Source organism: Neovison vison, chromosome 2 (genome assembly GCF_020171115.1).
Source record: "Neovison vison isolate M4711 chromosome 2, ASM_NN_V1, whole genome shotgun sequence".
Taxonomy (NCBI): domain Eukaryota; kingdom Metazoa; phylum Chordata; class Mammalia; order Carnivora; family Mustelidae; genus Neogale; species Neogale vison.
This window is the reverse complement of record NC_058092.1, coordinates 196614862-196686950: the sequence shown is the minus strand read 5'-3', so window position 1 is coordinate 196686950 and position 72089 is coordinate 196614862. Positions and strand designations below refer to the sequence as shown.

The 72089-nt window shown below is 38.8% G+C and overlaps 1 pseudogene; it reads right to left on the bottom strand.

The window, feature by feature from the left end:
- Positions 1-36865: 36865 nt before the first annotated feature.
- On the bottom strand, positions 36866-55126 carry LOC122899259 (annotated as a pseudogene).
- Between the last annotated feature and the right edge of the window lie 16963 nt (positions 55127-72089).

Sequence of the window (72089 nt, the reverse complement as noted above, 5' to 3'; positions counted from 1 at the left end):
TTATAGTAAACAGACCTGTATCATCCCAGCAAGAAGGCACATAACAGGTATTCAATTAATGATTTGCTATATTTAGTTTTAACAACAGAAGTTGTTTACAATCCTTCTCTTGACAATATCTCACATTTTGCTTGCCTTTATGTTTAAATCAGCACTTCAAAATTAATGTTGCCACTAAGTACCCTCTAATTCCAAGTTCCATGTTTCACTCTTGATTAAAACTAAGAACCATGATTTCATTGTTTAATGCAGTTTAATCTAGGCTGTTGTGAGACAGAAAACCTTTTACTCATCCACAGTGAAGATTATTTCCCCCTCTTCTCCAGCCAGAAGAGTCTCTAGAGAAGATAACATGTCCTGAAAACTTCACAACTTCACTGAGGTCTCCCTTCTCCAGAACATGTATGACAGAGTCCAACTGGCCCAACTCAATGGACGCTCCTGAACACTGTAAGATACACCCACTTCTGCGAAGATGGAAGGAGAGTGTATCAGTGAGTGGTGAATAAAGCCCGATGCCAAACATAATCCAATGTCCCAAAACATCATAAAGAGGCCATATTTTCCATTTGAGGAATATGAATTTACTCAACTATGAAACTTGACTTTTGTGATATTTTATGAAAGAAATGATTAAAGTAATCTCTCTCACATCATTTTACAATACAATGACAGATAGAGTGATGGACTAACAAGAATCATGGTTCATTGACATTGGAATATTTCATCTTCTCATGGCCATAATTTCCTAGAGCAATATGTTCATAATGCTTTCCATCAGTACAAGTCTTTGAACATTTTTCAACATCTATATGTGGATGTGTATACATATACATATATATAAATATATATAATGTATGTCTCTACTAGTATGTTATGACTTATAAACTATACACAAAAATGTAAATTTTAAAAGGTTAAAATGAAATAAACCATATTTTTAAATATTTTGCTTATCATGTGAGCTTTGTGCTATCATTAGCTAACATGTAGTCAAAGCATAGGGCAAAGCTTCTCTAGATCATATTGTTTTTAAAAACATATAAAATTAAAAAAAAATAAAAATAAAAAAAAAATAACCTCCTGAGTAATTTTTTGTTATTTTTGTCTGATTCCTTTTCAGATCCTATAGTATCACCACTGCTTTTACCTCTTTTTTTTTTTAAGATTTTATTTATTTATTTGACAGACAAAGATCACAGGAAGGCAGAGAGGCAGGCAGAAAGAGAGGAAGGGAAGCAGGCTCCCTGCTGAGCAGAGAGCCTGATGTGGGGCTTGATCCCAGGACCCTGGGATCACTACCCAAGCCAAAGGCAGAGGCTTTAACTCAATGAGCCACCCAGGAGCCTCTTACCTCATTTTTTTTTTAATTTAATTTTATTTTTTTATTTTTTTATTTTTTTTTAATTTTTTTCCCCAATTTATTTATTTTCAGAAAAACAGTATTCATTATTTTTTCACCACACCCAGTGCTCCATGCAAGCTGTGCCCTCTATAATACCCACCACCTGGTACCCCAACCTCCCACCCCCCCGCCATGGATTTTATTTATTTACCAGAGAGACAGCACAAGCAGGGGAAGCAGCAAGCAGAGGGAGAACCAGGCTCCACACTGAGCAAGTGGACCGATGTGGGGCTCGATCCCAGGACCCAGATAAATGACCTGAGCTAAAGGTAGATGCTTAACTAACTGAGCCACCCAGGCATCCTATTTTTGCCTCATTTTTAAAAGATTTTATTTATTTGTTTAGAGAGCAAGCAGGTATGAGTAGGGGGAGGGGAAGTGGGAGAGGGAGAAGAGTCTCAAGCAAACTCTACACTGAATGTGGAGCCCCATGCAGGGCTCAGTCTTATGACCCTGACTGAGATCATGACCTGAGCTGAACTCTTTTTTTTTTTTTTAAAGATTTTATTTATTTATTTGACAGTGAGAGATCACAAGTAGGCAGAGAGGCAGGCAGAGAGAGAGAGGAGGAAGCAGGCTCCCTGCCAAGCAGAGAGCCTGATGCGGGGCTCGATCCCAGGACCCTGAGATCATGACCTGAGCTGAAGGCAGAGGCTTAACCCACTGAGCCACCCAGGCGCCCTTTTTTTTTTTTTTAAGATTTTATTTATTTATTTGACAGAGAGAGATCACAAGTAGGCAGAAAGGCAGGCAGAGAGAGAGGAGGAAGCAGGCTCCCCGCTGAGCAGAGAGCCCGATGCAGGACTCGATCCCAGGACCCTGAGATCATGACCCAAGCCGAAGGCAGCGGCTTAACCCACTGAGCCACCCAGGCGCCCCCTGAGCTGAACTCTTAACTGGCTGACCCATCCAGGCACCCCACTGCTCCTACCTCTTAATTTTGATAACCAAGAGCTCATTCTATGAGTGGCAATATCCACACTATCATATCACCATTCTCCTTTGCTTGCTTCCTAAGTAGTACTTTCATCTTTATTCAATCTGCAGTTTCTTTGCAGGAATTTTTAAAGTCATTTGTTGTTTATAGAAAGCTAGTTTGATCAAAACTAGATGGGTAGGATGTGGAGAAAGGGGAACCCTCTTACACTGTTGGTGGGAATGCAAGTTGGTGCAGCCTCTTTGGAGAACAGTGTGGAGATTCCTCAAGAAATTAAAAATAGAGCTTCCCTACGACCCTGCAATTGCACTCCTGGGTATTTACCCCAAAGATACAGATGTCGTGAAGAGAAGGGCCATCTGTACCCCAATGTTTATAGCAGCAATGGCCACAGTCGCCAAACTATGGAAAGAACCAAGATGCCCTTCAACGGATGAATGGATAAGGAAGATGTGGTCCATATACACTATGGAGTATTATGCCTCCATCAGAAAGGACGAATATCCAACTTTTGTAGCAACATGGATGGGACTGGAAGAGATTATGCTGAGTGAAATCAGTCAAGCAGAGAGAGTCAATTATCATATGGTTTCACTCATTTGTGGAGCATAACCAATAGCATGGAGGACAAGGGGCGTTAGAGAGTAGTAGGGAATTTGGGTAAATTGGAAGGGGAGGTGAACCATGAGAGACTATGGACTCTGAAAAACAGTCTGAGGGGTTTGAAGTGGCGGGGGGGTGGGAGGTTGGGGTACCAGGTGGTGGGTATTATAGAGGGCACAGCTTGCATGGAGCACTGGGTGTGGTGAAAAAATAATGAATACTGTTTTTCTGAAAATAAATAAATTGGGAAAAAAAAAAAAAGTGTCCTCCAAAAAAAAAAAAAAAAAAAAAAAACTAGATGGGTAGCAAATCTACTTAATTAGGCACACAGAAACTTCAAAACATCACCATACACCAAAAGTGAGCAAAGTGTAAAGCACCATTGTCAACTCTCTCCTATTTTGGAATCCTGATAGTTCATTAGCTAACCTTGAAGTGCGATCATCTGACATGTGGACCTAGGAAAGACAACCATGTTGGCCCATATACTAAATACTATCAAAACTTCATTTTCTTCTTTGTTTGGTGAAATATAGAAGTCCTAATGTTTTGTATCCACATCATAATGGATGATCTTGAGCTTGTGTATCCCGGAGTGTGTACAACCCCTTTTAGAAACCACTGTTCAAGAACACTGCTTCTTACCAGGTTTCTAGACTGAGAAGACAATACTGTTTTGTCTTTCACCTATTCCTGACTTGGTCCACTGCTCCTTTCTGGCTCTTAAACAATGGTTGTAATTCCTTTTATGATATCCATTGTGAAGTGTGTTTTGGGCTGAAAAACATGTTTATAATGCACTTATGAGCCAGCATTCTACCCAGGAAATATGTCTTTTTTTCCAGGTAGTATCTTTGAAAAACCAGAACCTAAAGGACTGTTTTGACTTCCATACTCAGAGTTCATTGTGATGCATCTCAGCACAGTATGAGAAAGAGAAGATAATGATGTGTCTTTTGGGTCACTTGACCAGCAGTTAGGAAACAGAGACCTGAACACAAGTGGGATGACCAGCCTGTTCTCAGAGAAGGGCCTGAGTGAGTAATCCACATGCCTGATTTCAGGTTCCCTGGGGCCCACAGACCCTTCAGCTAAATGCTACAGAGGATCTGCTAAATCTTTACAGGCCACTCTAACGAACCAACCACAAGGACAGGCTGCCAGATAACTAACACTCTGCTTCAGAACACTCTCTTCAATTCACCGTGCATCCCTTTCCAACTATACTCCCAATATGGGAGCAGCTAATTACTTAAGAAAACTGTTAATCAAGATAAAGAGTCATATTGATATGAATACACTAATCGTAGGAGATCTTAACATGCCTCTCTCAGAAATAGACAGATCATTGAAGCAGAAAATCAATAAAGAAACAAGAGCATTGAATGACACATTGGACCAGATGGACCTCATAGATATATACAGGACATTCCACCCTAAAACAACAGAATACTCATTCTTCTCAAGTGCACATGGAACCTTCTTCAGAATAGACCACATACTGGGTCACAAATCAGGACTCAACTGATACCAAAAGACTGAGATTATTCCCTGCATATTCTCAGATCACAATGCTTTGAAACTGGAGCTCAATCACAAGGAAAAGTTCAGAAGGAACTCAAACACCTGGAAGCTAAAGGCCACCTTGCTTAAGAATGCTTGGATCAACCAGGAGATCAAAGAAGAACTGAAACAATTCATGGAAACCAATGAAAATGAAGACACTTCAGTCCAAAACCTATGGGATACAGCAAAGACGGTCCTAAGGGGGAAATACATAGCCATCCAAGCCTCCCTCAAAAAAGTTGAAAAATGCAGAATACACCAGCTGTCTCTACACCTTAAAGAACTGGAGAATCAACAACAATTCAAAACAACTCCACACATAAGAAGGGAAATCATCAAGATTAGAGCTGAGATCAATGAGGTAGAAACCAGAGATACAGTAGAACGTATCAATGAAACTAGAAGCTGGTGTTTTGAAAGAATCAATAAGACCGATAAACCACTGGCCACACTAATCCAAAAGAAAAGAGAGAAAGCCCAAATTCATAAAATTATGAATGAAAAGGGAGAGATCACAACTAACACTAAGGAAGTAGAAACAATCATCAGAAGTTATCAACAGTTATATGCCAATAAGCTTAGCAACCTAGATGAAATGGATGCATTCCAACTTCAGCTCTACACAGAGATCTTAAGAACCCAGAGAAGGTTAAGGGGAAGACAAGATGGGTCCTTAACACCTACGCCTACTGTACGCGGAATTAACTCTGAACGCATGATTTTCCCCAGCATAAAAAAAGATATAAAACTTTATACTGAAGTCAATGAGCGGTTAAAGAAGGTTTGTGCAAATGAGCATGACATAATCAGACTTGTGCTCTAGAAGTAGTTCTGGCAGGGGCTTTCTTGAGAGAATGCCAAATGGTTAAGGTTCATTCTCTTGAAACACCCATATTTCTGGAGTTTCTCACATCCCTGTTTTTAATTAAGTGCCCCTTTGAAAGTACAAGCTCGCTGGTCAGCAGTTTCAGTCTTTCGTATAGCATCTGGTTTTATCACACAGTAGGCCTGGGAGAATCACAGTCCCACACCTATACCATGGTATAGAGACCCCAAAGAAAATAAAAACTCAAGTTAAGACTCTGTGAATACATACTGAATTCCTAGGCTTTTGGAGATTTTCCTACCACATGTCTCCTTTTATTTCAAAAGGAAAGAGTCTGTCCCCATTTTCCTACCTTGGCATCAGTTCCCCTAGTAATAGACTTGGAAATAGGCTCTCACAGCAAATAATGGCCTCCATGTGTGACAAGGAGGGGAAATGTGGTCAGGAAACATATTGCAGTTCCAAGGGTTTACTGTCAACAATCACAAGGGTGAAAATGAGCTGAAAAAAATTTAAAAGAGCCTGTCACACTTATTTCAATGCATGAGTTTTGGTAGATACAAATTCAACAGCTTGCTTGTGAAAACCCCTATCTAGATGGATATCTCCCTTCACCATCAAAATAATAAAGGAACAAAAAGGAAGAAAGTAAGAGGTAAGGGGGTAAAAAAGGAAGCAATTTTCTCATTCTATATTATGCACTAGATCCTGTGATGGGCACTTTCTCATATGTAATTTACTTATTCCCTGCAATAGCCCAGTGAAGTCAATATTCATACCTTACCAATTTTAGATAAATGCAATTACATTAATCAAAATTGGAGAAGCTGAACAGGTTCCGTTGGAATTGTGCCTTAGTATAGTTCTCACTTTAACATAATCCAGAAAGATAAAATTCCATTTTCCCTTTTTAGTCTTCATAGAAAAACCCTCTCCTTGCCTTCTAATAGTCCAGATGGTATACTCCTTCTATTTGGAAGTTCTTTTTGTTGTCTACTTCAAAACGTACCTTGGTCCACTTAACATTATTGTTCTGAAAACTGCAATTCAGAACCACTTCTCTCGATAAAGGCAAGGCTTCTCACTCCAGTGGCAGACTCTTCAGCTACACCAGGCTCTCTGGGGATACGCTCTTCTCCATCTCCCGTATCTGTCTACCTTTGTTTCATGGTAAGATGTGTGTTTTGATCCAAGGAGTAGGGACAAAGTAACCAAAGCTGAAGAATGAAACACAGAAGGCTTTCTGATAGGCCATAGTTCCCCTGTGCCCCCCCCACACTATTCAGGCCTTACTTCCTACTCTCCCTACATACAAATCCTGACTTCCAACTGCCCTGATAACACCTCTTCTCGTGATAGTCCTTCCAGTTGAGATCCCTTACCTCACTTTTCCCTCTGCCATCATGACAGCTCACACATGACTTCCCCTGGAAGCTTTCCCTAATACCCCAGATAGTCACACATGGTACACTCAGAGTGTGTTATTTCACTGCAATTTTGTCACTTAGCTTGGTAATTATTTATGTCCATGTTCATGGAGCTACCAGAGGCCAAGGTACTTAGAATATTTGTCTCCAAATCTTGGGGTGACAGTACTCTGTAAATACCCTCTCACTGTCTGAAGCAATGGATGAAAAGCGCCACTGGTAACTCCACAGAAGGTATAGTACTGTGTACATGAAACTGTATCCCAGAGTCCAGCTCTTTTAGACACTCTCAGAGGAAGACTTGCATTTGGTGACCTGGCTGTTGCTAAGGGAACTTCGAGCTCTCTGTTATTATTCTCTGGGTAGCAATGGAAAACGGACATAAAATACATTTTGTGAAACAGCAAACTGCAATAGGTACCTTGAGGGTCTGGTACCTCAGACCCAAGACATAAATCTGACATTTTACACAACTATGTCAGTGTCAAAAACACTTGTCTTTGAAACTCTCTTTCTATTCCAAATTGTTCTCCACAATTAGGGACATGTAGGTTTGAGTTCCAGTAAATGGTCTTAAGTGGAGAAAAGCCAGTAAGACTTAAAGCATTTAATTTAAGAAAAAACAATAGCGAATAACCCTTTAGACTAATGACCTTCTAACAGCTATGGGAAAGAGAGTTAGGGGTACAAAGAGAGTTACTGGTATAGAGCAGGTGGCCAGTAAGTATTTATTACTCTTCTCTTGTCTCCAGGAGTTTCTGAATGGTAGAACCCAAACCTTGCTGCCCAAACAGGTGTCAATTCCGTTACCTGAGTGACAGCAAAAAACGATTGAGGCAATATTAGGAGTTCCAGAAATCTCCAGTGTACTCTTGAAGATGAATAATTTCACTCCAGAGTAAGTGATCCAATTATTAAAAGAAATGGGAAGTCAATGGAAGTCAATGTCACTCACTTTATGATTTCCAGCTCGTTTCACCATAAGCACTCCCATAGGTGGAAGCAAACCCTTCTCAGAAAGACAAGGATCCCAAAAGAACTGCTTTCTGGGAGGTTTTGATGGACAGTGATACCAGCCATTGGGGTCTTTGTCTTATTCAGAAGTCTCGCCAAGGGCCAATGTGCATCCTGACTACCTTCCATTAGACCATTAGGAAGGGAGAGCAGCTAGCAGTTTATAGGGTTTACATTCTTCCACAGCTTGTATTGGGCCAAGTGTTCCAGATTTTTTGTTTTTTCCTCAACCAATGACTCCCAGCTATGGAACTAGAAGCCCCCAAACCATGTCACTTTCTCTCTGGCCATTCCACTGGCTCCAGCTTAAAGAGATTTTCCCTCCTTGTGAGCACTCCAAAGATCTGTCTGTGGTTCTTGTTTTGCAGGAGAAGCCATTCTTTGCTTTGAACTTCTCTGTGTAATGACGGGTTGACCTGCTCTTGCCTATGCCTGACAGACTAGACAAAAGACCTCTGTGGTTATTCCTGGCTCTTTGTAGTCCTGCTGTCTGCCTATAATGGTGAGAAAGTCCTCTTTGAGGAGCTATTTGCACAGCCTCCATCTTTAACTAGCCCAGAAGCCACCATTCACACTAAAACTGGTATGAATGGTGCCCCTCACCATCTACAGGGCTGTCACAACAGTTTCATGTTTGGGTCCCCTCTAGTGATGCCTGATATTTGGACACCACAGAGCAACAGATATTCTTGCTCCTTCTGAAATATATCCTCCTTTAATTGTGAATAAGAATCAGGAACCAAGATTCAGTAAAGACAACTCTCCTAGAGCAAGGTCTCCCCAAAAAGGGTCTTCACCTTCCTGTACCCATGTGCTTTAGAACTATGTCTTCAGGGTGCCTGGGTGGCTGAGTGGGTTAAGCCTCTGCCTTTGGCCCAGGTCATGATCTCAGGGTCCTGGGATTGAGTCCCGCATCAGGCTCTCAGCTCAGAAGGGAGCCTGCTTCCCCCCTCTCTCTGCCTGCCTTTCTGCCTGCTTATTATCTCTCACTGTCAAATAAATAAATAAAATCTTAAAAAAAAAGAACTATGTCTTCAACAAAGTCAGTATTTCCTTATTGTCATGTCATGTCATGTCATGTCATGTCATATATAAATGAGGAAGAAGGCAGCAAGCAGTCCGGGGAGAGGTACATGGATGGATCTCAGGCATTATCAAGCCTATGGATGTTATACCAAATCTTTAACAACAGGAATGTAAAGACTGTTCATCTCTCATAAACACATTTGGACATGAGAGCTCGTCACTCTTGGGCAGTTTATAGGGTTTACTAGATAATATTGTCCTCAGGAGCCCCAACTGTTTTTTTTTTTTAATCTTTCTTTTACTATACTTGAATTTCTCTTTTCCCATTTCCAGTGTCCCTCTCTAGGCTTTCTATTTATCTATGTACAAACACAGCTGCTGGCCCAAATTATCACACAAAAGAAACATTTCATTTCTCATTCTGGGAGCATTAATGGCAATAGAGTCTGTATGCTTATCTTGTCTGTGTCCAAGAACATGAGAGGCCTCCAACAAGGCAAGTTTTCTTTTTAAATAAAGCAACCTCACCCTTATCATATTCTTCCCTGACAGAAGAGTTTATCGTCCCAAGCTTGTGTGCCCCTCATCTCCAGAAGACATTTGCAGCCAGGAGAAGATGCCCACAGCAGGATCAGCCACTTGAGTCCATGCTTCACACTGGTCCCTTTGTCACCCTTAGTAATTTACAGCAGTTCTCTGAGAAGAAGAAATGTTGAAATGGGAAGGCAAAGCTTTTACCAGATCCCCTTACAAATGTGCATAGAATACTCTGCTGTAATAAACTCCCCAGCCCAGAGCACAAAGCAGTAGTATCTATAGGTGGTTTTCCTTTTTAAATTTTTTCTGTAGTCTAATCTTTTCTCCAGGGTCTACTGGAGGATCGAGTAGCTATGAGCTACCAGTACAGACCTTTCCCTACTAGTACAGCAAAACCCACAAGTGATTAATTATGTAAAATGGTTGATTATATAAAAATAACTAACTCAACACTGTGACATTGCTGCATAGTTTTCAGGTTTGTGTAAGTATTTTCAGTTGTTGTTGATCTTCACAACAACCCAGAGAATTGGGTTGGCAATAGGTTGGCAGAGAATGGGAAATTAGTATTATATTATGTAGGCAAAGACAAGAGGTAAAAGTTATCTTATACGTTAATAGCTAAGAAAGATCAGACCTTGCAGGATTTTCTTAAATAAAATTCCAGTGCTTAGTCCATGAACACATTGTCAAGAAGTCTCAATTTTGTCTGTAGGTTTCAAATATAAGAAGGTAGAATTTTCTAGGGGTCTTGGAAGGTATAACTTTAGGATAGTTATAAAATCTTAATAAATATCAGATTCCTATAAGATCTGTCCTTTTTTGAAGACATGAGTAATCAAAGCAGTTACAAAAGTGAATCTATATTCTCCTTTGTATCTCTCAAAAGAACACAAAGAGGGATCCAGGTAATACTTCACAGAAGTTCCTCTGATAACAATAGGGTCCTCTACCCCAGAAATCCCAGAACCCACAGCTACTACAGAGCAGCATCTGTGTCAAGTTCCTAACACCCTTTCTTGAACTCAAGGGATATATATATTTAGCCATTTTTACTTCCCTCCTTTAAACATCCACCTTCTCATTTCTTGTTGTGCTTACTGACATAGACTTTCTGGCTAAATACTTCTGACTTCTTTCCTAAATATCAACCCAAAGGCAACATAGAAGTAAAAGGAGTGAGAAAAATAAAGGAGTGAGAAAAATAAAGAAGAGAATTTTGCATTCTTTCTGGTGTCTTATGTAATTATCCTGCAGATATAGGTACATTGCAGAGACACTAAAACAAGAACAAAAAATATCCTTTCATGAAGTTAAAGCATTCCACTTCTCCCTCTTGTTAGCTCCAAAGAGCCCTCGGTTTTCTCTTACATATTTTATGAAATCATCTGATTCAGATGATGCTATTTAGATTGTAGTAGGAAAGAACTGTTTATTGAAACTAAAGTCAATGGTCACCTGTCCCTTATCTATTCTAATACAAACAGCAGCACTGGTCAGTCCTCAGTTCCCTTGCCTTTCTCACCTTCCCAATTCTTCTGCTAATGAATATAACAGAAACTTCAGCTGCCAGAGCCAAGACTCTGCTGCTGTCAGAGAGAGAGGAATAAAGTAAATTTCTGAGTATGGATAGGCTTTAGGCTTCTGTGCAAATACAGATGGAGAGGGAACTTGAGGGCACAGAGAGGGACAAAGAGTTACTATTCTTAGCAATTTTCAGAAAAGAAAATTGAAATGGCCAAGAAACATACAAAAGATGCCCAATCTCGCTGGTAATTAGAGAAATTACAATTTGAGCCACATGCCATATTATTCCACACCAGCAAATCAGCAAAAACTTTAAAACATGACCAATTCCAAGTAATGATGAAGGTGTAGAGACATGGAGACAAAGATTACACCATGGATGGGAATGTGAACAGGTGTCACCACTTTAGAAACTATTGGGAAATACCTAATAAAGTTGAAAAGTTAGATACGTCACCACCTAGCAATGCAACCAGAGTATATATTCTATAGATCACCTTAAAATGATGTCATAAGGAGCTGTATATAAAAATTTTCACAGCATAATAGATAAGTAAATTGTAATATATCCATATAATAAAATACCATATAGTACTGAACATTAATGGACAGAACTAGAAAAAATCAACATGAATAAATAAATAAGTCTTAAAAGCAAGGTGTTGAGGTAAAAAGGCAATTCATAAAAGAATACTTTCAGCATAAAACAATTCACATAAATTTGATACCACATATTATTACCAATTACAAATTAATACCACACATTATTTATGGATACCTAGATGGATAGTAACAGCATAAAGAAATGTTATATCTGTGATAACAGCAAATGTATACTGGGCCATTTTGGAGGGAGGACCTCTGTATATTGCAACTGCTAAGTGGTATACAGGGGCCTCAACTAATTCTCTGCTTCTTGGATGTACTGTGCATTGGTGTTATATTTTCCCTTGCAGTTTTATATGTATAAAGTTTCTCATTATTTGCTATTTTTAAAAATCTCAGTACTTTGACTGTATGTTGGACCTTACCACACTAACCACAGCTTGATTCCTATCACTCAGTTTGGTTCTAAAACTTGGGATGGTGTTCTTGCCACTTGTAGGAGGGGGGTTGGAGGGGTCACTGGTCAGTGCTAGAGGAAGCCAGGTGAAGGTGTTGTTAAGATGGATGAGTTCCATTTGTCTTCCAAAGAGAAGGTCAGCAGTTCCTCTTAGAATGAGAAGGTCATGAGTGGAAAAGGAAAAGAAGACAGGAAAAGACAGGACACGATGAATGTGGTTTAATGCCATCTCTGAAAGCTTAATTGCAATTCCTGTTAAAGGGGAATTTATTCTGACACAGAAACTAGTTTTCTGTGCAGATGTTTGGTTTTAATGCACCACTTAGGTGGCCATAAGGGAGGCCACATCGAGAAAACACAGCTGGATCCTCTTGGCTAATAGGTCCTACTCTCCATGTGAAGGAACCACAGAGCAGGAAGGGCTGTGACACTGGTTTCCCACTCAACAATTTAGCAGTGCTTATTTCTCCACCCTACCTTTAGTAAAGAGAACTGCAAATTGTCTTTCTGGGGCCTCAGTGGCCCTGGAACACAGGTAGATGTGGGCCCAGGACAAGACTCTCTTGTCTTAAACAAGCTGTTCTTCTGCCAAGTGTGAGATCCTCATTTAGAAATGACCTACTAGATCTATAATCCAAGCAAAAGCTAGATGAAGAAAATGAACAGGGGATTGTGCCAGGGCATTAGGGTGAAGGCAGAAAGGTGGGGGAAGTTTGGGGAAACTGTAGAGTAAAAGATACCCATCTGGTTGGTGAAACACTTGTAGAGAAGTGTGATCAGCAAGTGGTACAAGTGGAAATGATGGCAACAGATAGTGGGAGGACAAGACAAGGAATCCAAGGTTTGACTTACGGACAGTGGCAGGTATGGAGTATGGAGCTGTGATTAAAAGGCACTATGATGAAATAATATGGTATTTGTCTTTCTCTGTCACTTAGTATTATATGCTGTAGGTCCATCCAAGTAGCTGCAAATGCCAAGATCTCATTTCTTTATGACTGAGTAATATTCCTGTGTATGTGCGTGTGTGTGACATCTTCTTTACCCATTCACCTTTCAAGGAGTATACTTGGGTTGTTCCTTCCATACCTTGGCTTCTGTGGATAATGCTGTAGTTAACATAGAGGTGCATGTATTTCTCATTTTAGCATAAAAGAAAAACAAATGAACAAACAAAAACAGACCCTTAAATACAGAGAACAACATCATGGTTGACAGAGAGGAGGTGGATAGAGGGATGGATTAAATAATTAATGGGATTAAGAGGTGCAAACTACAAATTATAAAATAAAAAGTCATGAGGATGAAAAGTACAGCATAGGGAATAGAGCCAATAATTTGGTAATAACATTGTATAGTGACTACACTTATCACGGTGAGCACCAAATGATGTATAGAACTGTTGAATCAATACGTTGTACACTTGAAATGAAAACAACACTGTATGTCAACTTAAAAAGTAAGAAGGTACTACAATGAGCCAGAACTTATATCTTCCTATGCTACATCTTTTGTTGTATTTTCTTATGCAATTCATTTTCCCTACCTTGCTTAACACACCTCATTAAACATCAGCATGGAACAAGTGAGCAGGGGCTAGGACTCTGCAGGGACAGCAGTCACTTAACAAGTGAGCAGGTCAAGGAACCAGTCATCAGGGTGAAAGCAAAGTCACTTCCCTACAGAGGAAAACATCCATCTCCTCAGCCAATGAGCTGGGTAAGCTTTGGACAAATATCTTCTGACCACAGGCAGTTGTTGATCTGAAATGAAATGAACCACCAAATCATTGGGCTTTCATGATCCTGGCTAATCGGCTCAACTCTCTGTAAAGGCTTTGCAAGATGCCAAGTGAAAAAGTGAAGTAGTCTTCTGTTTTGTCATGCTTTGAAAGAACAAAGCCCCTTCCAGCTATTTAGAGTGGCTCCCTGCTATACCAAACCATGCCATGGGATCCTAGAGAGGTGGTACATTTCATTCCCTAGAATGAAAGAGAAATCCAAGAGAAAAAGAAGACACAAAACTGAGTCTTCTAAATAGTTATCCAAAGCCTTATTATAAATATTCTCAAGGAGACATTGGACACCTTCTCATCTTATCTTTGGTTTGAAATAGGAATAGGGCTTCTATTCATTTGAATGCTGAGAAAAGATAGAGAAATCTTCAAATTCTTTACTTTAAGTTTGATATGACTGGTTTCCCATGGAAATTCTGGCTTTGAATCTCCCCAGTCAAAGGTGACTTTAACAAAGAAGAGTAGAGAGTTTGGCACAAATTGCATAGGTTTGCAACATGGTTCTGCCATGTTCCAATTCTATAATCCTGGGCATATAACCTCCATATGACTCAGTTTCCTCATCTATGAAATAGAAAAATTAATGATTCCTACCTCCTTAGGACTGAAGCAAGTGTCTCCAAACAAACCCATGAAAATCATCAGTGATCTGTACATGAGTGTTCAAGGTGAAGATAAATGGGTTCCATCTCACACCACAAAACAAGTAAATTAATAATACCTAACGCAGATATATTTGCTCTCCCTCAAATCCTTCTTTGGCTGCTAGGGTTTGGAACTCCAGTGACTGGAAGTTCTAATCTTGCAGACCTAATTCTCTTGCAGCTTGGGCCTCATGCTGTGGTCTTCACCATTCCTCCTCAACCCTTTCCTACTGTGGGAAACTAAATTCTGTCCTAGCCGCCCAGTCCCAAGAGTCCAAAACCATGGCTTCTATTAACCTCCACAGAAGTGAAGGGAAATTAAAATAACACATTCTTTATCTTGTTATTTTCCTACTAGGAAGCTGTTAGAATTTGGACATTGCCCAGCTGCTTCATTTAATGTTTTTCTCTCAACCACCTGTCGTCTATTTATTTTTAAGCACTTACTGTTTACCATTATCTGATTTTTTGTAAACTAGCTTGTTTTTCATGTTACCGTCATTATCTCATTTCCTTCATAATTTAATATTTTTACCTCTCATATACTTCAACCATGCTATTGATTTTTAAAATACTGTTTTATTTTTCTTATGCATGTTTCCTTCTTTCCTCCTCTGGTGAGAGTGTTGATTATAACCTGAATCCAGACTTCCAGAATTAGCAGAGAAACAGGCATTGATTTTTGCTGTTGATTCAGTTTTAATTTGAAAAGTGTTCTCCCAGGTGCCTGAGTGGCTCAGTTGATTATGGGTCTACCTTTGGCTCAGGTCATGATTTGGGGTCCTGGACTCAAGCCCCACATCTGGCTCCCCACTCAGTGGGGAATCTGCTTGTCTCTCTGCCCCTCCCCACCTGGTCATGCACGCTCGTGCTCTCTCTCTCTCAGATAAATAAGTAAAAATCTTAAAAAGAAAAGAAGTGTTCTCCCTTATATGCATTTCTTGTTTGTTTGTATTTTGGAATAACTGACAGGGAAGAAAGTGTCTAGATTGAATTCATCTTCCTTTATTATCAGTATGAGACACAAATTGTTAGCACATGTATTATCCAAACCTGGGCATTTGAGGGGCTGCTCCCTTTTGTTTAACTTTAACAATCAATTTTTTAAAAAATGTAATCCTGGATTATTTTTCTTTTATATTTTCCTTTTAAAATTTTATCTAATCATTCTCCCTCCTTTTTTTAAAGATTGCATTTATTTATTTGACAGAGAGAGAGAGAGATCACAAGTAGGCAGAGAGACAGGCAGAGACAGACGGGGAAGCAGGCTTCCCGATGAGCAGAGAGCCCTATGCGGGGCTTAATCCCAGGACCCTGAGACCATGACCTGAGCTGAAGGCAGAGGCTTAACCCATTGAGCCACCCAGGTGCCCCAAATCATTCCCTTTTATGCCATCTCATAATTTTAGTATTTTTCACATTTTTCTCAGCATATTTCATATTGATCTAGCTTTTTCTTTAAATTTACTAGTAATTTTTCATATTTTAAAAATTTTCTATTTAGGTAAATTTAATTTTCTCTTGTGTAAATATATACTGTATTCTTTGGGTAAATATTTTCTTTTTATTTGTTTTAGCTTATCACAACTCTTTAATCTTTTAAATCTCATAATCCTTAGAGTGTCTGTCTTGTTTTGTCTTATTTGCTTTTATGCTCTTTTGAATTTTAATATATTTTAATTATACATCTGCCTTTACCTGTTATTTTTACATTATATGTTTCTGCAGTTAGGCCATTTTATCCATTTGTAGAGGAGTAACTTAAAAGGGATTTAATATTCCTACATAAGGAAAATATTGAATGCTCAAAAATATTAGTTCTCCACTCATTCTCTCTAACCATTTTAAATCTACATCACTGTGTCTACTTTTTGTTTTAAATCTATGACTACTTGTTTAAGTGTAGTTTTCTCACTTTATTTTTATCACATTCTGTATTTACATATATTTCTTTTTAAGAGTATCCACATCTAAATGTGAGCTATTATGTGCAAATATGCCAAATTGTACAAAGAATAAAACATAGGCTATGAGCTCTCTACTCAGATAACCTCTATTGACAAATATTCATGCATTATGAATATTAGAATATTCAAAGTTTAGAAAACTAGAGAATAAAAAGTAAAACTACCTTCTGACCATTTGCATTTCTTTTGCAAGGGCTCACCACACTTATATCCACTAAAACTATATTAATAGTAGGTTCCTATCACTTCAGATATTTATTTGCACAAATGTAGCAATAAAGACAATGAGAGAATTTCTCTCTTACTTGAATTTAATAGGAAAAAATATGCTAATGTGAAATCAAAAGACTTGTCAAACTTCAAATAAATATTTCTTCACTAAACAAATATTACCTTATTAAAGGATCATTTTTAGTTTAAGAAACAATATTATGAAAAAAAAACAAAGAATCTGAAGTCATTGCTCATTTGTTAATATCAGGTTTAAGTTTGAGACAGTTTGCATCCCTACCATGAAAGAGAAGGAAATTCTCTTTCATACTTTTCCCCAAGATCTTCCCAAATTCCATGCATTAGATTATTAATCTTATAATTATTTATAACACATTTCTCCTTTTGTTCCCACTTTATTGAGATATAACTCAAATTGAAATTGTTTATATTTAAGTTATACAATGTGATGCTTTGATATACATACACATAGTGAAATATAGCACAAATGAGCTAACATTTCCATCACCTTAAAGTTAGCTTTGTGTGTGTGGTGAAACTATTTAGGATCTATTCTCTTCTCACCCCTCTCCAGTAACATTCCCACAGACAGCTGGCTCTGGACTTCTATTGTCTTTGAGTTAATGCCCTCAATGCTTTTTTTCTGCCACAGTTCCTTTGTCTGTTCATTTCGTTTCATCTAATAACTTGTCAGAACCCTAAGTTTTGTCTTGATTATTTTTTAAATATTTATTTATTTTAGAGAGAGTGTGCAGGTGAGCAGTGGAGAGGGGCAGGGAAAGAGGAAGAGAGAGAATCCAAGCAGACTCCCTGCCAAGTGCAGAGCCCAACACGGTGCTTGATCCCAGAACCCTGAGATCATGACCTGACCTGAAATCGAGAGTCAAATGCTTAATGGACTGAACCACCCAGATGCTCCTTAGATACCCTTCTTTAAAAATTAGCTCTACTTAAGTTTTTCAAGAAAGGTTTCTTTTCCGCTTGTCTTTAATTTCTTAGCTGATTAACACCTTGAAAGAGTTAGCAGAATTTGAATAGGTATAGGAATGTTCCATATTCCTGGAAAAGCTGGGCAGTTTTTCTGGCTGTTAAAGCATTGCCATTCCAACCATATGTGACAATAAATGATGTGAGCACCCTGGGAGGCAAAACATTAATGGCATGAGTAAAGTTTTTTCCCCTGGACCACCACACATCATAGTTGATAAATCAACTCCTAGAATGTTAGCATAATTTCCCAAAAGAGTCTCTTCAATGTCTAAGTTCTCTCAATTCCTCTGTTTAGTTGTAAGAGCCTAGAAGAATTACCTAGTACTAAGATCGTCCTGTGAAAGACATTGAGAGTGATGATAGTGGCTCTTCCTAAGATCATTCTCATAGAAAAAAGCAGAACCCTCAGGGCACGTAGGTGGCTCAGTGGGTGAAAGGCTCTGTCAGGCTCAGGACATGATCCCAGAGTCCTGGGATCAAGTCCCGCATTGAGCCCCTCATCAGGCTCTCTGCTCAGCACGGAGCCTGCTTCCTCCTTTCTCTCTGCCTGTTTCTCTGCCTACTTGTGATCGCCATCTGTCAAATAAATAGATAAAATCTTAAAAAAAAAAAAAAGCAGAACTCTCCTTAGGAAAAATCTGCTTGCTCAGAATACCATTGAACCCTAGGAATCAGACGCCAACCTCATCCCTGACTCTGGGTCTCCATGTCACACTAAGCACTACCTGTTCACGAGAATGACAGATTCTTAATGACAGATTTTTGGGTTCCACTTAAATGCCTACATCCTAAAGGGTGAATTTGATCCCATTTGGGGCCACAGTGGAGACCTTTAAAATAAGCATGACAGCAAACAAACAAACAAACAAACAAAAAACGAAACAAAAACACAAAATCTCTTCTGATCAGTATTTGTTTAATTCGCTTCTACTACAGGCAAGGTATTATACTACATACTTAAATGCTATTTGTCATCACTAAATAATTATATTATTACAATTATATACACCGCTACAATAGATTCAGGATACTCAAAATTAACTGCTTGGTATTTGTCTGGGGTTTCAATAAATGCTTCCCCATCGACAGTATTGATTTGAAAGCTGAAGAATAATTAAGGCATTGTTAGCAAAGGGTATGGGGGTAGTGAAGGCGTGTGTAGAGGAAGCACTTATACACAGGGCCCAAGACACAAAGAACTGTAGCCCTCTCAAATACTTGATTGCTAAAGCTAATTAGATTGGATCACAGGAAAAAAAAATTAAAAAGGACTTAGAATAATGCTAGGGAGATAAATGGATTCGATACTCTGGGCTCAATCACTTATGTTAATAATCTTGCACTGCAACCCAAGAGCACCAGGAAGGCACTGAAAGGCCACAAGCGTGGGACTCACCTAATCTGTAACACATACCATGCTGGCTGGGATTGAGAGCCTGGAGTGGAAGGGGCAGGAGCAGACAAGAAAACTGTGCTAAGGACACTTAATGCAGGAAAAGAGATGACAGTAGCTGGCAGGTAAGGTCGTAAAAGACAGAGGAAGAGCAGCAAAGTGCACTGAAAACTGTTTGAGGTATAGAATCACAAAGATTGGGAACTGATATCTGTGAGGACTGAGATTTTAAGACTGACAAGTTTCCTGTTCCAATCCCCAGATCAACTAGATGAACAACTAGGTAGAAAATTCACTGAGAAGAAGTGACTTCAGCACTAGGAAGAAAATCATCTGTTCGGTTGTGAACTTTCATGCTGGTTAACCACAGATTAATGCTGATCTCATTATCTAGACATTAGACATCCCACTCACCTCATCTGGGAGACCTCTGGGATTGTTCACCACCATCTGAATCTTCTCAGTTGACAGCTCCTCAGTTGACTTCTATTCAGATTCCAGGTTATTTCCTGGATATAATTAAAACTAAAAATGTAGATTTAGAGGTAATTAGTACAGCTTAAGTTCAAGATTCTCAGTAGTACTAGAGAGGCATATTTAGCTCAGAGTTATATTCCCAGGAAAAAAGGACCTTCCACCTTTAAATTAGTAAACTCCTCAACCATAAATTCTCAGGTCAAACACTTTCAATCAAATAAACCTTTGGATCATTTTCTTCCCTCACTGCTGTTTGTTTGTTTATTTATTTATTTATATTTCAGCTTTACTGAGGTATAATGAACTAGTAGAACTGTAAGATAAATTGTACACTGTGGTGATCTGATGCTTGTACACATTATGAAAAGAGTCCCTCCATCTAGTTAATTCGCCCCTCTATCACCTTATGTATTTATCTTCTTGGGTTTTGTTGAGAATATTTAAGTTCTATTATCTTAGCAAATTTCAATTATGATATACAGCATTATCAACCATAATTACCATGCCTTATATTAGAACCTTAGCCTTTATTTATCTTATAGTTGGATGTTTGTACCCTTTTATCCCCACCCCAGTCCCTGGCAACCCCTTTTCTCTACTGCATCTATGAGTTTGCCTTTTATCTTATCTCATCTCATTTGATCTTATCTTGATTTCAAATATAAGTGATAGTATGTAGTATTTGTTTTTCTCTGCCTAGCTTATTACACTTAACAAAATGCCCTCAAGTTCCACCCTCATTGTCGCAAATGGCAGTAGGTCCTTCTTTCACATTACTGAATAATATTCATATATATATATATATATATATATATATGAATTCATATAAATACTTAAGTTGCTTTCATTTCTTGGTTATTGTGAATAATATTGCAATAAGTATGGAGTGCAGATATCTCTTTGATATCCTGTTTTAATTTCCTTTAGATATATCCCTAGAAGTGGATGTATCATATGGTAGTTCTATTTTTCATTTTTTGAGGAAACTCCATGCTGTTTTCTGTAGAGGCTGAATGAATTTACACTCCCACCAGCATTACACAAGTGCTCTCTTTTCTCCACATCCACACCAACACTCATCATCTTTTGTTTTGCTTTTTATGATAGTCATTCTAACTGGTATAAGGTGATAGTTTATTGAGGCTTTTATTTGCATTTCCCTGGTGATTAGTGATAGTTCCTGATGATTAGAGATAGTTTATTGAGGCTTTTATTTGCATTTTCCTGATGATTAGTGATATTGAGCATATTTCATATACCTGCTGGCCATTTGTATATCTTCTTTGGAGAAATGTCTATTCAGTCTATTTCTTCTTAAATGAGATTTTTTTTTGGTTTGTTTTTTCTTTTCTTTTCTTTTCTTTTTGCTATTGACTTATACAAGTCCTTTATATAATTTTGATATTAACTCCTTAGCATTTATATAAAAACAGTACAGATTTGGCTTAAAAATAGACACATAGACCAATAGACTAGAATAGAGAGCACAGAAATGAGTTCATACATATATGCTCAATTAATTTACAACAAAAGTGCCAAGAACATTGGGGAAATGGTAGTCTTTTCAACAAATGGCATTGGGAAAACTGGATATTCAGAAAGCAAGAGAATAAAACTAGATCACTAACTTACACTATAAACATACACAAAAAATCAACTAAAAATGGATTAAAAACTTGAATGTAAGACCTGAAACCAGAAAACTCCTAGAAGATAACATTATGAAGTAAGCTCCTTAATGTGGGTCTTGGCAATGATTTTTTGGATTTGACATCAAAAACAAAGGCAACAAAAGCAAAAATAAACAAGTGAGACTGCATCAAACTAAAAGTTTCTGCATAACAAAGGAAACCATCAACAAAATGAAAAGGTAGTCTACAGAATGGAAGAAAATATTTGCAAATCATATATTTGAAAAGGAGTTAACTTTCACTACCATTTAAAAGCCTTTCGTGATTTAAATTGCTCTAATCCTTGCAAAAGTATTTACTTTTACTTACTTTTAATATATGCTGCATTGTGAAAAGATTCAAAGGCATATATTTTTTTCCAAAGGAAGCCTTCTACTCTCTCAAGCTACATATCTGTCAAGTTATGGGATATGTTTGCAATGATTTTTCTTTTAGAAAGAGACGTTTCTACATACAATTTTGCACATAGGAAGCTGCCAACTACCAAACAAAGAGATTTTGTTATTGCTCACTTTTATGCCATTTATCAATTATCTGATATTTGTAAAGAATATGTAAGACTCTCTGATGCCTTTGTTGACCTCTTAATGGTTATTCATGAACAGGGAGTAGTCAGGGGCAAAATAGTCTCAAGTTCAAGACACTTGAGCTGTTGTCAGGTCAATGAAGGAAGAGTAAAATTCTTCAAGGGCTACTGTAGGGTTACAGGGGTGTATTCCTTTAAGAAGGTTAATGTATAAAAAAGACTAATTTACATCATAAATTAGATTAATAGTTGCTCAAATAATCAAAATCCAGGTATGAGTGTGTTTCCTAAGACAGCTCAGGCTACCCTATTATTAGTATTAGTCAGCTCAGGCTACCCTAACAAAACACTATAGGCTAGGTAGCAAAAACAATAGAAATTATTTTCCAAAACCAGTATTATAGGTGTGCATGCATGTAGTAGAAATTGTCACATTCTCTTATCATTTACATTGGATTTAATAACATTTGTAAATGTTAGGACCACATCAAGAACTGACCAATTCCAGTATGGAGTGTTTTAAGCCTCCGAAAGAGGCAACAACATTTGATTACTAAGGTGGTTTTTTGAAGTGGAAGTATCATAATTGAAATAATTTATTCATCAGAACCTAAAGAATTTAAGCTATGTGTAAGAAACTCTACATAGGGTAAAGATAGGGTGGTAGTGATATAGAGGTACCTACTTGGGTCTTTCTCAAAAAAAAATTTTTTTCTGCTAAACAATCTACACTCAGGAAGTCATAGATGGATTCTATATCTAAAGTTGATATTCCTATAGAAACATTTTTTTTTCAGGTGGGGAAACTAATAATGCCTTGACAGGGACGACTTCATCCCTGCCCTAATTCAATTCCAAGTCTAACTCAGAAGTGACTTAAACCCTATATTTGTAAAGAGTGTTTGGCTGTGTGTTTTCCCTTCCACACCAGAAGACTCTTACCTCTGAGATCACAAAATATTCTATGTATGGCCCCACCAAAGTACTTCTATTTATTTAACTGCCTGACACCTCCTGCCAGATAATGTCCTTGATGATAAAAACTGTATCTTATTGTTCTTTGCTATGGTGATAGGGGTCAAGATGTTGAGATAGTCCTTGGATTAGTCCCAACATATGTGATTTTCTGAAGTTACACAGTGGAGTTCAAAATTGGCATGCATTTGATGCCATGAGCACAAGGAAGGTCAAAGGAGATAGAGATGCAAAGGACTGACCTCTCCATTGAGACAAGGGTTTGACACTAGCTAATTCAGCACCCTGGATAGTGCCATGGCGGCTTCTAATAATATTTGACATAAGCTTTCATCTGTAAAAAAGCCCACAATGCATCTGTGTCTTTGGGGTAAATACCCAGGAGTGCAATTGCAGGGTCATAGGGAAGCTATATTTTTAATTTCTTGAGGAATCTCCACACTATTCTCCAAAGAGGCTGCACCAACTACCCTAATGTTTATAGCAGCAATGGCCACAGTCGCCAAACTATGGAAAGAACCAAGATGCCCTTCAACGGATGAATGGATAAGGAAGATGTGGTCCATATACACTATGGAGTATTATGCCTCCATCAGAAAGGATGAATACCCAACTTTTGTAGCAACATGGATGGGACTGGAAGAGATTATGCTGAGTGAAATAAGTCAAGCAGAGAGAGTCAATTATCATATGGTTTCACTTATTTGTGGAGCATAACAAATAGCATGGAGGACAAGGGGCATTAGAGAGGAGAAGGGAATTTGGGTAAATTGGAAGGGGAGGTGAACCATGAGAGACTATGGACTCTGAAAAACAATCTGAGGGGTTTGAAGTGGCAGGGGGGTGGGAGGTTGGGGTACCAGGTGGTGGGTATTATAGAGGGCACGGCTTGCATGGAGCACTGGGTGTGGTGAAAAAATAATGAATACTGTTTTTCTGAAAATAAATAAATTGAAAAAAAAATCCCACAATGAATGATCTTCTGAAGTTCCATGATTGGCAAGCATATGTTTATAATGAACTTTTTTCTAATGGTTCTTTGGATCTGTCTTCACCACTCTCCCCACCATGTTACATTACCAGCTTTTAGTAATATCTTAGTCAGAAACAAAGTTCACCTCTTATTGGCCACTCCATTAGGATAGCCACACCCTTGAAAGGATATAAGTAATTGACAGAATGGTCTTTTACCTTTCACAGAACCTTTTTGCCCCCTTTATGAGCTTAGATATTGCTAATTTAGGAGTATAGACTTCATTCCTTAAAAGATATGAAATGGATAGGAAAAGACTATTTGGCAGAATTTCCATAATGGAGTTAGTCCATGAATGATCCCTTCTATATGTTTCACAGCAATGATAGAAATTGTTATTTTAATCCTTTGTGCTGTTACACTTCTTTGGGGTTTCTGAATTTTTAAAGGAAATAACCCCAGTTTTTTTTTTCTCACTTCAAAACGTCTACTGTCTTTATAGATATTCCTCCCAGTTCCTTTCAGCTTTATAATACAGCTTTATTTCTGGTAAATCATAACTGAGACATAGTAAATACATCATTAGGAAAGCAACTTGAGCTGAAAATTGGCTATATTTGAAAAATGCTGATGTATGGGATTTGGAGGTCTTACCTTACCTGACAGATGGCAAAAGAAAATTAAAGAAAATAGTCACAGCAGATCCCTTCCTCCACACTTCAGTGCTTTGTTAAATAAGAATAAACCTATTTAATTAATATTGATTTAACACTGACTGTCCTTGAGATATATTACCCTTTGACACATTTTTACCTTCAAAACTGCCAAAATTGCAAAATGCACAATAACAAAATTCAAATCCATTTTTAAGCTCAGAGTTATTGTGGTTTGTTATCACCAATTCCCAGCTACTCCAGGAAGGAGCTACGTGTCTTAGCAAGTGGCAATGTCTTTATTTATGACCTCCAGTGATTAGTTAGGTTTGCCACACATTTCTCAGAACATGGCCTAGGTCACCTAGGAGTAGGACTCTAGGGCAGGATAAAAGGTTCTGCTAAATTTGGCTTATGATCTTGGCATTTGTTAGAACATGAAAACCTCACTTTGATAGAAATATTAGGTAGTTATTTCTTTCTAAGTAAATAATACAAAGGAGACATTTGTTTATCAGCTAGAAGAAGAGGAAACATTTATTACTCTTGACACCTTCTATCTGGTCATTTGAATAATGGGTAAATAACCAGAAACCCTTGTTTACCTATGGCTTTTTTACTTGAAAAATTGCTTACTCAATTCTCACTCTTATTTCATCCAAACTTCAGAATAGGCCTGAGTATGGTCCCTTCCAATAAAGCCCTATCCTTCTGTGAGGGGAGATAGATACATCATTAGATTCGGAAGTTCCTCTGAGATTCCCACCCCACTTACAGTCTCAGGACAACAGGTCAATCATTCTACATATAAGTTATACTCAACTATCTTAAGTAACCACGACCCTCCTTTGTGTCATGGTGCATATCACAATATTTTTCCTAATGCTGACTCAACCCCCCCCCATAAATGAATGACAAGAAAGGAGGCCAAATATCCATTTAACTTTTCAAGTAGACACTGATTGGAAAAGGAGATTGATCATTTTTGCTCTCATCACCATAGAAGTCATTTCGCCTTGGAAGTTCTCTGCCCAGATATGAGGAAAAGCGTTTGCAGTTTTCAGAACAGCATGATCAGAGGCTCTCTTCCTGGGGCAATGTGAAGCCAAAAGTTAGAGCCTTAGAAGTGAAAATCTCAGCTACCTTCTCTTTGAATTTTCTGCTACTTTTATCTCTGGTAATAATGGAATGGATTTGTAAATAATGACAGAAAACAGAAAAGCCTGGGACTAGGGCAAGCCATCATTCCATCTAGCTTAAAGGAAAATGCGTGGTCACTCAGACTGGTGTGATATTTTTGGTAGGGTTGAGGCTAAATGGTTGGGCACAAAAAGGGGTCAAGATAAAATCAGTTGACAGAGCAAAATGATTCTGAGTTGAAGTACAAAAGTCAGGGCTGGTAAAAATGAAAAGGCCCTCTCTGGAGCAACTTGCACTAAAAGCATCAGGGATAATTCCACTAATTGTTACTGCTGTGAGAATGGGATTTTATAGAAACTGGTGCCTTATTTTCCTTTTTGGTAGTTTTGCTCCTCTTCTCTGCTTTGTTCATAGAGTGAGCCATAGGCCCTTTCTCTTGATCATAACCCTATTCTCCCTGTAGACTTAGCATGTGTGGCTACAACTTATTTCCACACTCCCATGAAGTAAATTGTCACAGAGAATCAATGGTTTTGTTGTGTTGGGGGCAGAAAAATAATGTTAAATATGCCTCTTTCTGAAAAAACTGTAAATTACTCAAGCATCTGAAGAGTCATACTCCCATTCCATTCTCTATGACAGCTCACCTGTTTGGCACCCTCCTCTAGGAACACAGGGAGCCACACCTCAGAAAAGGCTTCTTCTAATGCAGAGATCACAACGAAGGTTTTAGTGGAGTCTCCCACATATGCATTGTCATTGTCTTCAATCCTAAAATATGTAATTGTTATAATTCCATATGTGGGTATCTTTGAGAAGTCCATTGGGCACATACACCATCCATTCTGAAACCTCTGACTCTCCCCAAATCTTTCCAATAAAAAAAAGAAAAATTATGTTTGGGGGAAAAATAGAAATAATAAGTTATGACTGTTAACTATCATTATCAAGTAAATCACCTTAAGATATATGTGCTTCCTTTTTTCTAGAAGATGTTTGATATTATTTCTACAAATATAACATGTCATACTTGCAAAATTTACATTTGAAACATCTGCATAAAGGTGTGACAACACCTTGTTTAATATTTCTATAAAAGAACAGAAAGAAGGAGCTCCACCTTGACTCTGCCTCAAGTGAATCTTGGAGTTTTGACTTTACATCATTGCTGCCAATCATTTCTGCTCTGGAGGAAATTATTAAAGGAGTTAGAAAAATCCCACTGTTAAAACTTTCCGTGGTTATAGTCAAACTTTTCATTTGACTGCTCCTAAACGATAAATACTTGACACAAAAGAACCTTGCAAAGTATAAGGAGAACTGAAACTGATGGGGGTTTTTAGAAATGGTAGTAATATTGGTTGGATTGGAAAATGCAAAGGCAATCATATGAATTCTTAACTAAACTCTAATCTCTTGCTCTCTTAAGACCACCTCTTTGGTCATTGCATACAAAGAAAAATTAGACCAACACTAAAAATTGGAGCCATCTGATTTTGGCAAATACCTAAAACAAGAAATCAGTTCTAAGCCTGAAAGAACCATGGGCTTGGCCTTCTGGAACCCAAAGATGAACTTCACATTTCTCCACCTATTTGCCAATCTGCAAATATCTTAGCCTTCTGGGACTTTCTACATACACATTGTCATAATTTTCCCTTGTGTAACAAAAAGATAATGGTCCAGTAAGAGACACCTATATGTGAACAATGCTCAGATGAGCTCAAGCATCTCCTGAGCATTCTGTTAACCATCCCTGTATTCAGATTGATTTATGGGCCTCGGGTCCATCATTTCCTCACCATTAGCCATCATTAGACCATTATGACTCCCCATAGTCCCTCAGCTTACTGCTTCCAGGGAGGTGGTGTAATCTTGCCCAGCTGTGTTGAGCTCGTTTTCACTACCACTAATTTTCTGACAGAATCTATGAATAATATTACATTTCATGCTGTCCCAGTAAAAACGTTTGCTCCTTGATAGGGCTACTAAAGAGCTTGTTGGAGAAACTGTCGCAAGTCCCTAAGGGGGCAAAGGTGACTGAGGGACTTTGTCATGAGAAAAATTGAATACCTGCCTAGGCTGACACAGCAGATCAAAACAAAGAAAAAAGGAATGAGGTAATCAGGTCATGACCCAAAGACTTTTAGACATTTATTCATTTACCCAACAATATATTTTGAGCACCTACAATGTGCCAGACACTGTGCAAATAGAATTGTCATGTCTGTTGGATACAATCCCTTGGAGCCAGAAGGTCTGGGATCTGCTCCATGTTTCCACTTTACTGATCTGTGCAACCTAATAAAAATTGCTTAACTTTGTGAGGTCCCTGGCTTCTAATCTTCTAATCTACCTAACAGACATTTTTTTCCTAATATCTCTGTGTAATAATTTATGCAATATAATCTAAATAATAATCATGTAGGTCTTAATTTTTTATATAAATTCATGGAGAATGGCATTATAATTGGAGGCATTTGGAAAAACATTTTTATATATGTATTGTGTGTGTGTGTATATATATGTATCCATATCTATAGAGAGAGAAGAAGAGAAGGAATGGACTCTTAAGAGGAGGATATTTTCCTATGCACACACTCATCTATTCACTGTAGCAGAAAGGCAGGCCCTCACAACATTCAGTTAACACATAAGTGTCACCTCCACATTGCCATACTCATGAACCAAACACAAAAGTCAGCTGGATACCAGGCAGAATAATGGAAGCACCCAGTTCTCTAGGGCATAATTTTAAGACTTATGCTCAGGTGATATTGAGACATCAGGAAATATGCCTGAAGTATTGCCTCCAGAGGAAGGCACTGTCAATCACAGAAATCTCAGACCATTCTATCAGTTTCTATTTACATCACTGAGAAAATCTGAATATGCTGATGCTTCACTGAAGTAACATTCCCCATCTCTGCATTAGCCTCCAATATGTTGTTACTGCTGCTCTGAGGCTTTGAACTCCATTTATATGAAAATTGCTGGAACCTTAGATAAAGTAACCATGGTGGTTACTTAGTATATTCCATACAGGTTGCCCTGCATTCCTTTTTAGACCCCATTAGCTGTGTCTCAAGGTAGAAATGGGATGTCTAGATCTCTAATTCCTCAATCCTCAAATGACCACCATGAGGGAATCTACTCTCGGTAACTACCTAGAATACACACCATGAAATGCCCTCTGACCAGGGCTCTGTTTCCAAGTGCCCAATCTGTTCTCCCATCATGGTTCTAGAACTATATGACCTTCACTGCCTCTAGTTCATGTCCTGGCCAAAAAGCTCTCCAAGGAGCTTGCTTAATGCTCCCTTTTCCCTGAACCCCACTCTGGTTATTTCTTGAAGTTGGTTGTGGGTTCCTCTTGAGAGGGAGGCATTCCCAGGCCCATTTCTTAGGACCAAAGAATATCCTTGATAAAGAGTAAATCAAAAACATTTTCAGAATGAGTTGATCTAAAAATTAAGAGAGGAATAGTGGAGCCATCTTCCACCAAAGCCCCTCTGTGGACTCATGAACTCCATCCTGTTCCTGAGACCATGTTAGAACTCTCTTAAGAATGAAGGCTAAAAGACGGATGAAATACAATGAAGAATGAAGGGCAAAATGGGTGAAGGTGGTCAAATGTACAAATTCCAGTTATAACATAAACAAGTCCTAGGAATGTTAGTACGGTGTGGTGGCTACAGTTAACAATACTTCATTGTATATTGCAAAGTTGTTAAAAGAGTAGATCATCAAAGTTCTCATCATAAGAAAAAAATGTTTGTCACTATGTGTGGTGATGGATGTTAACTAAACTTATGAGGTAATCATTTTGCAATATATACATATATCAAATTACTATGTTGTATACCAAAAACATACAATGTCATATGTCAGCTATACCTCAGTTTGAAAACAAAACAAAACAAAAACAGAACAAAAATTGCAGGTGATGGTATTTTGAGTATCCGCTTAAAATTTCCTACTATTATCCATCTACCTGTGTCTCACCTCAGTCTCACACTCTTGCAAAGGAGTGGACTAATGAGCTAATGATCCTTTCTCATCAGGGGATAATTAGAATTTAAAACTAAGAATTCAGATTGCTTTGGAACACTCCTTGTAGGGCAGGAGGTCTGTGAGCAGTATTTTTGGTAATAGGCCCACCTGCTGGGCCATCACAGCTGGTATGGCTAGAGGGGTCCATCTCAACTTCTGAGGGCAAGTAAAGCCAAGGTAGAATTGCTTACATATTATCTTGTTCTGCCCAATACTCCTGCCACCCTGTTCTGTACTTCCAATACACACATCCCTGTTCTCCTGACAAGATTCACATGATTTTAAAAATAATCTACAGAGAGGGGAGTCTGGGTGGCTCAGTGGGTTAAAGCCTCTGCCTTCGGCTCAGGTCATGATCCCGGGGTTCTGGGATCCAGCCCCACATCAGGCTCTCTGCTCAGCAGGGAGCCTACTTCCCCATCTCTCTCTGCCCTCGTCTCTGCCTACTTGTGATCTCTGTCTGTCAAATAAATAAAAAAAAGAAAAAATCTACAAAGATTTTATGAAGTTCAGGAATGTTCCCTCTATCCCTATACTTTGAAGCGTTTTAATCAAGAATGGATGCTGGATTTTGTCAAATGCTTTTTTTGCATCAATTTAGAGGACCATGTGGTTCTTCTCTCTTCTCTTATTGATTTGTTCTATCACATTGATTGATTTGTGAATGTTGAACCATCCTTGTAACCAGGGATGAATCCCACCTGGTCACAGTGGATATTATTATTATTTTTTTTAATGTGCTGTTGGATCCTGTTTGCTAGGATCTTGTTGAGAATCTTAGCATCCATATTCATCAGGGATATTGGTCTGAAATTCTCTTTACTGGTGGGGTCTTTGCCTGGTTTGGGGATCAGGGTAATGCTGGCTTCATAAAAAGAGTTTGGAAGTTTCCCTTCTGCTTCAATTTTTTGAAACAGCTTCAGGAGAATAGGCATTATTTCTTCTTTGAAAGTTTGGTAGAATTCCTCAGGGAATCCGCCAGATCCTGGGATCTTGTTTTTTTGGAGGTTTTTGATCACTGCTTCAATCTTGTTACTAGATATCAGTCTATTCAGGTTGTCAGTTTCTTCCTAGTTCAATTTTGGGAGTTCATAGATTTCCAGGAACGCATCTGTTTCATCTAGGTTGCTTAACTTATTGGCATATAACTGTTGATAATAACTCCTGATGATTGTTTTTACTTCCCTGGTGTTAGTTGTGATCTCTCTTTTCATTCATAATTTTATTAATTTGAGATTTCTCTCCTTTCTTTTGAATTAGTGTGGCCAATGGTTTATAAATCTTATTGATTCTTTCAAAAAACCAGCATCTGGTTTCATTGATACATTCTACTATATCTCTGGTTTCTACTTCATTGATCTCAGCTCTAATCTTGATGATTTCCCTTCCTATGTGTGGAGTTGGTTTAATTTGTTGTAGATTCTCCAGTTCTTTAAAGTGTAGAGACAGCTGGTGTATTCTGGATTTTCCAATTTTTTTTGAGGGAGGCTTGGATGGCTATGTATTTCCCCCTTAGGACCACCTTTGCTGTATCCCATAGGTTTTGGCCCGAAGTGTCTTCATTCTCCTTGGTTTCCATGAATTGTTTAAGTTCTTCTTTGATCTCCTGGTTGATACAAGCTTTCTTTCTTTTTTTTTTAAGGTTTTATTTAGTTATTTGACAGAGAGAGATCACAAGTAGGCAGAGAGGCAGGCAGAGAGAGAAAGGGGGAAGCAGGCTCTCCGTGGAGCAGAGAGCCTGATGCAGGGCTCGATCCCAGGACCCTGGGATCATGACCTGAGCCGAAGGCAGAGGCTTTAACCCACTGAGCCACCCAGGTGCCCCTGCAAGCTTTCTTAAGCAATGTGGTCTTTAGGTTCCAGGTGTTTGAGTTCCTTCCAAACTTTTCCTCGTGATTGAGCTCCAGTTTCAAAGCATTGTGATCTGAGAATATGCAGGGAATAATCTCAGCTTCAAAGTATAGGGATAGAGGGAACACTCCTGAACTTCATAAAATCTATCTATGAAAGACCCACAGCAAATATTATCCTCAATGGGAAAGAGCTCACAGTCTTTCCATTGAGATCAGGAACACGACAAGGATGCCCATTCTCACCACTCTTGTTCAACGTAGTATTAGAAGTCCTAGCAACAGCAATCAGACAACAAAGAGAAATAAAAGGTATCCAAATTGGCAACAAAGAAGTCAAACTCTCTCTCTTCACAGATGACATGATACTTTATATGGAAAACCCAAAAGACTCCATCCCTAAACTCCAAGAGCTCATACAGCAATTCAGTATGTGGCAGGATACAAAGTCAATGTACAGAAATCAGTGGCTTTCTTATACACTAACAATGAAAATACAGAAAGGGAAATTAGAGAATTGATTCCATTTACTATAGCACCAAGAACCACAAAATACCTGGGAATAAACTTAACCAAAGAGGTAAAGGATCTGTACTCAAGGAACTACAGAACACTCATGAAAGAAATTGAAGAAGACACAAAAAGATGGAAGACCATTCCATGCTCTTGGATTGGAAGAATAAATATTGTTAAAATGTCTATACTGCCTAGAGCAATCTATACTTTTAATGCCATTCCGATCAAAATTCCACTGATATTTTTCAAAGAGTTGGAGCAAATTATCCTAAAATTTGTATGGAATCAGAAGAGACCCCGAATTGCTAAGGAAATTTTGAAAAACAAAAATAAAACTGGCGGCATCATGTTACCTGATTTCAAGCTTTACTACAAAGCTGTGATCACCAAGACAGCATGGTACTGGCATAAAAACAGACACATAGACCAGTGGAACAGCGTAGAGAGCCCAGATATGGACCCTCAACTCTATAGTCAAATAATCTTCAACAAAGCAGGAAAAAACATACAGTGGAAAAAAGACAGTCTCTTCAATAAATGGTGCTGGGAAAATTGGGCAGCTATAGGTAGAAGAATGAAGCTCAACCATTCTCTTACACCATACACAAAGATAAAATCAAAATGGATAAAAGACCTCAACGTGATACAGGAATCCATCAGAATCCTAGAGGAGAACATAGGCAGTATGATATCTTCGATATCAGCCACAGCAACTTCTTTCAAGATATGTCTCCAAAGGCAAAGGAAACAAAAGAGAAAATGAACTTTTGGGACTTCATCAAGATCAAAAGTTTCTGCACAGCAAAGGAAATAGTCAACAAAACAAAGAGGCAACCCACGGAATGGGAGAAGATATTTGCAAATGACAGTACAGACAAAAGGTTGATATCCAGGATCTATAAAGAACTCCTCAAACTCAACACACACAAAACAGATAATCATATCAAAAATGGACAGAAGATATGAACAGACACTTCTCCAATGAAGACATACAAATGGCTATCAGACACATGAAAAAATGTTCATCCTCACTAGCCATCAGGGAGATTCAAATTAAAACCACATCTGAGGGTTTTGAAGGGGCGGGGGGTGGGAGGTCGGGGTACCAGGTGGTGGGTATTATAGAGGGCATGGATTGCATGGAGCACTGAGTGTGGTGCAAAAATAATGAATACTGTTATGCTGAAAATAAAAAAATTTAAAAATTTAAAAAATTTTTTAAAAACCACATTGAGATACCACCTTATGCCAATTAGAATGGCTGAAATTAGCAAGACAGGAAACAATGTGTGTTGGAGAGGATGTGGAGAAAGGGGAACCATCTTACACTGTTGGTGGGAATGTAAGTTGGTGCAGCCACTTTCGAGAACAGTATGGAGATTCCTCAAGAAATTAAAAATAGAGCTTCCCTATGACCCTGAAATTGCACTACTGGGTATTTAGATGTAGTGAAAAGAAGGGCCATCTGTACCCCAATGTTTATAGCAGCAATGGTCATGGTCATCAAACTGTGGAAAGAACCAAGATGCCCTTCAATGGATGAATGGATAAGGAAGATGTAGTCCATATACACTATAGAGTATTATGCCTCCATCAGAAAGGATGAATACCTAACTTTTGTAGCAACAAGGATGGGACTGGAAGAGATTATGATGAGCAAAATAAGTCAAGCAGAGAGAGCCAATTATCATATGGTATCACTTATTTGTGGAGCATAAAATAACATGGAGGACATTGGAGATGGAGAGGAGATGGGAGTTGAGGGAAATTGGAAGGGGGAGGTGAACCATGAGAGACTATGGACTCTGAAAAACAATCTGAGGATTTTGAAGGGGCGGGGTGGTGGAAGGTTGGGGGAGCCAGGTGGTGGGTGTTAAGGAGGGCACGTATTGCGTGGAGCACTGGGTGTGGTGCAAAAACAATGAATTCTGTTACGCTGAAAAGAAATTTTTTAAAAATCCACAAAGAAATAGTCTGAATTTGCTGAGTTCTTGCTTGATCATGTTTTGCCATTATTAACTTCTTCCCATGATTAAGCACTGTACACTCACCTCTCAGCCCTCCAGCGCTCCCACTAGCACCCCAGCACCCCCAGATCTATCAGTTCCTTCCATTTCTCCAGGCCTACAGTGATCTCAACAGCACATATAAGGTGTGCCAGTCTTTCTTGGGAACCAGTAATGATGTGGATTCTCAATTTCCTTGATTCCATGACCTCATGATGCCAGTATGAAGTTCTTCATGGCCATAATACTGACCGAGAGAGTGTTTATGAAAGAAATGATAAGTCTAAACCTCCATGTTATGCTCATTCTCCACATGTTGGTGAGGACAAAAGAATAAGCTAATTACAATCTTGTCAGGAATGAAATTCCATAGACAAAGAACAAAGCTTTAGTTAGCCAATAGACTGCTTGCCATCATTGATTTATGGCAATGCCTCTCTAACTTTTAGTTTGAATAAAAAGTATCTGGAGAGGGGTACTGGGGTAGCTCAGTCAGTTGAATATCCAACTCTTGGTATCGGCTCAGGTCATGATCTCAGGGTCATCAGATCAAGCCCTGCATCCTACTCTGTGCTGGGCTTGGAACTTTCTTGGGATTCTCTCTTTCTCTCATTCTTCCCCAACCCCATGCTAGCTCTCTCTTTCTCTCTGTCTCTCTCTATCTCAAAAAAAAAATTTAATCTGGGGATTTTCTTAGAAATGATGGGTCTATACTCTCAGAACTTCTGAGCCTTGATGGTCCCCGAACAGGGGTATATCAGGAATTTCTGAAGGACACGCTCTGTGGACAACACTTTATAAAATATTGGATTACAGTTGGGGGAAAGTTTGACTTTATGATTTCCTATTCAACTGATACTGGTTTGGGGTTCTCTTCTTTTGTACTGCCTTTATGTGGTATTGGTATCAGGATAATATTACCTTTATAAAATATATGGGGAAGTATTCTCTCTTTTTCTATTTTATGGGATAGAGTATATAGTATTGGTGTTAATGATCTTTTAAATATTTTCCAGTGAAGATATCTAGCACTACAGATTTCTTTTGGTGGAACTTAAAATTCAGTTCCGTTGGGGTATCTGGGTGGCTCAGTCAGTTAAACATCAAATTCTTGGTTTCAGCTCAGGTCATGATATTGTGGTGGTGGGATCAAGCTCTGCATTGGGTGTCTGGGCTTGGTGATGATTGCAGAGTCTGCTTCAGCTTCTTTCTCCCTTCCCCTCTGTTTTTCCCATATCCCTGCTTATTCGTGCACTCTCTCCTGTTCAAATAAATAAATACTTCAAAAAAATTCAATTCTCTTAATAGTCATAGGATTATTTAAATTATCCATTTCATATTGGGTGAAATGTGGACATTTGTGTTTTCCTAAGAATTGGTCTATTTCATTTTAAGTTAGCACATAATGCATGTAAGTTGTTCATGGTATGCCTGTATATGTTAGTTTTCTATGACTCTCTGGCAACTTACCACAAACTCGTTTGCTTGAAACAACAGAGATTGATTTTTTTCATACTTCTGGAGAAAATTAATTCAACACCAGTTTCACTTGACCAAAATAAATTCTCATCTGGCCCATGTTCTGACAGTTCTAGGGAACAATCCATTCCTTATCTTCTATCTTCTGATGACATTCCCTGACATGAGGCCACATCACTTCCTCCCCGCCTGTGGTCACATTGTCTACTCCTCTTCTGTGTGTATCCAATCTCCCTCTGCTCCTCTCTTTAATAAAATACATGCAACAACATATAGAGCCCATCTGGATAATCCAAGATAATTCTCCTTCTCGGTCATTAATTTAATCACATCTGCAAAGAACTTTTCCCCAAATAAGGTGATATTTACAGATCCTAAGGATGAGGACATGATATTTTTGAGGCTACCATTCATCCCACCACACTTTATTATCCTTTTGATACCTCCATGGTCTGTAATAATATCCCTTGTTTCATCCTTGATATTGGTAATTTGTGTCCTTTTTCTCTCAATTGTTAAGTCTGTCTCTGTCGGTCTTATACATGTTTGTCAATTGTATTCAGTTTTTCAAAAAACCAGCTCTGTTTTATCTACTATTTTCAATTTCATTGATTTATCCCTCTACACTATTTTTACTTCTTATTACTTGCTTTAGGTTTATTTTCCTACTCAAGAACTCTAGGTTCATGAGATGAGAATTTCAATTATTAATTAGAGATTTCCTATTTTCTTATATGTGCATCCAGTGTTATAAAGTTCGCTCTCATTATTGCTTTATCTGTATTTTGTAAGTTTTGTACTTTCGTTTTTATAGTTTGATATACTTTTTAATTTTCTTTGAGATGTCCCCTTTGATCCATTGAGTATTTAAAAGTTTGTTTTTTAGTTTCCAAGTACTTGGTAATGTTCCCTTTATCTTTCTGACATTGATTTCTAGTTTAATTCTATTGTAGTCAAGGAGCACACTCTGTATGATTTCAGTTCTTTTCAATTCGCTGAGGTTTGTTTGATGGCCAATGACAATTCTTTTTTTTTTTTTTTTTTTAGAGGGAGAGAGAGTGAGCAAGCACCGGCAGACTGAGAGGCAGGCAGAGGCAGAGGGAGAAGCAGGCTCCCTGCCAAGCAAGGATCCCGATGTGGGACTCCATCCCAGGACGCTGGGATCATGACCTGAGCTGAAGGCAGCTGCTTAACCAACTGAGCCACCCAGGCGTCCCTGGCCAGTGACAATTCTACCTTGTATGTATTCCAGGAACACTTGGAAGAATGTACAATCGGTTGTTGTTGGGTGTAGTGTTCAATGACTGTCAGTTAGATCCTATGTTAACAATGTCATTGAGTTCTTCTAAGCCCTTGCTGATATTCTGTTTTATCAATTGTTGAGAGAAGGATACTGAAGTCTCCAACTGTAACTGTGGATTTGCTTGTTTCTACTTTCAGTTCTACCTTGCTTCACAGAATTTGCTATTCTATAGCTTGGTGTATAATATTTAAGACTATTATGTCTCTTGGTATATTGGCACATCATTTTATTTATTTTTTTTCAGTTTTATACCTTTATTTGACAATTACCAATTAGTTCTGATCCACAGTAGCTGTCTGTAGATTTTTTAAAGTGGTGACAGAAACATAGGTAACAAATGTACAGGGCTTGTTTGGTGAATCCTCATCCTCAGTACCTTTGTGGACAACTGCACACAGAAATGGTATGGAACGTTCCTTATTCCTTTGGCCCAGGCAGCTTTGTTCAGCCTGGCATCAATGCACCTATCTGAAGTTCCCATCTCCTTCATGACAAATTTCTAGATCTCTTTGAAAGCTCAAGGGGCACACTTCTAGAAACTCACTCCACGCATGTACTTGCAAATATTAACAGTGTGTTCTCTTTTAACTACCTCATTGGTGGCAGAATGGCCCTTCTCACCATGCTTCTTTTTTTTTTTATTTTTGGCATAAGAGTATTTTTTCACCACACCCAGTGCTCCATGCAATCTGTGCCCTCTATAATACCCACCACCTGGTACCCCAACCTCCCACCCACCCGTCAATTCAAACCCCTCAGATTGTTTTTTAGAGTCCATAGTCTCTCATGGTTCTTTATGGAAGCCATTCTGCCAGGCCCTGGTTGGAAAGAAAGAGGGCACATCATTTTAGAACACCCTTCGCAGTCTCTGGTAATTTTTTTCTGCCTTGAACTGTACTTTATCTGGTATAAGATAGCCACTCCTGCTTTCTTTTGATTTGTTTGTATGATATATCCTTTTCCATCCTCCTATTTTCAACCTGCCTATATCACAGTATTTGAAATGAGCTTCTTGTAGACAGTATATGGTTGAGTCATGTTTTTAATCCACTGTACAAAACTATATTTTAATTGGTGTATTCAAATAATTTGCATTTAATGTAATTATTGCTTTATGGGGACTTAAGTCTACTATTTTATTTTTGTTTTATATTGTCTCTACTTTTTATGCCTGTTTTCTTCTGTGGTCACCTGAACATTTTTAGAGTTCTATTTTGATTTGTCTGTAGTGGGTTTGAGTGTATATTCTGTTCAGTTTCTTTTAGTGATATTCTAGGTAATACTAGTATTACTAATATTACTCTAGTACATATATATGTGGAGATATATACATATATGGGTGTATGTATATATACATTGATGTATATTATATTTGGATGAGTGGCTATTGAACCCAAGTTCTAACTGCTCAGTCTCCTTCCTGGGCTGCCTTCCCTTCTTATGTATTGGCTCAATGGATCTTGTCATTGGAGTTTTAGCTAAGCTGTGATAGTCCTCCCACGCATTCCCTCACACACACCATTGAACAACCATTCTTTACTGAGGATTGTACACATCTCTCCCTTAGATGTTCCACTTCTTTAAAAGTACAATTTGAAGCATTTTTTAAAAATTTATTTCTTTATTTGAGAGAGAGAGAGGAAGAGGCAGGCTCCCTGTTGAGCAGGGAGCCAATGTGGGGCTTGATCCCAGGAGCCTAGAATCATGACCTGAGCCAAAGGCAGATCCTTAACCAACTAAGCCACCCAGGCACCCCCAATTTGAAGCATTTTAATTTTAGTTCCTTCATGAATCTGATTCCATCAGATTTGACATTTTCGTAGGAACCAGTCTCATTCCCCAGTGAAAGGAAAGTCTCCTTATTTTGAGGTTGCAGTAAACTTGCTGTCTCCTTAGGAGTTCCCTCAGCTCTTTGCTTCTGCATTTGCCTCTGACTTACCAAACTGAAAAGAACTACAAGTAAGCCACAATTGCATACATATTAACTTGGTTAACCCTGAAGTAAAAATAGAACCAAAATGCATGACTAATTCTGGCGAGTCAATAAATGGAAAGCCAGGTAGGAAGTAGAGTGGGAGAATATGAGAGCTGGTGGTTTAGAGGGAAAAGAGGTTTCAGGTGACATATGAATTCTAGAAATGCAACTCAGTGTACAGAGGGATTGCTTCAAATCATGTTAGAGGTCATTTCATTTCTAAACCAATACCTTTTCACAATTTGACTATTCATCTTGACTTGAGCATAGACAATATTTGGAAAGGCAAATTTCAGAGGAATGTGATTTAATTGTTCGTCAGATTAGGCCAGTCTCCAAAATGTCATTTGCTGCTTTCTCCTGCCAACTAGAGCTAGATCCATACTCAGAGGACTTTAACGTCAGGGCCCAGGAAGACTGGCACTTCCCAAGATCTGAAGTGGCTCAAAGGGGATTTTCTCCTGGACACATAAACTTCATTAGGTAACCTGCCTCTCTGTAGTTCTCAAATACAGATACCATGTGGGGTGTTTGCCTTTCTGCTTCTTTTCACCTTGGCCTCAATGAAAATCAAAGCTATAAATAAATAAAGGTTTGCGTCGAATTTCAACAGCATTTCTAGAGAAATCTTTGAGAGTTTATTTGACACTGGCTGTATTTATAAAATAGGCTGTTTGGGTTTTCTTTTTTTTTCTTCTTCTTCTCCTGTTTAGTTTCCAGGTAATCTTAGATTTAAGCGTTGGTCTAGGGACCTAACACCACCTCTGCTCTTCATGTATAAATTGCAGCCATAGGATCCCTCACCCTTCTGTTCCTCCTGCCTTGTAATGAGCTAAGAATGGGAAACAGATGTAATTTTGAGACTCTTTCATGCTGTGACACTTCAGCTGAAAATGACATCCAGAAAAAGGTTGTATTCTGATCATAATAAATGTGTTACAGAAGGAAGATGAAGCTACAGTCTCATGTATTGTCTGTTAAGTATATGACATAACTTTTCTCTACAGTTATTTGCCTTCATTTTAATGTTTCTCTTTCATTAGCTCTCCTGGGCAAAGAAAGCTGGAACACTTAAAGCCAAGTTAATGCAAAATGTTTAAGCAATGTTGCTAGGAGCCAGTGTCCTGAGGATATTGATGGAGTCATTACCACCAAGTATTCCTCTGGCTCTGATGCAGCAGATTTGACTTTGAGCATTTATAAGAAGCAAGTTTTGGATATGACGCCTTCCACCTGATAGGCTAGAGGCCAAGAGTTATAGTACTAGCCTTGTAATAAAGTAAACTAGAGTAAATGTAAACATGTTAACATATGAATAAAAGAGGAAGAGAGATGATAGATAGATAGATAGATAGACAGGCTGAAGTTAGATCCAATATATTCAAGTAACAAGTATATTGTCAGTAGGCTCAAATCTTGAAGAGTATGCAAAATACAGGGCCATAGTGATAAATAAATAATGAAAGATTGAGCTAAATATGCAGACCTAAAAACAGGTAAGTTTTCATGCTTATCTCGACCAGTTTAGCAAGAACCCATGGAAGAAATTGTTTCAGGATTTTCTTGCAAGCATTGTAATAACAGGGAGGATGTGTTTGGGATAAGCTGCCAAGTCAGAGGAACATTACATAAATTCATTTATGAGATGTCAAAGGGTTGGGTTGAATTGTGGTTTAAGAGACATGCAGGATTAGGTAAAGATCAAACTATGGATTGTGAAGGTACAGGACTCAATGGTTAGCCAAACAATATGGTTAAAAATTTTGAAAAACAAACAAAGAGGTTACTTTATGTCAGAAGATGCTTTTGAGACAGAGCTTATCTAGCTCATGCCAATTAGTATGACTAAGTCTGGCTATGTCCAGAGCCCATCCTTCACAGAATGAAGGCACAGAAAGCCTAGGCTCTGGTTTACTGAGTTATTTGTATTCTGACAAGCCTAACTGGACTTGTTTAGAAGACCAGGATCAGAATTGAGGACTCCCCAAATGCAGGAAATAAGCATTTGTGTATCATTCAAGTCATTCATGGCCAGTTTGGAATCTTTTAGAAGCACAATGGTGAAGACAAAGGACTCTGGGTCCAAAGTCTAGATTCTAATCTCATTTCTGTGATTATCGGATGTGTGCCCTTGGACAAATCATTCCATATGTATGTCTCAATATCTGAACCTAGGAAATGTTGAGTTTGTTCTATATTAAGATTTCATACAGTCTTCCAAAACCCATTTGTTCAGTGGCCTGTGATAGATCACAGTCAAAGATAGCCACAATTCCTTCTTCCATTCCATGTGCCCTTTTGTGGTGTGAGTGTCTGTTCTCCCATCAAGTGTGGACATTAATTCATGTGTCCCTTGAATATTGCCTGGCTTTGTGACTTGCTTTGTTTAATATGATATAGCAGATGTAATGTTGTTTGACTCAAATTCTAGGCCTTTAGAAGCCTTGTAGTTTCTGTTGTTTGTTCTATGAGAACACTTCCCTGAGCCCACTTTGTAGGGAAGACTTGAGGGGGATAAAAACCCATGTGGAGGGCCAGGCCATCTTGTACCTGCCAACATGGAAATCCACAGAACTGTGAAAGATAATCCATCATTTTAATGAAGCCGCTAAATTTTGGGGGGACTCACGATGCAGCAGTAGATAACAGAAATGTGATTTTTACTATCAAATAAGTTTGGGTGAAGAGCAACTTAACAATGTCAATAGGTTTCTCAAACTGGAATGTCAGAGCTTTCAATATGCTAATATTGATTTAAAATGCCAAATTGTGAAAGAGATTTGTATGCTGTGTCTTCCAGACTTATTTAATCACAGAATATTGTTTTTCCTAGAAAACTGTTTAATCACTTGTGAATCAGTTTGAGAAACGCTGATGTAGTTGAATTCCAAAGGCCGTGCCAGCTGTAGCATTCAAAAAATCTGCAAATGAAGCAAGGAGTGTTTTGGTCACTATTTCTTCTTGATTATCTTGATGACAAGAAAACTCATTCTCTAGTTGGTTGCTACCAAATTTCATTATTCACTTCCACTGAAACCATTTTTTAATCAATTAACAGAAGAAAGCAGTATCGGAATTATTAATGAGCAATTAAATAGAGATTAAAGAGCTATTAACCTGCAGCTCAGTGGTGGAGACTCGGCTGTCAGGTGGTGTGGGAGCCTGATGGATGTAGACCCATGAAAGACTGTCACAATGATGAAACAAGCAAAGAACGGGCTAATAGATTTATCTATTTCTTCTTGGCAGATTGTAATAGGATATGAAATTGTCCTGCTGATCTACGAATCTATAGAAAGCCCTTCATAAAAAGAATGTGAATAGAACAAGATGAAGTATACTCTCTATACTCCGTGTGCTCACAGACTAGTCACATGATCAAAGTGTGTGCACGGGATGCTTGTGTGACATCCGAGATTTGTGTAACAGCGGGTATGGGTGAGTGTGTTTGAAAGGACTGTCTTTCATGCTGATTATATGTGGCCTGTCTGTGTATATTTATGTTGATCAGAGTGTTCCTGACTTAGTCTATGCATATTTGTGTGGATATTTTTCTATGTATTTTCTTGCATATTCATGTGGTTTTATCTGTGGAGGCAAACATACATGCACACACAAATGGCAGGACAAGATGTGATTGATAATGATCCACGGTTCTCTGTGTACCTAAACGACATAATCCATGGTGATGGGGATAAATCAGAGGGCAGGAAAGGGGGCCATCATGGTACAGCGATTTATTAAGGCTAGTATACTGCTTAAGTGGCTCCACTGAAGGGAAGCTTTGCCTTTGTCTGGAGGCGAGTGAACTGGCTCCCTGTCTTGGCCAGTTCATCCCCCATCGCGGTGAGGAAGATCACAGACAACAGATAGAAATGGACCAATAAGAAAACACAAGCCTAGGAATCAAATCAGCAAATTCAATCATCTCCTGGCCCTGACTGTTCCAATATCTCCTTTGAAATAGAAAGTTGAGAAGTATAAATAAAGCTTTTTAAAAATGGCTTAAATGGGAAAGGGAAATTCCTCAATTTTCTCCATACTTAGTATTTGCCCCATGCAAATTATCACTCATTTGTGGTTTCCTGTTTTATTTTGTTTTTGATAAATCAACCCAATCCAAACTCATTTGGGTTCCTATCACTCAGTAATTTCTAAACTCTGGAATTGATAGTATGGCAAGGAGGCTCTCACTCTTAAATAGTTTGTGGCATTTATTGAGTAATGTCAAGCCCTCCATTTGCATTTTACATGCATTGCCTCATTTAATCTTCATAACAGCTGAATTAGTAGTGTTATTATGCCCACTACACAGAGGAAGCACATAGGGTACAGTGAAGTTTAGAACCTGGGCCATGAGCCACATATCCAAGCAGATTTCAACTCACAGCTATTGTGGATTGACCCCCAAACCCATGTTTGTGATAACTGTACCATATCGGTTCCTTTAAAGGGAAAATTGCCCAAGCTCTTTATCTACCATCTCTGACCTATTGGGCTTGGAACATGAGCATGGAAGAACCTTAGTTTGGTTGCCTGGAGCTGATGAAAAATCTCCAGGCTTCCTTCCATCATTCCTGTTCGCCAAGAACATTTTTCCCAAGACACACACGTGGACACAAGGAGAGGTGGTCTTCCTGGCTTGAATGGTTCCCTGAACTCTGTTTCAAGGCCCTCTACCAGAGAAGGAGGATACATTTTGCTTTGGGAACAATGACTGGATAGGTCTGGGAAAGAGCACCTGGGAGCAGGTCTAGATTCTATGACCCCAAAACAAAAGTGTGAGTCCTCTGGTAGTTAGGAAAGTCGGTCACAACAATGACAATAACAACAAAACAATAACAACAACAAAAAAATCCCAGAATATATTCTTTATGGATTAACAATGTCCATGACTTCTAGTGTGGGAAAAGATCAGCTGCTATGATCTGAGGAACTTGGAACAAGTATTACCATGTTTACCTGAGAACTTTTACCTTGTCAAGTAGACAGGTAAATAGGCTAGGAAGGCTCCAAGAACACCATGGGATTATTAAAAATTCATTTCTGCAGAAAGTTTAGAATTAATCCTTGACTGCCCTCTTCCTTTTGATTACAAAAAGTGATGCGGGGTGCTGGCTGGCTCTCTTGATAGAACATGTGACTCTTGTTCTCAGGATCATGAGATTAAGCACCACATGTGGCATAGAGTTGACTTAAAATAAAATTTAGAATTTTTTAAGTGATTATATAATAAAATTTTCATGATTCTGTGGTCCTGAGTTCTCAAATTTCCTTCATATGAAACTGACAGTCTGTAGCCAAATGGTGGAAGTACACTACTGAGTTAACTTTCAAGAGAGAAAAGAAAGGTGACAGCATGTTATCAAACACCTATTTCATGCCAATTACTATGATGCCATCTCTGCACATGTTACCTTACTTAATGCTCATAACAGACCTAGGTGGTAGATATGAACATGTCTATTTTTTTTTAAGTAGGCTCCACACCCAGCATGGAGCCCAATGCAAGGCTTGAACTCACAACCCTAAGATAAAGACCTGAGCTGAGATCAAGAGTCCGATGCTTGGGACGCCTGGGTGGCTCGGTTGATTAAGCAGCTGCCTTCGGCTCAGGTCATGATCCCAGCATCCTGGGATCGAGTCCTGCATCGGGCTCCTTGCTCCACAGGGAGCCTGCTTCTCCCTCTGACTCTGCCTGCCACTCTGCTTGTGCGCTCTCTCTCTCTCTCTCTCTCTCTGACAAATATATATATATATATATATATATATATATATATATATATATATATTTAACAAAAAAAAGAGTCTGATGCTTAACTGAGACACCTAGGCACCCCTGATCTTCTCTATTTTATAATTGAAGTTGCAAGATATTAAGAAAACTTCCCAATGTCTTGTAGTTGCTAAGAGGCAAAACCTGACACCAACATCAGTGTATTCCTCCTTTTCCTCATTCTACATTTGCCTAAACTAGGTCATTGCTATTATTTAAAGAAATGGTTTATAAAGAGGAGATTTCCCCCAAACATGTACATGTACACTACCTCACTACCAAGGGGGAAGCTTTGAAACTGATAGAAGAAAACATGACATGCTCAGGAACATAGAGTTAGTCTATGTTCAGTGGGGTAGGAATTTTTGTGGGAAAAGTGAAGTATCCAAAACAGAACCAGACTGCAGAAAATCCTCCCTTCATTGTAAGGATAGGTCTTGTCTTCTGCATCTAGCTAGTAAGATGAGATTCATGACTACCTTCAGCTGTTGTCTTGGTATAACCAAGAGGGGAGGCAGGAAGGAGCTTCAGAGAAAGTCTGATGTCTATGCAGCAAGACTCTGAAGTATGCCTTCAATTGTGGGTCTTGGACTGAGACAACAGCTACCTCCTGTTTAACCACATGATGGCTGATCAGGTCATGAAAGTAGAAGCCATGGGGTACTGGGAATTAGAGCTCCTGCTGGAAATCAAGACTGTTTCTGGCATTTCCCCATACATACATCCTGCCACTCATGGTGGGGAAGAGTCAGGACAGAGATCAAGTATTCAGACATCTAGAATGTATAAAGAAGATGTGGTATATATATACAATGGAATACTATACAGCCATCAAAAAACCGAAATCTTGCCATTTCCAACGACATGGATGGAACTAGAGGGTATAATGCTGAGTGAAACAAGTCAATCAGAGAAAGACAATTATTGTATGATCTCTCTGATATGAGGAATTTGAGAGGCAGGGTGGGGTGTCATGGGGAGAAGGGAGAGAAAAAATGAAACAAGATAGGATCAGGAGGGAGACAAACCATAAGAGACTCTTAATCTCAGGAAACAAACTGAGGATTGCTAGAAGGGGAGGAGGACCTGAGGGATAGGGCATATGGGTGATGGACATTGGGAAGGATGTGTGTTATGAGGAGTGCTATGAATTATGTAAGACTGATGCATCGTAGACCTGTACCACTGAAGCAAATAATACATTAAATGTTAATAAAATTTTTTTAAAAGTATTCAGACATCTAGATTCTGGCATTCTTTCTCACCACAGATTTATAATCTTGCTTTATATGGGAGGAAATTGAGGGTTCTGAGAGATAAGTCACATGAAACCAGGAAGTGATTGCACCAGCATTGCACCCAGTCTGAAGCTAAAGTCCATTATCTTTCTTTGTACCCCCTCCATTTCAGTCTGGGAAGCTATTTGAGAAGGGTCAGGCAATAGGTTACCATTACTATTCCAAGACATAAATTGAGTCGTTATGTTCTGGGCTGACACTGTGTTTGCATGGCAGGATACAAAATTAAGTCTTGTCCCTGCCCTCCAGTAGCTCCTGATCTAGTGGGAAAGACTCACTAGAGTAAAAAGGAAACCACAAGAAGAGGTATAACAAAGGCTATTATAACAGAGATTCACAAGCATGAAAAACATTGAGTTTATATTCTCCTGGGAAGCTTAAAAGAACACTTTATTGTGAAAGCCGTTCTCTGAAGGAAGGGCCATTTCAAGAAACAGCACTGTATAGGACCTTTCAAGCGGTGAGAATAATATGAACAATGACAAGGGTCTGGAAGCCTGAAGGACATATTCAGGAATAAGCAAGCTTTGTTGGGGTGGGAGGGTCACTGTAGCAGAGGGGAGCTGAAGCAAAAAATATCACTGAATTTGAAATCCATATTAACTGACAATAGACATGCTAAAATTCCAAGTAGTCCTGCAGCACATACCTTTCTTAGGACCATACTATTTGCATAATAGGGAGACCCAGAAATTCCCTGAAAAAGGACCTATAGGAACCTCTCTGGTAGCCACATAAACAGTAAAGAGAGCAGGTGGAGACCCAGAGCCTGGGAGTTCAGGCAGAAGTGTTCACTTCCGTGAGGGTGAGAATAATGGGTCTGCTGCTCATTATCTTGCTCTGATCTTTGTTTTTCTGCCACTTTGTGAGACACAGGCCCCAAGCCCCAGTGTGTGCCTTCCACAGGCAATGGTCCACAGCTGGGAGGTAGTGATTTTGCTAAACATCCAGATTAAATATTTAGGGCAGGATTACCAGAGAATGTGTCAGAGTTTAAAATATAGAGTTGCACAAAGAAATCTCTATGTACTCCAAGTCACAGTGAGGAATCAAAGAGAGCTGCCAAGATAATAGCTATAACAAAGCAGAGGGGGATGATTCTACCCTCCCTCTGAATCTAAAGAGAGAATCCAGATCACAGAATTCATTTTGCAGAAAGGAAACCCAACCATTGGGACAGTGGCCAACTAGGGACATAACCTGGAAAGAGTTCACATAAGTTCAGGTCCTGGCACTCATGTTCTACTGCCATCTATTCCAATGCCAGGATGACAGTTTTGAGTTTCAGATCTAACTGGTTCTAGTTAGTTCCTAGGCAGGCCTGGTTGTTGGTTCAGAGACTCGTTCCTACTAGGAATGGATCTTCTTTGGATCCCAGCAGACAGGCTGTCTTCAAATCAGACACCCCAAGTGTCTCCCAGTCTTGTCTGTGCCTATGTATTGGCTGAGTCTGGACTCCTGCCATGAACATTTGTCCAAATCCCCTTGTCCTGTTGGTGCTCACTCTTCTCACCATCCCTCCACCCCACAGGAAGGGCAGGTCTGGGTCCATCTGCCCCTGACAGAGGCAGATTTAGTGGAGGCATGTCTCTACAACTTCTTACCTATTACCCCATACTCCAGGGTCCTGATATTTTGCCATACCTACCAGGTTAGACTCCTCGCTCACCCTACAACTTATGCCAGCCCAGCGGATTCTAAGTTTTAAAAAATAATATATGTTAGCCTATAGTCTTTCCTACTACATCTTGATATACCTTAGAATTTCATCCTACACCTGACCCCACTAGACTTTGTATCATCCCACCCTACCCTTCTTCAACCTGAAGTCAATTGGAGGCAGTATGATCTTGGGTAAGTTAACAAACTATTCTCTGTCCCAGTTTCTTATCTGTAAGTGTGGGTAAATGATGACTCCTTCAGAGCACTGTCAGGACAATAATATCAAGCGTATAAAAGGGCTGGATACAATGGCTAACCTAACACTGACCATCATCAGATAATGGGGAGTACCATGGAGAACAGTGCTTCTGGGGGAGGGGATCAGAATGTTTGGATGAGAGTGGAAAATATGGGGGCTTTTTTTTTTTTTATTTTCAGGATTGATCTCCTTGCAAAATACTTAGCTTCAAAACTCTGGGGCATCACCCACTTTAGAGACTGTGTAGCCCAAGGTGGCCCAAGCCAGCTTTGAAGCTTACCCAACTCTGGATGGAGGGTGATGGTCTCTTCTCCAGTTGCCTTTCACCCTTCTTGATGCTACCTAATTCTGGAGTGGAAAAATGCTAAAAGGAAGGATAGGAACTGTGCTCCCAAACACAAGTATCTTAATAATTTAGGCTGTCATGTGTTAAGTGTCATTTGCCCCTTCTATCTGCTCCCAGGATGCACTGCACTTGCTTCCTCATGGGATTTTCTTTTTTCTTTTTTTCTTTTTTTTAAGATTTTATTTATTTATTTGACAGAAAGAGAGATACAACAAGAGAGGAAACACAAGTAGGGAGAGTGGGAGAGGGAGAAGCAGGCTTCCCATGGAGCAGGGAGCCCGATGCGGGGCTCAATCCCAGGACCCGGGATCATGACCTGAGCCAAAGGCAGACGCTTAACAACTGAGCCACCCAGTCATCCTATCCTCATGGGATTTTCACTGCTGCAATATTTTCTGCATCCCTGCAGCACTATGATCTCCAAACAAGCCGGGTGCCTGTTGTTTTCCTCTCTCACACCATATGGGAGAAAGTCTGGCACAAAGTAGGGCTCACTGATCCCTTGCAGATATGAATGCATGACTGAATTAAAGCAAATGGTCCAAGGGACTCCAGAGGCAGGAGACTCAAAAAAGATGTAAGGCAGAATAACTACGAAGGCAGTCTATACTTCCTGCTATCTTACCTCCAAGTTTCCAGAGAGCAGGTTAAGGTTTAGAGTAGACAAGTTTTTTTCAGTATTTCCACAAGAAAACTCCAAGATCTTATTCTTGCCCTTCCACAGTACCTGGGGAGCAACTCTGGTCTTGCCCAAATATCTCAGCTCTCCATCTGACTCCATTCCTCTGCTCTGAGTGAGTCTTAGCAAGATAATTTAACCTCAGCCTCATTCCTATGAAATGCAGCTAAGAGCACTCCTGTGAGTGGCCCTATAGCCCTTGGGGGGTGAAATTACATGAGGCCTACTCTGCAGATGAAGATAGGGACAGATAACAAGGAATACTAAGAGGACAGCACACACTGTATTATTCTCCATCTGCCTGAATTAATTTTTAATAAGGCAAACAATGAATGTTTGAGTTTCCTCCTAAAATATTTTGACTAGCAATTCCATGAGTGGGAAGGTTTTAACCAGGCTGTCTCCAAAATAGTAAGTAAAGAAAACAAAGTGAAACATTCTAATTTTGGAGAAAATTAAATCACAACATGGCTGATATCAAGCAATGTTAAAAAAATAACATGTAAGAAGAGAGGTAAATTTGATTCCCAACCTTGTACTGTGAGGATCCTACTCTACAACCCTAGGATTTGGCCCCATTTGACAATCTGGGGTGCTAGATTGTACCCTGGTAGAGGAAGCAATATCTTTCATCAATATCTTCCCATAGCAAGACCAAGTATCTAAAACCAGAAGGTTCTGAATACATTGGGTCTTAGCCTGACTTTCTCCCTCACCAGCTGACCTGCACTGAAGTTCTTCATTCCAAAAAAGTCCTCAAATTCATCAGCAGTCCTGTTTCTTCTTCTCTGCTCATTCCTGTCTTTTCCTTTTGCTTCACTGCATAAGGTACAAGACACAGCCTTTTCTTTACCTCAAGCCTAGGGCTTAGAGAATCTGAGAACCCCTGAGGGTTCTGACGACTGGACGGAACACACTGCTTTTGATGGTCATGTTTCCTTTCCTGGAGCTTGAAGGGCCTTGCTTGTGCTACATGGGGCTCAATGCATTCCATGCTCTTCCTAAGCAAAGCAGGATATTGTCCTTTAAAGTTCTTTTGTTCTATGTTTGAAGGTTTCAGTTCACATATCTATATAGAGGCAAAGAGGCTGATCTTACAGTTAATCTTTTGTCCTCAACTATTCTATGAGAATTAAAATATTAAAATGCCAACTCTTAGAGCAGTCTGTATAAAAACACCACATAACTGTAAGCTTCTGCTCCCCCAACAAATTTTGTGTTTCCATGCGCAATCTGGGAACCGTGACACTGCCAAGTAGATAGTCCCAGTCCAGCATGCTGAAAAACAGCAGATAGGTGACCCAGTGGTCCCCACACTCACCCAACAGACAGCTAACCGCCGGAAATGAGCATGAGAGCATCCTAGACCAGCCAATCTTCTGCAACCTAAGCCAACCCAATAAACATCTGGGAAGCCCAACGGAGACCAACAGAAGTATTCATTCATAGATCTGTGATCAGTAAAAAACATGTTGTTTGAAGCCACTAAGTGCTTGGGTTGCAGGGTTGTTATGCAATAACAGGTAACCAATGCACTAAAATCTGTGAGCATGTCATCTCCTCTCCTGCATCTTTGCCTCGGTTAATGAGAGAATTTGTGAGTACGATAACCCCAGCCCAGTAGAGTCTGGGAGAGTGGCTCAGCAAGTTCAGAGAGAACAGCTTTGCAGCACAGATGGTACTATCACACAGATTTGTTTTTGTTTTTTGTTTTTTTGGTCACTATCTCTGCCTCCAATACTTTTTGAGGTTGTTATGAATACAACACAATCTTTTTTTTTTCAATTTTCTGAATAAACGTAATTGTTTATAATGGTTTTTTTTTTCAACTATAATTTCAGCATCAGGAAATATAATAGCCAGGCTGCACAAGAATAATCACAAAGGCTACTTGGAGGATATAGAGAAGTACCTAAGTTCTGAAAATGGGTTAGACATACATATTGAAAGGAAATTTCCTGTCCAGGGAAGGAAGAATTGGGGAGGAAAAGGCATTAATTGATTCACCCAACATGATTGATCACTGTCCAGGGTCAAGTCCTATTCTAAGGAATATAGATAAATCAGTGAATAAAACAGACAAAAGTCCTACAGCCAGGGAGGTAGGGAGTAAATAAATAAAAAATTGTCAGATGGTGATAGGAGTTGAAGAAAAGAAAAAGAGAGATTTCTAGGGTTTGGAGATTGGGTCACAATTTTAAATAGGCTGGTTAGAGAAGGTCCCACTCAGATGACATTTGATTTATGTTCTAAAGGAGACAAGATTATAAGTTTTGCAGATATACAGGGAAATAGCATCCCAGCCAGAGGAAAGAGCAAGTGCACAGGTCCTGAGGGATGAGCACATCTAAGGTTTTCAGGGGAAAATAAGGAAGTGAGTGCAGCTCAAAGAGGCTGGTCAGGGTTAGCAGGGTAGAAGGCTGCTAGTTGCAACCCCTGATACAGATAATCATACAGTCCTTGCTTTCTGGGAGCTCTGATTCAAGTTCCCAGACCTGCAGCCCAGGTCCCTCAGGGCATCCTGCTTTTCCTTACCTTTCCTTTTCCATTAGTCCCCCTCAGAGGATAAACTGTTGGCCAATTCATGGGCCAACATCCTTGGAACTTCGACAAGATAGTATGGTCCTGGGTCCAATGACACTACCAGATCTTCTTCTCTTCCTGTCATGATTAGAGCTCCTGGCAATAAGGTTGGTAGTTTTCTATAGATCCTCTGCACACACTATTTCCTCTAGCAGGCACGATACTAAGACTCCCTCTGCATGCAAGAGGACATGGCTAGACGTCTGGGGAATCTAAACCCCTGGAAGAGCCTTGTACCCATGACAAAGGGGCCTGGCACACATACATGCCAGCTTCCTTGCTTTGTGCATAGGACAGGTTAGAGGCACATTCTACACTGTCCCCAGCAGTCCCAGCAAGACAGAGCCCCAACTGCCAACAGTGGTAACCTACTTACGAACATACCCTCCACTGACTTTCTGCTCTTCCTTATCTCATTTTTTCACTCCCTTCCTGGTGTGTCCTGGCACAAGTATTCACACTCCAGTCTTTGTCCCAAGCATCACACACTCCCCTTCCCTGAGTGGCCGGAGCAAGAGTGCTATTAGGATGAGTACCAACGTTTGCAGGCCCCTCAGCAGGGGCTGGATCCTTAAGCATGCAGGGACTCTGTGACAAACAAGCTGATTTTTGCCCTTTCCAAGCCTGGATTTATTGACAAATGCCTAAAACTCGGCTTGAAACAAAATGTTTTTTAACTCGGTTGTAAACAAACTAATCCTCAAACAAAGCATTCCCTCTGTTTCCTCTCCCCTCAACCCCCAGCACAATTTGTTCAGGATCCTTGGTTGACCTTTTAATTGTATTTCAGTGGTGGATGGAGGGGAAAATAAATAAATAAATACAAACCCTCCCATCTGCATTCATACAAGCAAATGGTTACAGCTTAGGACAGCGTCTGTGATCAAGACAGGGACAGGGCTCTACCAGCTGCCTAGATAAGCCAGTGACCTTTCCAACCCAGCAGACGCCCAACCTCTGCTCCCCAAGCACAGAGCTTTTAGGGAATCCCTTTGGCTGGCTTAATTGGGGGGTTACTCGCATCTGTTCATCCGGCTTAAGAAAAAGAAAGAAATAGGAGAAAGACAGCTTAGACAAGCAATGGACTCAGCACAGTCCCTGTCCTGATTTCTGGAACCTTGGGAGTGGCTCCCTATAGAATCACATTTCTTCTTCATCTTTGTCTCTCTGTACTCTTCCCTGGTGTTAATGCTGAATTTCTCCTTGTATTGTAGCACGTACAGTCAAAACAAAGGTAAATCATACTGACTGTGCTGGCAAAGAATGTGTGTCCTGTTTTCTAATGTGTCCTGGGTGCCTTGCATGAGATCTGCACACAGTAGGCATTTAAACGCTAAGTACAGAATAACTAAACAAGCAAACACATAGTCTCAGGGAAGGAGTTTCAGTACAAAAAAGTATACATTTGTAGTGACAAAACAAATCGTGGTTATAATGTCATCTGTTATTAGAGTTAAACGAACAGCAGACATACGTGCACATGGCATGCACGCACACACACCAGTTCCTGGTGCATGAAACACATAGCGATGTTCCAGATTCTGAAGGAAGGTATAAGCAGTATGTCACAGGGATATTGTTGCTCAGCCTCCTTTTTCAGCTGATTCTCCAAAGCTGTAAACAAGTTCCCAGCACTTAAAACCTATGTTAAAATCATTTTTCCTTTTTGCTAACTTGTTAAGCCCCATTTGTCTCCGATTTGCAGACTCAGTGATTGCTCCAGCCCTCTCTCACACAGTTTTCTCACCTATAAAAGTAGTTATAATGCCCACCTGAAGAGGTTCTTCTAAGACGGTTAAGTGAATTATTTCAGGAAAAATACAGAGAACAGTATGTGGTGCATGGTAAACTCTAAACACTGTTAGCGACTGAGTTTATCTGACTCCCGAACAATGGTAGCGTGAATGAGATGACAGGAACCTTTGTCCACTCTAAATCCCATCAAATTCTTTACACCTTCCCAAAAATGTCATTTCTCAGTCGTAGGTGTGAGTAAAACTGGTGACAACTTTACACATTTCAAAGAAACTGAACTAATAAGCATCTCCCCTCCTCTCTCTGGCCTATCCTCATGTTACCAGCACCACCTTGCCAGTTCCTGGCTCAGAAATAAATTCTGCAAGAGTAAGACAGAAGGAAAAGCCGGCCCTGGCAGCAGCCTCCTTTGCTGTCCCTTGTGGGTCTGACGGACCCCCGCCCTCATGCCTGTAGCAGCAAGCTGCTCCGAGGGCCAGCCCCTCAGACTTACCCTTGGGCGTCAGAGGTCCTCAGAGGGCAGGCTCCAACCTCCAAACCTTGGGCTGGGAGGGCAGATCTCTGTGAAGGAAGAGAGCTATAGGTGAATAGACGTAAGGAAGGAGGCCCAAGCGCCAGGACTCCCTCATATCCATTCTTGAGGGTGCATCTCCTTCAGGTTCAACACGAACCAAAAGAGCCCACTCAGCCCCTCCCAGAAGATATGAATACTTTAGTTCTGGCTTTGGGGAAACAGATAGATGGATGGGAAATGGAGTGTTTTAACTCTGGAACTCACCTTTTGTGACCTGATTATCTGATGGGCTATGCTCTAACCGAAGCTTCACTCACAACCCATACGAGTAGAGTGTGGTTAAAAGCAATCTTTTCTCTGCCATGATCTGCTGTGACTTTCTGTTACAGTTCCCCCAGAGAGAGTTGGAGAGAGAGAAAAAATGTCAAGGAGAAAGACGGATAGACAGAGACACATAGAGAAAGACAGAGAAAGAGAAACATAATCAGACATGTTAGCAAGGCAGCTTGCCAAATTAAACATAGAATTAGCTACTTTGGAATTCATGAATTTAAGATTTAAATAAAAACAAAATCCAAACAGAACAAAATTTGATTAAAACCAATTCCAGAGGGCAGTCTTGGCATTAGCCTCTTGGACTGATAATTAGGAGGACTAGAGAGTGTAGCGGCCCATGATACAGTTTGGTAGAAAACTGTGATGGACAAATCCTCACTAATGTCTGTGTATCTATTTCCCTGGGCTGCCAAAACCATGCCATGAACTGGGGGGCTTCATCAACAGAAGGGCACTGTCAAAGTTCTGAAGGCTGGAAATCATAGATCAAAGTGTCAACAGAGCTGATTCCTTCGAAGGACTGTGAGGGAAAACCTGTTGCCTGCCTCTCTTCCTGCTTCTGGGGCTTTGCTGGCAAGTGTTGGTATTCCTTGGCTCCTGGGGCATCACCATGACCTCTGCCTCCACCTTCACATGCATTTTCCCCCATGTGCATGTCCATGTCTGTGTCCAAATTTCCCCTTCTAGTGAGGATACCAATGATACTGGATTAGAACCTGCCTTCATGACCTCATTTTAGCATGACCATCTGCAATGACCCTATTTCCAAATATGGTCCCATTCACAGGCCCTGAGACTTAGGACTTCAACATCTTTTTGGTGGTCACAATTCAACCCATAAGAAGCGGAAGGCCTTCCATACCTATCTTTCAAGACAAACAACTTCCTTAAGTGATTAGAACTTTAGTTCCTGTAGTTTTTGTCTCCTTTAAGTCAGGCACATTTAGTGCTGACAGTAATTTATTTTATGATGGAGTATTGCACATCGAGCAAAATTTTAGGATGATTTTTTTGCAGAACAGAGTGCTCCAGTCTGTGGGTCAACTTGGAAACTTAATAAGCTTTTCTGGTACCATTGATACTAGATTCATTCCTATGGCCACTGTAACAAATTATCATGAATTTGGTGGCTTAAAACAACATAAACTTATTCTCTTACAGTTCTGAAGACCAGAAGTGTGAAATGGGTTTCACTGGGCTGAAATCAGAGTACTGGCAGGGCCATGTGCCCTTTAGACCATCTAGGGGAGAATCTGTTTCCTCACCTTCCATAGCTTCTGTTGATCGCCCATATTCCTTGGCTAACCTTCCTCCATCTGCAAATTTCTTTGCTCCAGACCCTGCTCCCATCATCACATTGCCTCCTCTTCTGTAGTAAGTAATTACATATCCACTTTTGCCTCCCTTTCCTAAGGACACTTAGAATTACATTTAGAACACACCCAGATAATCCAGGACAATCTTCCCATTTTAAAAGCCTTAATTTAATTTGAATCTCCCTGAGGGCTAGTGATGATGAACATTTTTTCATGTGTCTGATAGCCCTTTGTATGTCTTGATTAAAACAACATTGAGATATCACCTTACACCAGTTAGAATGGCCAGAATTAACAAAACAGGAAACAACATGTGTTGGAGAGGATGTGGAGAAAGGGGAACCCTCTTACACTGTTGGTGGGAATGCAAGTTGGTGCAGCCTCTTTGGAGAACAGTGTGGAGATTTCTCAAGAAATTAAAAATAGAAATTCCCCATGACCCTGCAATTGCACTCCTGGGTATTTACCCCAAAGATACAGATGTCGTGAAAAAAAGGGCCATCTGTACCCCAATGTTTATGGCAGCAATGGCCACGGTCGCCAAACTATGGAAAGAACCAAGAAGCCCTTCAATGGATGAATGGATAAGGAAGATGTGGTCCATATACATTATGGAGTATTATGCTCCATCAGAAAGGATGAATACCCAACTTTGGTAGCAACAAGGACGGGACTGGAAGAGATTATGCTGAGTGAAATAAGTCAAGCAAAGAGAGTCAATTATCATATGGTCTCACTTATTTGTGGAGCATAACAAATAGCATGGAGGACAAGGGGTGTTAGAGAGGAGAATGGAGTTGGGAGAAATTGGAAGGGGAGGTAAACCATGAGAGACTATGGACTCCGAAAAAGAATCCGAGGGGTTTGAAGTGGCGGGGGGGTGGGAGGTTGGGGTACCGGGTGGTGGATATTATGGAGGGCACGGATTGCATGGAGCACTGGGTGTGGTGAAAAAATAATGAATACTGTTTTTCTGAAAATAAATTAATTAATTTATAAAAAATAAAAAGCCTTAATTTAATCACAGCTCTAAAGTCCTTTTGCCAAATGAGATAACATCCACAGGTTCCTGGGATAAGGATCTAAATATATATGGGGAATACTCTTCAGTTTACCACACCAGTCATCCTAGATCAACTCATCCTAGCCCACCTCATTTCCACAACCATAAACCTTTCCCATAAAAGAACATTAGTTTTCCTGGAAACTTCCTCAAACTTCAGTTTTCTTCTCAGATGCAGTTCCCTCTATTAAACACCATATCAAAGCAGAGTCTTATTTCCAGCACAGGGGCGCCCCACTGATCAGAGCATGGAGAGATCTGAACTGTAAAAATATTTGTAACTGTTATTAACCTTCAATTCTGCAGACACACTGTAATTTCTCATGCATTATCATTTTTATGAAATCTGCACTACAAGTTTTCTGTAGGATGCTAAGAAAGCAGCAGAATCTTTTTGGCAAATCAAATAATTTCAAGTATTGTGAATTAGGGATGTTTAGTACCTCTTCTTTTAAATTTACTCAATAATTTTAAGCGATTTTTTTACATGAACTCAGAGTATCCTCTGTCAAAGTGAATATAAGGATAAATGTGCCACATCTGCCACTTGTAGAGATAAGATCATTGTTCAGCAAATATTCTCTCTTACACCCCTTATTCCAGCTTCTGTGGGGAAAGTCTACTTTCTACCACTGATGTAAGACTTAACCATGTTGTCTATTTCCAGTAAAGATATGGGCAGAAATGACAGAGTATCCATTCTGAGTTTAACTTTTTAAATGCTTGTTGCAAATTCCCGAGGATGTGGTGGCACAGCATTTTATAGCAGTAGTGGGCAAACATGGCCACTGTTTCTTTTAATCACTATAAACAAACAGAAGCTTCCAAAAGCAATTGACCCAGGAATGCCTCCGTGGCTCAGCAGGTTAATCCCAGGGTCCGGATGGAGCCCAGCATTGCATCTGGGCTCCTTGCTCAGCAAGAAGCCTGCTTCTCTCTCTGCCTGCCACTCCCCCAGCTTGTGATCTCTCTCTTATTCTTTCTGACAAACAAATAAAATCTTAAAAAATAAAAAAAGCCAAACTATGGAAAGAACCAAGATGCCCTTCAACGGATGAATGGATAAGGAAGATGTGGTCCATATACACTATGGAGTATTATGCCTCCATCAGAAAGGACGAATATCCAACTTTTGTAGCAACATGGACGGGACTGGAAGAGATTATGCTGAGTGAAATAAGTCAAGCAGAGAGAGTCAATTATCATATGGTTTCACTCATTTGTGGAGCATAACCAATAGCATGGAGGACAAGGGGCGTTAGAGAGTAGTAGGGAATTTGGGTAAATTGGAAGGGGAGGTGAACCATGAGAGACTATGGACTCTGAAAAACAGTCTGAGGGGTTTGAAGTGGCGGGGGGGTGGGAGGTTGGGGTACCAGGTGGTGGGTATTATAGAGGGCACAGCTTGCATGGAGCACTGGGTGTGGTGAAAAAATAATGAATACTGTTTTTCTGAAAATAAATAAATTGGGAAAAAAAATAAAAAATAAATAAATAAATAAAAATAAAAAAAAAATAAAAAAGCAATTGACACTGGTAGTTGACCTTTAATTAATGTATCGGTAAGAAATATAACATCAAAACATCCACTTTAATTTCAATCAGCATATTTATTATTTCTCAAATTATGTTTATTTTTATTAATATGAGTTATTCTTAAGCTATCAAAGAAACAGCAGGATGTGAAATTATACATACAATGTGATCTCAATTATGTAAAAAAAAATCCATAGAAAAAATAATAGTGAATTATTTGGGGTAAAGTTTATTTATTATCTGAGTACTCTGTTATTCATCAAATATGATTTATACTACAGAGCTTGTATAGTTATTATGTATTACTTGATATCATGTTTGTGATGTAGCTGAAATACATTTTAACAATTCTTGTTCTTGAGAAAAAGAATCCAGATATTCATTTAGGAAACTGAACCACGGATAAAATTGTGAAGTTATGATAAGGATTATGATGAGGAGCAAAGAGATATGTGACCATGACGGATATTAATTTTGAATGAGTATTTGAGGTTAAGTTTTTCATGTCTTTCTCTGCAAAATGTTAGTTAAGTAGGAACATTGTGGTTTTATTTTTTTTTAATCAAGTGTTATATTTTTTCCTTTTCAGCTAAAAGATGATGGCATGTGATATGTTTTCAAATAATAGAAATAAGAGCTTCAGACATATTGTCCTCACAAAATGTACTATGACTTGGCTCATATTTTTAAATAACTGAGTTTTTTAAACATTTATTATATATTACACCTACAGAAAGTAAAAGAGCTGATTTTTCAATTGTGATTAATTACATGAGTTTTACCTTTTCCTACTTAAAAGCAAGGAGAGAAATATTCCCACTTATTCATACAGAGAAGATCAAGGCTCTGAAGTGGTCATGGCATGTATTTTTCAAATTCAGAAAAGAGGGTTTATATTTTGGGGACCGTTAAGAGAGTAGGGAGATAAATTGTGTCAAGCCACAACTTCCTAAAATTATCTTGGAATATGATAATTTTCATTTAAGGCATCTAGGTACTCATTCAGCAAGACTGAGTTATACCACACATTATTTTAAATAGGGAAGTCCAATGGATAAGAAGATGTGGTATGTGCATATATACATACACACATACACACACACACAATGGAATAACATGCAGCCATCTAAAGAAATGAAATCTTGCCATTTGCAACAACATGGATGGAACTAGAGGGTATAATGCTGAGTAAAATAAGTCAATCAAAGAAAGACAATTATTATATGATCTCTCTGATATGAAGAATCTGAGAGGCAGGGCAGGGGGTCTGGGGGGTAGAGAGAGAGAAAAAAAAAAGAAACAAGATGGGATCAGGAAGGAGACAAACCATAAGTGACTTTTAATCTCACAAAACAAGCTGAGAGTGGCTGGGTGAAGGGGGTATAGAGAGGGTGGTTGGGTTATGGACATTGGGGAGGGTATGTGCTATGATGACTGCTATGAAGGGTATAAGCCTGATGATTCACAGACCTGTACCCCTGGGGCAAATAATACATTATATGTTACTAAAAATAATCTAAAATAAATAAATAGATAAATAAATAAGGAAGTCTAGAGGTAAACAAGAGATTAGGATCCGAACTTTGTAAAGCTTAATTTTTTAGTGATTTAAAAGCTGTTTGACTTTTTGAAGAATGAGAAGAGGAGGGAAATTGTGATTCTAATGTTGCTACAGGTTTTTTTTTCCTATTTAAAAGAAAAGAACAACAGAAAACACACACACAGAGACACAGCCAGAGCTAGAATATTTGGAAATCATTTAAAAGTAAAATTTTTCTAAGTGTGGACAATCATTTAGTTAAAATCCAAATTTTCTGTCATTTTATTAAAGCTGTAGATTCCTAGGTTCCACGTGGGGCAACTAAACACAAATCTCAGGGAGGAGAGGCCAGGAATTTCCATTCTTCAGGAGCTCCTCAATAAGCACAACATCATGCCAATGTCTGGGAATTTTCAAATGTAAAACTTTGAAGGCATTCTACTAAAAGTTTAAATCTGAATTTATAAATTACAGATTGATTGTGGTGAATCTTAAAATAATAAATGTTTAAAATTAACATCCTTTTAGGTTTCAAGAAAGAAAAAATATTTAGGAACTATAAGAACAAATCTGCACAAGCACACTAAAAGGACAGTAAGAGGACAAACACACAGTGACACATTCCTCAATGGAAACATTCCATACTGTAAAAAATGCAGTTCTTCCCTGATTAATCTGTATTAATGTAGTTCTAGCCCAACCACAATGTTCTTTGAATCCTTTTTATATGTGCATTGAGTTTCCTAGATATATCCCACATCTTGCACCCTTTATCTTTACACTTCTGCCTCTCTCTCTTATTCTGAATTCTGAGATAATTATCCCACTGGCAGAATAAGTGTGCTTAGGCTTCCTTATAACCAGATAACAATCCCAACACTTCAGAGTTTATTTCAAGAAAGGATTTTTTTTTCTCATGCTACTTGGGCATTGCAGTTTAGCACAGACTCTCCAATTCCATGTTATCTTTGGGAAGAGACCAGGACTGAAGGAGCAGCCCCATCAAGGATATCTCCAACTTGATATGGGGAATTGTGTTACACACTGGAAGCTCTGGTTCACATGTAGCAATTCTGCTCACATTTCATTACCCAAAGCGAATCAGATGTCCAAACCTGATGACAGAGGGGTGAATAATAATCTAGTTTGTGGGCAATATCATCTTGAAGGGGCCCACAGAGAGGGAAAGTTTTTTTGTTTTTTTGTTTATTTTTTTGTTTGTTTTGGTGGAGCAGTAGTAACATATCATATTAGACTTGGAACTATCTGATTTGTATTTTGTTTTGTTATGCAATATCTACTACCTCTGCTGAAATTTTAGTTTAATTCAATGATTTTTTTAAATCTACAAGGTATTATTCTCTTGTTCTCAGATTTTTTAGGGTACTCTGTCTGATCTTTAAAACTTACTAACAATGCCATTTTTTTTAAATTTCTATTTTCTCAAGGGTTACTCATGGCACAAACTTATAATAGATGTGATCTATTGAGAGCTTAAATAGACTCATTCAGAAAACAGTTATGTCATGGTTTAATTGATTTGCTCTATGACCTGTATTAGTGGAGGTGAGGTGGGAGAGGGTAGAATCCTTCCTCTTACTCTTACTGAGCTCTTCTTCCCACTTACTTCCCACCCCCAAGTAATCTCTCCACCATAATATACCCCATTTATTGCTGAATTTTTAAAATATTTTTGGTGTGTTAAGTATTATACTTTTTGTATTTTATGTGTTATGTATTTTATATAATCTTATCTACTGTTTAGATTTTTCCTTGTTATATTGATAGGGTCATTTCAGCAGGACATTGGAAGTGGGAGAGAGACAAAGTGTGAGCTGTGGTCATACTATTGACCATCATCTTAGAGAATCAATGAAATGAACATTCAATCAAAGAAGCCAAAATATGTAAAGCCTTAAAAGCGAAACAAAGGGTATAGGAGGAAACGTTACAGTTGATACATAATATTGGTTTTTAATTTGACAAGACCAACAAAATACATGAAGGCAAACAAGTCTGATCAAGGAAAAATAAAAGGAAATAGAAGTATGTATTTTTTGGAATAATAAAATAGGTATTTTCTCAGATATGGAGAAAAGATTAATTCCATGCTATTTAAAATATTTAATAACATTTTTAAAAATTGGAAAACATTTCCATTTATTAAACTAGCATAACCCTGATAACAAAATTTGTCAAATAAAGCACTTAGAAATTATCTACAGACCAATCATTCCATTAAATTTACAGACACATAAGATGATTAAAATTGTAGGCTTGGGAGATAAATAGATATATAAGCAAATACTTTCTGTATTTTAAAGAAATATTTTGTGACTTGGATACTTAACTATTCTATACCCTTTCTGTAAAGTAGGATTACAATACCTACCTTAAGAATAACTGTGAGGAAGTGGTGATGCAACATGGGGGCTTAAGTGGGTAGGAGAAGAATCCATGAAACAAGATGGGATAGGGAGGGAGACAAACCATAAGTGACTCTTAATCTCACGAAACAAACTGTGGGTTGCTGGGGGGAGGGGGGTTGGAAGAAGGGGGGTAGGGTTATGGACATTGGGGAGGGTATGTGCTTTTGGGTAAATTGGAAGGGGAGATGAACCATGAGAGACTATGGACTCTGAAAAACAATCTGAGGGGTTTGAAGTGGCGGGGGGGCGGTGGGAGGTTGGGGTACCAGGTGATGGGTATTATAGTGGGCACAGCTTGCATGGAGCACTGGGTGTGGTGAAAAAATAATGAATACTGTTTTTCTGAAAATAAATAAATTGGAAAAAAAATGTACTGGGTGTGGTGAAAAAATAATGAATACTGTTTTTCTGAAAATAAATTAATTAATTAAAAAATGTAACAAAAGTTAAAAAAAAAAAGAATAACTGTGAGGTTTGTACACTTTAACTATTTTTGAATTTTATTTGCCAATTACATCCCCAATAAAGCTGAAAAAATCAAAGAAAAGAGTAACTAACCATTTGGATTAAGAAGTGATGTAAATAAGTTAAAAAATACAGTATACATTCAGTTTATGGCTGATAATACCTGCTAATGCATGGTGATGATAATGATAGTTGTGGTGGTGGTAGAGTGGCTGAGACACCAAAAATAAAATAGAGGAAACTGAATCCTGGCATGTGTTATAAAATAAATTCCAAGAAACATACATGGTTTATTCTGGGAATGTAAAAGTAGTTCAAAATTAGAAATATATTTATTTAATTCACTATATTATAGGTAAAAGCAGAAAAAACTGCATGAACATTTCAATAAATGTTAGAAAGCATTTGATATATTTCAGCATTCCCTTCTAATTTTAAAATCTAAAAAAAATTCAGAATAGAAAGCTACTTATTTAGTATGATTTAAAAATAGCTATCTGAAGTCAAGAGAAAATATTGCCTATACCTTGAAACATAGTCATTAAAATCAGAAAAAAAGGAAGAAACCTAGCATCACTGTAATTATTTTGTATTTTCTAGAACTTCTACTTAACATCACAAAGAAAAATAATCTACTAGTAAAATTAAAGGGTCAAAATCATCATGGTTTTCAAATATGATGGCTTGTCTAGAAGAAACTAAAAATAGATTGAGAGGTATTGGAATAAATAAGGATATTACATTAATACATATTTAGATATATGCACAAAGATATATGTTCAAGAGACTCATTGTAAAATTTAACAAGTAGCAAAATTAGATATTCAACCTAAAAGCTTATTAATAAAGGACTGGCTAAATAAAACACAGCCATACCATTAAGGTTAGCATGCCTTAAAAATAATGGTGCAGAACTAATATTGTCAAAATAAATTGCTTTTTCAGAATTTCTAGATTAATACCCAAAAGGATGTATATATTACTTTTAGAATCAGAAAATCAAAACTTAGCTATTTATTTTTTACTAGTGTTTGGAGGCAGGAGCATTTAATTTACAAGTACATATACAGATTGTCTTTCTTTTACTTAGACTGGGAATACTGGAACTTTAATTTACAAGCATTTGCTGTCTTTGTTTTGTGGTTCCTTGGTGAGCGAGGCTATGGATCACTCTGACGTGGGAGGGGTCACAGTGGAATGACAGCCAAGACACTTGATGAGGGTGGAGGGCAGGATGGAGGGTAGGTATATGATTATGACTTGAAATATTATCCTGCGGCACAACCATCATTTTATCTTCACAAAAACCCTAGAGAGACAGTAGATAGTTTTCTTTTCTTAAAAACTGTATATAGATAGGGCAGACTTCATTTCTGTTTTGTAGACCGGGAAAATGAAGCTTAAGGAAGTCAAGACCCTTGTCTGGAGTCACACACTTAGTAAGTAATAGACCCAGGATTTCAAACTCAGACTGTCAAATCTCAAGGATTTTTTTTTTAAGATTTTATTTATCTATTTATGTATTTATTTAGAGAGCATGTACACAAGCCGGGGAGGGACAGAAGGAGAAGAGAACCCTAAGCAGACTCCCGGCGGCAGATGCCGGCTCGATCTCACGACCTGGAGATCACCACCCAAGCCAGACTCAAAAGTGGGTTGCTCAACCAACTAAGCCCCCCAGATGCTGCTCAAAACCCACGAATTTAACCGCTAATCCATACTGAAAGAACATAAAGGTCAAAAAATAGGTAGTTGGACATATAATTTATAATAAATTTATTTAGATGATGAAATATCACCTAGCTATCACAGATAACTGCTTGGAAGATAATTTAATTGCATAGGGATATGTCATAATGAATAAATTAGATCAATATTTTTAAAAAATAAATTGCAACATATAGACACTGAAAAATATTGGAAACACACTGTGAAATTTAATACTGGTGGGATTATAGGTGATTTTTATTTTTTCTACTATATTTATTAAATTTCTACAATACACATTAATATTTGTATAACTGGAAGACAATAACAAAAGAACTACCCACATTACTTCTGTGCTAGCCACTATATAAATGTCAGTTCGAGGCAGAGTAAAGAATTCGACCTTTCACTTCAGAGCATGCATCTTCAAATGCTAAATAACAGAGCTGCAGAAATAGTATCAGAATGACTGTAAGTGAGATCCTAAAGGAACTTTAGAGACCACTGCATTCAGCCCCTTCATTGTGCAGATGAGGAAACACAGGCAAGTGTGGAAGAAAGTCAGCATCGTCATTCCAATAAATCACTGTCTTAAAAAATTAAGAATAGACATTAATTCCTTTAAAGGTTTTCTATATCTCACCCTCTGAAAAAAAATCAATGCCTTATAAAAATGTTATCTTTAGCCTCTGCCCTGAGTGCAAAATTTAACTAGCACAGAAGAAATGGGTGTTTTGCAGCATTCACTTTCCCTTTAAAAGCTACAGAGATTAAAAACAAAAACAAAATTATCTCCCAGCCCCTCCGTCAGTGCTGTGTTGTTCTTGTTTGCACAATGGAGAAAAAAAAGACTCCTCAGAGGATATTTTCTTTCTTTCATGCATGTGTGTGCATGTTGTTTCTGATTATGTAAATGTTAGTTATCCATTGTAGAAAACATGGAAAATGCTGAAAATGATACAGAAAATCCTAGTCGTGTATTTTGTATTGCCTCTCCAAAACAATATAGTTCCAGATTTCTCTCTTCTCTTTCCCCTTTTCTCTTTCTCTTCTCTTTTCTCTTTCAATAGTCTGGTTTTTGTTTTGGTGTTGGTTTTTACTCAGTTGTTAGCCTGCTGAAAAAGAAACCAGTCTCTGTACATGTGCCCAAGTCTGACAGCTCTGGTTATCGTCCTGCTCATCCAGACAAGATTTCATAGGAACCGAGGTGATACCACTTGTTCAGAAACACTCACTCCCTCACCCCAACCACAACCACTAGAGGAATAAGAACTTCCAGTCCCTGATATGCAGCTGAGCACGTGACTGGCTTTGACCAATGAGGTGTTAGTAGAGATGATGCAAACAGAAACTAGAAAGGTGCCGGCTGTGGATAGGCTTGTCCTCTCCCACAAAGAACAGAGACACAGAATTGCCCCCAACAGAAACACACCTGAGAGAGTCAAGGATGGTTGCTTTAAGCCACTAAACACTATTCAGGAACCACACACAGAAAGGCACCTCAAGGCAGAGTGCCCGCTCCAGATGCTAACCAATGTCCCTAATGGTGGACAACTTCCTGTCAGGAAGAAAATGTTCCTCTCTTACAGTCACCATGACTTCTCTTGAATGGGTGGTACTCATCTCAAAAAACAAAACGCCCCCTGCCAGAGTGGACTAAGAGCTATCTTCTTTCACCAGTCATATTCCTCTTTACCCTGGGGCACCATGGTGGGTCTAAGAAAGTTTAATTCTTCATAGAGATATCTTCTTTCAATCTGACTTTCCTTGGGTCATTTATCCCTTTTACTGAGACAGTTTATAATGCATCTTCAGCTGTTTACTCTGCTTTGATATATAACTGTCTCGTGTGTCCACTTAAAGAAGTGCACCTGAATTCCAACAAGCAAAACTGGTGTGAAGGAAAAGTTGGGGCAGTGCCTGTGGGCACTGAAGGAAAAGGAATCTGGTGAATGGACATGGAGGAGAGGAAAGCAGGCTGAGCCCCTAGTGCCCGTGGGAAGGAAGGACAGTCCAATGGACACAACCTTAGCAGTGGGTGTTACTTCAGAGGGTCCAGGCTCTGGTGGACTCTCAGCCTCTATGAGCCTGTGCATGGACATTTGGTATTCATTTGTTTTAAACTTTCCAGACTGTCTACCCATTTCTTTTGGTTAATGCACCCCAATCTCTCTTAGGAAATGATCCACCTGCCCTATTGCATTTAATCTTGGTGGGATTGAACAAAGTCTGACTAAGTGTTGAGCCAGTGATCCCAACTTGGACAGTTGGACATTCCTGCTTAAGATGTCAAAACTTGTCCACAGTGACCCCAAGAAAGAAAACTCTAAGACATGATTCATCTTGAAGTACTGGGACATTGTTCATTAATTCCCATTTCCTAGACTTTGGGAGCAATGTATGCCATTATCCTTCCAAAAGGCTAAGGTAGAGCTTTTTCTCCTTCAACTCAGGATATTCTAATCAATTCCCTGTTTTTTGTCATTAGTCCTCCAGTTCCTGGTGTTTCCCATCAAAGACATTTAACCAACATAGCACAGATTTACAAAAGGCCCAGGCTGATACCTGCACTGGAATAACCCTATTGCATTTTGCTTTTTTTTTTTTTTCCAATTTCCATCATGGAAAAAAAAAATTATCCTGTTTTTATGATCATATATTCTTGTCATAAACATTGTAAATAATTCACAAGAGGTAAAAATAAGAATGTAATCTTTGGAAAATCCCCCCTGACATCATGAGTACCACTAACAGGGCTTTGGCCACCTCTTCACATGTCTCTTTATGCAGCTCTGTGTAAGTGACCGTGAATGGGACCATGTCATATGTGCTGTTTCTATGGTGAATAACATCTGAAAGCAGTCTTTTTGTTTGTTTTTGCTTATCTCTCCTTTTACTCTCATCTACCACTGCCAATATAACCCAGCTGATATCTTTTATAGCTTTCCCTCTATTTAGATAATCATGTCCATATATATTATATGGGCCACCACATACAGATAGGTTTTCTGTTGTTTTAGAAAATAGGATCGCATTACTGCATTCTGCTTTTCTCACTTCACCCTTCAGAGTTGAAATCTCTCCAAGTTAAGTTATTTCCACAGTCAGTGAACATTCAATTTTGTGAACCAGCCAACATTTATTCAACCATTCCCATACTGATAGGCACTATTTTTTGGTAGTTTTTGTTTGGTTACTAGATTAATGAAGCAATATACATTGCTTTGAAAATTAGGAGAAAAGGGTGAAATTATTTTTCATCATTTATAAAATCATTTTAATAGTAGAAGAAAAGGATAAAAATTGTGTCTGCTGACACCACGATTATATGCTTGGAAAATTCAGAAGACTTCAGCAAAAAGAAAAGAAAAAAAAGAAATTACTAAGGGTAATTAATCAGGTGACTAAGTACAAGCCTGATATGCAGTCAATAGTGTCTTTCTATGTTAGGCATATATGAAGGAAAGTAATTCAGAATAGCCACCAAATGAAATAGGTTTCTTAGGAAAAATTTGACAATAAAAAGCATTTTATCTATAATACAAAAACTATTAATCATAAAGGACATAAAGTACTATAGGAATAAACAAAAATTTATATTTTGGATGTAAGGCCTAATATGATTTAAAACATGGTTTATCCCATAATTAACATAAAATATATAATAACTGTATTTGGTTCAATTCCAATTAAAATTCCAATTTTGTTGTTGTTCTTTTGAAACATGATAAAATGATATTTGAGATAACATGGGGAGAAAAGCCTAATACTATTTAAGAAATGTGTAAAGAGGACTAATGAGAGGGACCCTGCTTTGAAGATGTCAGAAGGCATTATAAAGTTGATGTACACAAAGCAAGACACTGACATATGTTCCTAATCCTCTTGCTAAGCACAGCTAAAAATTGTGGACATTATATACAAAACAAACATAAGATGACTCTGAAAGTTGGGGAAAAGAAGCCAGATGGGTTAGGGATCTCAGGATCCAATGAGTAATGGAGTGCAGTTCTCTACATTCTCTTTTTGTTTCACATACTTCAGACTTCAAGTTGAAGAAGCCAGCAACCTCAAAATTTCTAGAAGTCCCAAAAGGCACAGACAATCCCCACCAAGCCTGCATTTTCTAGCCAAAAGATCAGGAAAGGGGAAGTCTGGCAAAGGAAGAAGGTATCAGACAACTACTGCTCAACTCCCACCAAACGGTACAGTAAAAACAAACAAACAAACAAAAAAAAAAACCCAGCCCTCACCAAGGAAGGTAGAAAGTCTAGATTTTCACACTTGCCAGATTATACAGGAGATGCCCTTACCCCCCATGACCACCACCACCACCATAGTTATTAGAAAAGTCTAAGTAGAAAGCTAGCAGCAATCCCCCAAATCCCACCTGTGGTGTCAGTGGAGATCTTGTGGGTAGCCTGGACCTGGACCCCTCAACTGTCAATAAAGAAAAATCATTTTCACTTCCAGGGGAGGCCAAGTGGAGGGTCAAGACTCTTACCACTTTTGCCTGTGATGTCTGTGAAGGACAGGTAGGGAGCATTCAGGAGGCATGCCTATCCTTGCAGCCAGGATGAAATGATCCAAGGCTAGTGAGAAACCAGAACCTAAGCCTCACATGGCAGTCATGCAGCATTCCACCACCCCCACCTTGGGTGCTGAAAAAGGCTGAGTGGAAAACTTGGACTTCCACCCCAACCTGGCAGCAACTATGCAACGCACTCCCTTCCACTGCTGGAGCAAAGTTAGACAAACCCAACCCAAAGCAGTAAGTTCAACTAAGATGAAGGGTCTCAACATAATACTCAGTATGTCCAGGTTTCATCTGAAAATCGCGTGTCATATCAAGAACCAGAACATTCCAAAGTGAATGAAAAAAGACAATCAACACCAAGAGGGCAGAGGTATTAAAATTATACAAAGATGGTGAAACAGCCATCATAAAATGCTTCAGAGAGAGGTGCCTGGTTGTCTTAGTCAGCTGAGCATCTGACTCTTGATTTTGGCTCAGGGCATGATCTTGGGGTCATGGGTCTGAGCCCCATGTCTGGCTCTGCTCTCAGTGTAGAGTCTGCTTAAGATTCTTTCTCTTGTTCTGCCTCTTTCCCCACTCATGCTCACTCTCGCTCTCTCTCTCTCAGATAAACAAATATCTCTCAGATAAATAAATATTTAAAAAAATAAAATGCTTCAGTGAGCAATTATGAACAAGCTTCAGAGAAAATGAAGGAAACAAAAAGTCTTAGAGAAGAAATAGAAGATATAAAGAATCACTAACTAGAAATCTGGAACAGAAAAATACAGTAACTGAAATTAAAAACTCAATGATGGGCTCAACAGAATAGAGCGATCAGGGCCAACAACTGGTGAACTGCAATGGAAGATAGAACAGTAAATCTTACCCAGTCTGAACAAAGAGAGAAAATGACTGAAATTTAAAAAACAAGAAGAACCACAGGGACCTGTGGGACTATTAAAAAAAAAAATCTAACATTCCTGTTATGTTAATCCCTGAAGAGGAGGGCAGTCCTGAAAAAAATACTAGAAAAAATAATGGCTGAAAAACTCCTAAATTTGGTAAAAGACATAGAACTACAGATTCTGGAACCTGAGAAAACCCCAAATAGAATAAACTTAAAAATCCACAGCAAGACACATCACAGTCAAATGCCTGAAAGCTGAAGATGAAGAAAACAACTTGAAAGCAGCAAGAGATATGACACCTTACCTACAGGGACACACCAACTCCAGTGACAGTGGATTTATCAACAGAAACTCTGGAGGCTACAGAAAGTGGCACACTTATTCAAGTGCAGAGATAAAGGAAGAATCACAAGCTCCTATACCCACTGAAAATATCTTTCTGGAATGCAGAGAAAATCATGATATTCACCAATGAAGGAAAATTAGGAGAATTTGTTACCAGCAGACCTAATAAGAGAATGGCTAAAGGAATTCTCTGAACGTAAGTGAAATGATAAAATAAGGAATATTGATGATAAAGAAAAAAATAGGACATGGTAAGCAAAAAATGCAGATAAATTCATGATGCTTGACCATCGAGCAAAAATTATTACACTCTCTGACATGGCTCTAAATGTGAATAGAAAAAATGTTTAAAGACAATTTACATTATAAAGAAGGGAAGAATAAAAAGTCATAAAAAAGATAAAGTGTTTCAATTTTATTCCAGTTGGTAAAATGATGAAACAAGTGGATTACGATAGATAGATAGATAGATATAACTAGAGCAACCACGGAAGGAGATATACAAAGACATATACTCAGAATTTCTATAAATGAAAATAGAATGCTAAAATCTATTAATGAAATCCACAAGAAGTCAAACACATGAGAGGTTGTCCAACATTGTTAGCCATTAGAGAAATGCAAATTAAACTCATGGTATGTCATTAGACACTAACAGAAGGACTAAAATAGAGGGAGAGGCAAGATGGTGGAGAAATAGCAGACTGAAATGACATCAGATCCCAGAAGTTCAGATAGATAGGTATCAAACCATTCCAAACTCAACAGGAGATACAAAGTCAACAGGAGCTAGAAAAGAAGAAAAGTAGCAATTCTAGGAGCAGAAAATTGACCACTTTCTGGAAGGTAGGACATGTGGAGAAGTGAATCCAAAGTGACAGGAAGACAGACCATGGGGGGAGGGGCCAGCTCCCAGCAAGTGGCAGAGCAGTCCGGCAAAAAAATTACAATGTTTAGAAGTCTGTTCCACTGAGGGTCATTGCTCCAGAAGCTAAGTAGGGGTGGAATCCTCACGGGGACAGTGTGGTCTTGGGTCCTGTGGGGTCACAGAAAGATTGGGGGTGTCTGAGTGTGGCAGGACTACCAGGTATCAGAGCAGGGAAGCCGAATACTGACACAGAGCCAAAGAGTGAGCTTTCAGATCTGGGTTACCTTAAACCATGATCCAAGGCACAGTCACACCACTGCTGTCCACTGCAGGGACCACACAAGTGGCAGATCCAGGGAGATTCACCTTCTTCCTGTGGGTCGAGTGGCACAGCAAGAATCTGCTGCGTTTGGAGATTCCAAATGGGGCCATGTGCCAGAGAAACACTCGGTCCCAGGATGGGTGAGCATGGAGTGTGGCCGGAGACTAGGGAGACAGGAGCGATTGACTGCTTATCTAAGAGGGCAGACTGAGGAGTGGGTCCCTGAACTCTTGGATCCTCCAGGCCAGAGATTAGGAAGCCACCATTTTCATTTCTGTCCTCCAAAGCAGAACGGAAAGCATTCAGGGAACAAAAGCTCCAAGAGCAAACCTGACCAGATTACTTAGTCTGGTCCCTGGCAAGGATGGTGCAATTCTGCCTTAGGCAAAAACATTTGAAAATTAAGGCAACAGGCCTCTCCTGCAGAAGAGCAGCAAGAACATCCAGCCAAGACCAGGCTCACTGATCAAGGAGAACAGCAGAATTCCAGAGATAGGGGAAAGCAACACATAAACGTCATGGCTTTTCCCCCATGATCCTTAAGTCTTGCAAAGTTAATTTTTATTTTATTTTATTTTCTTATTCTATTTTTTAAATTTTTCCTTTCCTCTTTTAAAGTTTTTTTTAACTAGTTTATCTTAATACCTTTCTAAAAAAAGAACTTTTTAAACCTTCATTGTTATAGTCATATTTTATCCCTTCATTGTATTTAACCTTATTTTTTGTATACATACAGTTTTTTTTTTCTAAAAAATTTTGGGATACAATTTCTTCTAATAGATCAAAATATACCCTAATCTAGCACATGGCTTTATTCTAGTCCCCAGCCTGAGCACATTCCCTATTCTTTTTTTTTTTTCATTTTTCTAACCAACTTATCTTATCAATTCCTTTTTTAGATTTTTAAAAAAAAAATTTTCTTCTTTACAGTCATATTCCATCCCTTCATTGTGTTTACTCTTACTTTTGTATATATCTAAGATTTTCATTCTTTAAAATTTTGGGAGGTAGTTTCTTCTAAGAGACCAAAATACACCCCAAATCAAGTGGGTGGCTCTGTTCTATTTACCAGTATATATAGATATATATAATTATATATAATTTTTTTTACTTATTTTTCCCCCTTTTTTCTCCACCCAGTTTTGGATCTCTTCTGATTTGGTTAGTGTACATTTTTCTGGGTTCTTTGCCACCCTTTTAGTATTTTATTCTCTCATTCATATATTCTTATCTGGATAAAATGACAAGGCAGAAAAACTCACCACAAAAAAAAAAAAAGAACAAGAGGCAGTACT